Source organism: Lytechinus pictus, unplaced genomic scaffold (assembly GCF_037042905.1).
Source record: "Lytechinus pictus isolate F3 Inbred unplaced genomic scaffold, Lp3.0 scaffold_20, whole genome shotgun sequence".
Classification (NCBI taxonomy): Eukaryota; Metazoa; Echinodermata; class Echinoidea; order Temnopleuroida; family Toxopneustidae; genus Lytechinus; species Lytechinus pictus.
In genome coordinates, this window is record NW_026974141.1 from 4644636 (window position 1) to 4716724 (window position 72089).

A 72089-nucleotide genomic window follows, 5' to 3' on the forward strand; every position below is an offset into this window, starting at 1 on the left:
AAGAGTCTGACTTTGAATCCCCCGATTTTGATTTTAGGTTTGTTTTGTACCCAATTGTGAAATCAGCTTTATGTTTGAACGAATCTTTATTTATAACCCATTGAGTCTTATATTTACTCGTACTACTGAGTCTACACAGGTTTATAAAGGTCTATCAGAAATCATATCACATTCAAGGAGTTAAATGTATTTCCTAGTTATTTTATGTGCTAGACCTCCTGTTTTGATATATTTCATCATAGCATCATGTCGAAATATACCCATGCAATATACATCATGAACACATTGTAAACAACTCCATGTAAGGCATTCATTTTTCATTATCATTTATTAACATGAATTGTTGTTTATCTCGAGTTGTTTGTCTCACTTGTCCTTTTCCAGCTCCGTTGACATTCTCCAAAAATGGAAATTGTGCTTTGGTGTCTCCGGTTGAGGTGTACATGTATAAGTTGCTAGCTGTAGTTTACCACTTAAAAGTCATGATTACTGCAGGGAGTTGGGAAAAGATTTACTCTTACTATCTAGGCTTTTTCAAACCGCCTCGATTACAAGAATCCCCTATAAATTACAAGAACCTTTTCTGGCTAAAAAGTACCTGTTAATCTTTATTGCATTCACACCGCCCTGAAACATACTCTTCAGGATAAGTTCCTGAAGTTATGAGCTGTATGGTCTGAAAATTTAATCAAGGCGCTTGATTTAAGATCGCAAGCTCAGCAACCACCTACATATACGGCGCCCGCGCCCAACTACACCCTGGGCTTAAAGTTCCTGTAATTTGCTTTCACACTGTCATAATACCGGCGACCTTGGAAAAATTCCTGCGAAAGTTCCCGTAATTTTGACAAGTACCTGTAGTATTAGTGGGTAATTATATCCTTTGGGGGAGATTGCCTGGTATTTTTTTATCGTGGTCAATTTCCCGATCAGAAAATACTAGGAATTGACAATCTTTGAGGCCGTCTGAGACCACCTTATTTGAAAGTTTCGAGTAGTGTCAGTACATGTATTGACAAGTCCTCAGGGAATAGAAGTGGAGGTCTATTAAAATTTCATAAAAAGGGTAATTACCAGTAGGATATTTTGTAATATTATCTTAATGTTCATGTGGGTAAACATGGATAATTGCTAGGCTCAAGTACATGTAGGTTCTAAATCAACATGCTCATCATGCAGCCTGTATTGAATTAGTCACATCTTTCTTTTGTCGTATTATTTACCTTTGAAAACTACATGTTGTGCAAGCTGTCTGTGAATTGCTGCATAATATTATTCATTTCCTTTATGTACATTTTTTTTCTATTATATTTTGATGGAGGTACAGTGTAGGGGAATACCCTGATCCACATGTACATTTATGTACAGTGTACATGGACCTACATACATGTACATGTTCATTTATAAGTTTTTCATCTTTGTATTGAGTTTGATATTCACATCTTCCTTTTTTATGATGATTGTTTGTATGTTGTGCAAGTTGCCATTTGCCACATATTTTTTTGATGGTCATTTTATTGGATTCTATTCGAACTCATTTTGAGATTTAACACCACAACTGGTATATAGCTTTAAATTCATTCCACTTGAATATTTTTTTTTTCATTTGTGGGGATAAATGGGAATCACTGGATGTACATGTACCAAGTATCTACATGTACAGTGTAGGACCCCTGTTACATCTGAGAGATTCCCTACCTCGGGCCGGTCGGGGCCTACCTCGGGTCGGAAAGAAATCAGATGTAAACATCCCAAACCTACCTCGGGCCACCTTTTAGCGAACCTACCCGAGACCACATCCAGAGGTAGTCTCGGGTAGGTATCGGGCCAGCCCCGGTCCACCAATTCGTAGATGTAAACGCACACAAGCTTTCGAACGTATCTCGGTCCGTTCGCCAGCTGTCAAATTACGTCAAAGCGCGCGCTATCCCCTCCCAACCCTGTCGTTCTTTGAATGTTTTGCGGCATGTGAATTGTGATTGATAAACTCTTTGATTCTGATTTGTGATTGATAATGTCTTTGATTTGAGTGGAAAGAAGGAAGCATTTTAAACGTATCCTTTTCAAGTAGATCATATCTTCAACGACTGCTGGGATCATCAGCATTCTTCCAGAATCTCGGGTAAAGGTAAAAAGTGTAAAGAGTCGTTTCGACTCTCTCTGGAAATGATTGGCACATGTCCCACCCTGTCATTTCTGTGTAGCAGCCGACGAGTGTAACAAAATGTAAACAACTTCAATTAGCGCGCGCAAATTATTCAGAGCCTAGATCGAGAGCGCCCATTGGTGTCAGCAATCGGATACCGCTCGAAACCGTACCGATAGGGGAGGGAATGAACGTTGTGCTGTAACAGACCACATTTCGGACTCGGTCCGTTCACGAAGCTAATCCACCAATAATCCAGTCAAGGTTGCAAGTGGACTCGGTCGGGTCTCGGGTAGGAAACTTTCAGATGTAACAGGGGTCTAGATTTTCATCATTGTCTCTCTTACTATGAACTCAGAAGTGGCTACATGTACATGTAGAATATGTATACTATGGAGCAGTGCATGGTTTTATGGTTTGTTTCCAATTCTTCTATAAAATGCCTATTTGTCGAATTGCCAACTTGTCTTCTATCATTTGGTCTATCATCAGTTCGTCCAATATCCACATGGTGTAATTGCCATTTCGCCCACTCACCATTTCGTCTAATAACCAGTTGTTCCAATAGCCATTTAGTCCATATACCATTTGGTTTAAGCATGGACCAACAACTCTGTCAGAGTAGTAGGTTCATGGTTAAAGTTTTTGACTGTGCAAAATGAATGAAAATTAAATGGATATTAGACCAACTAGTTATTAGATGAAGCGATGATTGGACCAAATAGTTATTTGACCAAATGGTAGTTGGACCAAATGTTGATGGACGGAATGGCATTAGATTATTATGAAAGTAGACCATGTGGTGAGTGGACGATTTGGCAGTAGACGCATTGGCAATTTACCATTTTTTCAGGGATGAACAAATTCCTTTGGTATAGGCATTAAACCTCAGTACCAGGTCCTTCGGAGAGGACCTTAAGCCGTCGGTCCTCTGGTTGCTTGCTTACAAGCATTAATGCTTTCTTAGCAATCAGGTAAAAAAATCACCACCAATTTCACCAATTTCAATAAGAAATCTATTAATAACAATTATTACAACAGAATCTCTCATTTTCATGGGTTTTTACCTGTACAGACTGGATAAACACAGTGAATGCATAGAATGTATGTAATTGCATAATGTTATCCATATTTTCCCCAAAAATATCAGGTGATTATATTCTATAGGCCTATAAAAGCTTGTGCGATCAACCAGTCAATCTTCAGGTTAATAACAACCTGGGTCAATAATAAGCTAAAGCGTGATGATAATACAGCTACCAGGGATGACACATTCATGTGCGATGAAGTGTGTCCAAGCGGCCACGCACTCACGAAAATAGACTCGCCAGATAGTCTCTCATCTTCAGACCCATTTTCATGTTTGTGATAGCAAAATGGTATGTGCATACATGTTCATGGACACGGATTAGGCTTTTAATACCCAAAGTATTTTTAGTTTTTCTTTTTGCATATTGCATTTATATTATATTATTATCAAACAACATTCTGTAAATGTCTAATATATTTTTTAACATGGAAGGGTACATGTAAATATAAAAACATGTACTGTAGTCCCTATGACTTTAATGCTTTCATCCATTTATCACTGGAAATCTTCTTTTTTTTACCACGTTTTGTTGTGTTCTCATTTTATGGCTCCACACACCAAAACCAATGGATTAGTAAAGTCATTAAACATATGAAAATAAAAGCGTTCACTTTAAAAGTACCGGGACTGGGAATGTTGAAATAATGAAGAGACTTGTCTGACATTTTAGCTGACATACAGTACATGCAGTCTGTCCGACAATCCCATTGAAAGAATGCTTTATCAATAGCCAAGGTCCAAGGGTAATTGTTGGATCAGACATCTTGCTGACAAAAATATTGATGTAATGCTCCTTTGAACGTGGTTGAAGCCCTCATGAAAGGTCTGAAATTTGAGACTAGCTGTCACCCTATTGGGTTGATAAATAAACTCCAGTGACATGTCCCTCTTACTGTACACAGACACACACACAGATTGCTCCATTCATGGCTACTAATAACGCAATCGCCAAGTGGCCAATGCCATCAATACAGGGCGCACGCCGCGAGTCATTATTATTCCCCTGTTGGTTAATGGCAAGGGGTTTCCCAAACGTAAACTTGGAAGCAGATATAAGCAGGTGAAGACTTCGAGGGACGATCAGATACCACTGCGATACCACTACTTGCTAGTATACTGACTGCTGTGACTGTCGGTGAACTAGGATTTGTGTACCACATAATTGTATAACTGTATTTTTATTTAAAATCTTTTTACAAATTATCGAACAATTACCGCACTGGAATCTGGATGCCTTCTTTTTGTGAAAATTTGTGAGCAAGATAGCAAGACCTGGAGAGTTTACTGTGAATTTCTACTTTTAAAGTTAAACTGACTATTGTTTTGAACTGTATGCTAATATTGAGACTCTAATTTTCAGGATCCTATTATACTGGATTAATAGATTTTTTTTCTTCAGATTTTGAGGTTGAATTATGGTGAGTGGATTGTAAACTACATATACGGTATCCATACTTTTTCCAATCGAAGATTAAAACAGTAGGCTATGTATGATTTAGGAATGAAGAGTGTATGATTGTAATAGGTCTGCCTCTATTGATGTAGGCCTACCAGAACATAGCCTGCAATACATATATGCTTTGTCATGCTCATATACCTGTATATTACCTATGAAGGCCTATACTGTATGCCTCGGTATCTCTTCTCTGCCTTTGTTTCCATTTCTTCACAAGTTTTTACCCTTTTTTTGTTTGTTTAGTTTCTTTATTTTTATTTTTTCATTAAAAAAAAAAATTGTTGTTTATTTTTATTTATTTATTCATTTGTTTATTTATATATATATTTATTTCATTATTTGTTTATTTATTTATATATATATTTTTTTAGGGGGGAGGGTATTTCATTTGATTATGTATTGTACTTCTAGTTCAATCATGGTAAAGTGTTCACCATGCATGTACATGTAGGCAAACGATCGTTATCTCTCCTTTAAGCAATACTGTACATACATGTAGTTTATGACACTGACGGTTGGTTAAAAAAAAATTGGATGATATCTTCATCTAAGTTACTTTGTCTGGGATTTCTTGGTTATTTAATTCCAGAATATTGAATACCATATTCATGATTTACTTCTGCATAATGTATGTACTTGTACATGTACATAATATGTATAACTTGTGTTAATGTTATGTTAATGTTATATGTTATACCGAGGTTGTTTTACCTGACTGCTAAGAAAGCACGAATGCCTGTGAGCAAGCAACCAGGGGACCAACGGCTCAAGGTCCTCTCCGAGGGACCTGGTAATGAGGATAAATGCCTTACCAAAGGGCACTAGCGCACCACTTTGGAATCGAACCCGGGTCACCGGAATCCGAAACCCCCGCTCTACCGACTGAGCTATCGCGCCTCCAATATAATGCATTTTATATGTACATGTAACATGAAATGCTATTTTTAACTTCAATCAAATTTTGTATTTAGTATGATGTAATTGTATAAACCACTATACTCTGTATTTTTTTTCTTTGTTCCAATTTCAGAGTCAAGATGACTTTCCTATCAAAGTACCACTCGATGTGGATTGACCGTAAAGTTGAGGGCAAGAAAAGAGAAATATAAATGTAAGTACAATATTACAGAAATTATTCATTTCATTTCATAATGTGCAAGGACAGGTACTTTTGTTAATAGTCCATGCTTGCTTAATAGAACTTTAGAAGTACTTGCAGATATACAGTCTGATGCCTTAATCCTTGGTTTAAAAAGCTCTACTTGGATATAGAAAATCCCCCCAACACTCAAGAATATGTATGGGGTGCCAAAGAACTGGGGGGGGGGGGGGCTGCAGTTTCTTCCACTTGTATGTAGGCCTATGTTCATCATGTAGATCATATGAGTTTTAATGTTAATAAGAAAAAGTGTCTGTTTTTCCTCTATAAACCTGTTACTATAAAGTATAAACAAGCGTTGATTTTCATTTTTATTTGTATTTCTGACCGCGATGCAATGAATATATTTGTTCATTCGCTCCATTCAGACAATGTGGGTTTTTTTTACCTTGAACTTATGTACATGTACAATGTACATGTAGCTACATGTTTGTGTTTCATCTATTATTAGATTTTTTCCATCTGTATACATGTACATGTGTAAATTCCCTGTTTTGCATGGATTTTAAAGGTATTACAAGTTAATAATTGTAATGATCTACTTGTTCTTGTTCACGATACCATGACATTCTGAATAGATAAGGTGAAAATTTATTCCAAATTTGCTGATGTAAAAGTGTGAGGTTTTTTTTTAATTTGAATTTCCTCAATGCATGTAGGCCTACAATGTACATTGTATTTTTGTAGGCCCTACTCTACTACTGTACTTGATCTCAGCAAACCTTTGATAGCCAAGTTCTTTGTTTCCCTTTTTTCCAGAAGATACATTGTAGTGGAAAATGATTTTAATATGCATTGGATTGGCACCATGATGACACTCCTACAATTGTGGTTTATGGAGGAGGGGGGGGGGGAGGGGGGGGGGGGAGGGGGGCACTACATTCATGTATACATTGTAGGCCTAGACAATTATATAGATGGACATTTGAGGGGATAAGAATAGGTAAGAGTTGCGACTATGCAGGCCCAGCGGACAGGTGCAATTAACTCGGCCAATATGCCCGATTTGTTTTGAATTTTTTAACATTCGTCCACGCACATGGAGACTGCTAGAGTTCATTTTTTCATGAAAAATTCATTGGGTTATATGTTCGCCGTATGTGAACGAAATTTCCTCTGATTTTCAGGACAAAAATGATAATGTTCTATCCTGCAAAAATGGTATCAAACAATCATATAGTTTTAATTTCTCGCTTACTTTCATTTTCGTTGTCTCCAAAACTATAATACTTTCAAACTTTTTCCAGACATACAGTGTATCTTCTTCTTCTGGTAACAGTACAGGCCACCGTCTGGTGTATGGTTGTACTGACTAAACCCCGCATTGAATATTCATGAGATTTGCTGTGCATATTCATGAGATAATAAAAATCATGAAGAGATAGTGTGTGGGGTGGGTTGTCGGATGGGGTGATCATGAAGAGTGATACATAGAGCAAAGAACAGGGAGAGAGAGATAGACTGAGGCCATTCTCATTACGCTTTCTAAAACTAGTTTACTGGAAACCGATTCAGGAAACCACTTTGGAAGATCGCTTTGCTAGCATTCCCACTTGATCACACGAAAGTGGTTTTCAAAATCACTTCACGTAAAGCGCTCTTGTTGCTATGGAAACGCTCTCAGTGGGGTGACACGTTTCGCGCGAAATTCAAAACCGCAGCATAGGCATTCTACACCTGTCGTGTGGAGTAGCGCGCTCAAATGTGCGAAGATCGCTTCCCAAGTCACGCTTGTGTCCTCACTTACGCTAAAACCAGTTTAACGAGGCAAAGTGATCTTGAAAACTACATCGCGAGGTGTTTTTCCAAACTGGTTTGGAAGATCGCTTCCAAGACCGCTTCGACCGTTCTCACTACGCGTTAAACTAGTTTCCACTAAACTAGTTTTCAGTAAACTAGTTTTAGGAACGTAGTGAGAACAGCCTCCATGAGACAGAGAAAGAGGTAAAGAACAGAGAGTTCATCAGAGACAGTGAAATGGGAGACAGATGTAGAGGATTGAAAAAGAAAAGTTGAAATCACTGGGAATAAAAAGAGAACAATAACGACAGACAAACTACATGTAGTAAACCTGCAGCCGGACAGACACAGTCGGTGATCTAGAGACAGACATCTGAGGTACTTGACCCTGATAAGGAAACACCATCGCTAACAAACAATCCAAAAATAACAACAATGGAATGAAAAATAACTCTACCAAATCTCCCATCCACTAATCGACATTCCACCCCCCTGATATCACTCTTTGTTCTGGTGGTAGTAGTCATCCTATTAATTAGGGGATTGTTAATATCATTAATCGCCGATTGGTCGTTGTATCGAGATGATAGTCGACGGGACCGGTCAGATTTGACCGCGAGTTGCATTTGGCGGTATACGGGTGATTGATGACTCCTCCCGCAAATATTACACATTTGTTGACCATGTGTTTTGATGGGGCTCTAATTAATGTTGTCTGATTGTTGGTAGATTATAGTCTACTGCAACCAGACCAAGAGAAAGAGAGCCGTAGTTGGATGGTAGTCTGTGAGCACAGGCTCAAATTTGATGCATAAACAAATTCAACCTTGTCAGGAGTGAAGAGTAGCCTCTGAACTATCTGTACATACATGTCTGTAGGCCAACAGGTAAATTGACAATTCGTCCACTGCCAACTCGTCCAATACCATTCCGTCTATCAACATTTCGTCTAACAACCATTTGGTCCAATATCCATTTGGTCCAATCATCACTTCGTCTAATTATCATGTCGTCTATCACCAATGCGTCTCATAACCAGTTGGCCTAATATCCATTTCAATTTCATTCTTTTTGCACAATTACCACTTTAGTCCAATTCGACCGAATGGTATATGGAGTAATGCCCATTGGACAAACTGGTTATTAGACGAAATGGTGAGTGGACAAATTGGCAAAATTTTAGACCATGTGGATAGTGGATGAATTGAACTGATGGTAGACCAAAGGACAGTAGAGAAGTTGGCAATTGGACGAATTGGCAATAGACGAATTGGAAATAAACCGGCCTACATACTGTGGAAGCAGCAATAGCACTGAACCTACACAGTCTTAGCCTACTATTTCAGAATTTGCATTGTGCTCTTTTCATGAAAACCAAATGTCTGTGCCTGCAGGTGCAGACTAGTTGGATTGAGTATGTAGATGAAAGGAGGGGTTTTTAAAGAAATGACTTTGGAGAGAATAAAGGTAATGTAGAGGAGCTAGAAGAAGAAGAGAGGTTAGGATTGGAGAAAACAAGCGAGAGAGAGAGAGAGAGAGAATAGGGATGAGGATAATGTGCCCTACTTCGTAAACTGGTAATAAAAAGGAAACATAAGCTCAGTCACGGTATAGAATAATGATGATAACAGAACTGTTCTTACAAAGGTTCACATCAGAAAACCTGAAGGAGAAAAGATGAAGGAAAGTTGTTGGAAATGCTTTGATTTATTAAAGCATGCATCTTCATCCAGACTGAAATTGTACACAGGACATCATGCCCCTTTCATTCCAAACAAAAGGGCTTTCCCTCTTTCATTTTCCTTTTATACCAATTTCCACCTCGCCCAAGCGATAGTTTCTGGGAAAGCAGCCGCAAGATTCCTCGAAGGCGACCTTGACCAAAGTTTTCTCTCACGCAAATTCTTAGAAATGGGCAGATGTGCTATTGGGGGCAGAAAAGACAAGTGTTGAGAGAGAATGAGAAAGAAATGTGGACAGGGGAGTCGGGGGGGGGGGGGGGGGGAGGGGTATTCATTTTTTATTTTGCATTTTAAATACTATCTTTCATTTTGTGTCAAGCACACATTTAAGTGTACCTGTATTTTTGGTGATTGTTCCAGAAAGATTGTAGGCTTTGTTGATAACCAAAATTATTTATTTTTGAACAGGATTTTGTACACTCTAAATTCCAAGGATTTAAGATAAATGCAAATCGGCTGTGGATAGTGACCAGCCGAATGTTGGATTTGTTAGGATTAACTTTCAAATCTCAAAAAGATTTCAATTGAAATCTTTTAGATTTATACATGTATAAAACTAAATCTAATATTCAGCTGGTTACCATTCACAGCCGATCTGGATTTATTTTAGATCCTACAAATTTAGAGTGTAGGTGATCGAATAAAAAACATTTATTAATTTAAAAAAAGGGATGTTTATTGGTCATTGATGCTGAATTTAACCTGAGCTTCAAATTTAGGAAGGATACAAGGGACTTCATCACCTCACCCTTCTCACTTCCTGAAGTGGCAGAAAAAAAACCCAAAAGGGACTCATGATTGATACAATTACACCATGTAAATAGTACCTCTTCAATGGCACAACGCTGCCTTCCGGCTTTTAGCCTAATGGGTACCAAGAAAGCATGTGCGGCTGGACAAACAACAGGGGGCGTTAGAAAGGTCAAGTAAGGTCATTGAATGACTGGTCACTTGTTATTGGCAATGACGTAATTAACAAGCATGGCCATCAACCTGGCTTGACCATGGGATGATGTCATGGATGTGGAATGCCCATTGTCTAGGATGGGTTGTGTTTGTTTGTGGAAGAGGGATTTCCTTTTAATGAGGCATTACGGACTCTGGCAGCTTTGGCAGCATTAGGCAGCACGCTCTTTGCTGTACACTTTGCCTAGTCCCCGTGGTGATTTGGAAAGTATTTTTTTATTCTTATGAATAATTCTTTTCTGAATTCCCTTGTTCCCTGTTTGATCAGTGTTTATTGAAAATGAATCATTGTTTGTGCTTCATTTGATTAGTTTTATACCTTGGTCACATTTGTTCTACGGCGGCCGTACGGCGAGTCGAAAACAGCCGTTTTAACATTTTTTTGTACCAGCTACATATAGATGGTTTAAATAAAAATGAATAAAACAACTGTTTTCGACTCGCCGTACGGCCGCCGTAGAGCAAATGTGACCATTGGTATTAATGTCATATTTAATATTCTTTATTTCTGGCTTTCTATCAACTCTACAACTGAATACCTGACATGCATTTGTATATAAACTATTCTTTTTTTATTTTTTGTACCATACATTGAACCTCTTTCTTCTAGTTCTTGTCTCTGCCTGTTCTGTCTGTCTGACCCCCCACCCCATCACTTCCTCTCCGTCTTTCTTTCTCCCCCTCCCTCTTCATCTTTCTCCCTCTTCCATCTGTATCCAGGGCTCCACACTAACCCTTTTTTTCTACTGGTCCAACCTGTTCATGGCGGACCAGTAGAATCCAATTTTTTTCTCAAATTTTTACTGGTCCAAACCCAAATTTACTGGTCCCAAAATATAAATAAAACCATTAAAAAAGTTTATTTTGCTGTCATTTATTGTTTTTATTGCCCCCCCCCCCAAAAAAAAACAACATACAACTAGTACACACACACAACATAATTCGTGAGAGTCATTTTTATAATTTACAAAAGACAAGAAAATATCATTTGTATCAGCTTGATATATTTTTTTACTGGTCATGTCGGACCAGTAAATCTGGCTACTTCTGAAAGGTTACTGGCCCGACAGCAATTTTTACTGGTCTGGGACCGTCGGACCAGTGCCAGTGTCGTGTGCTGCTGTATCTCTTCCTCTCCCTCCTCTTCTCTCCCTCTCCATCTTCTTTCTCCTCCCTCTTTCCTCTCTCCATCTTACTTTGTGCTTTTTCGCTACCACTCTCTCTCTCTCTCTCTCTCTCCCTGTCATTTTTCTCAGATGTCTGATTTTCGCCTTGATTTTCAGACCTCACTTGGTGCCACAAATCATCTAACATTAATGAGCTTGTTGATGTCATTTTTTTTTGGCTAATTACTAATGAGTCATAATAATGCCTTGGTGATATGTATGGGGAAGCACTCAAGTGGTTTTTAGCCATTTTCAGCCATCTGCTCATATATTCTGTTCTTGGGGAGAATGATCAAATATTTAATTTAGTTATGTTGATATTGGGGGAAAATACAGTATTACCAATTTCCAGTGCCATTTCTCTAGATTAATTGTGTTTCACAAACTAAATACCGTAAGGCCTTCATGTATGTAAGCTACGTACATGTTGGCGGTATTGGTGGTGGTGGTGGCGAATTTTTATATGAGAACTATTTAAAAAAGCTTGAATGCATGCATGTATTTAAAGGACAAGTCCACCCCAACAAAAGTTGATTTGAATAAACAGAGAAAAATCCAACAAGCATAACACTGAAAATTTCATCAAAATCGGATGTAAAATCAGAAAGTTATGACATTTTAAAGTTTCGCTTAATTTCACAAAACAGATATGCACATCCTGGCTGGCATGCAAATGAGGAGACTATGAGGCTGTTCTCACTCAGTTCCTTAAACTAGTTTAGTGGAAACTAGTTTAGTGGAAACTAGTTTAACGCTAAGTGAGAACGGTCGAAGCGCTCTTGGAAGCGCTCTTCCAAACCAGTTTGGAAGACCACCTCGCGATGTAGTTTTCAAGATCGCTTCGCATCGGAAAAGTGGTTTTAGCGTAAGTGAGGACACAACCGTTCTTCGGGAAGCGATCTTCGCACATTTTGAGCGCGCTACTCCACACGACAGGTGTAGAATGCCTATGCTGCGGTTTCGAATTTCGCGCGAAACGTGTCTCCCCACTGAGAGCGTTTCCATAGCAACAAGAGCGCTATACGTGAAGTGATTTTGAAAACCACTTTCGTGTGATCAAGTGAGAACGCTAGCAAAGCGATCTTCCAAACTGGCTTTCTGAACCGGTTCCCAGTAAACTAGTTTTAGGAACGTAGTGAGAACAGCCTCTATGACGTCATCCACTCACTATTTCTTTTGTATTTTACTGTATTACATGAAATATGAAATAATCTAATTTTCTCCTCATTGTCAAGTGAGACAATGATTAATTCCTCCCTGAACATGTGGAATTAGCATCGTTCAATACTATATGGTTCAGTCAAGTTGGTCCTTATTGTCAAATCTATAAAAAACGAAATATTGTATAATTCAAACACTAAAAAACAAAAGAAATAGTGAGTGATGGACAACATCGACTGAGTCACCTCGTTGTGCATATCACTGTTTTGTGAAAAATAAGCGAAACTTTAAAATGTCATAACTTTCTTATTTTACATCCGATTTTGATGAAATTTTCAGCACTATGCTAGTTTGATTTTTCTCTATTTATTCAAGTCAGCATTTTCCTGGGGTGGACTTGACCTTTAAAGGAGAATGAAACTCTTGGAGCAAGTTAGCTTTTGTGAAAGCAGAAAAATCAAAGAATAAGATCAACAAAAGTTTGAGTAAAATAGGACTAGCAATAGAAGAGTTATGAGCATTTGAATGTCGAGATCACTAATGCTATGGAGATCCTCCCATTGGCAATGCGACCAAGATCTATGATGTAACAGATGAACAACTCTCCCCTTTTGGACACTGAAAATATACCCCAAAACATCTCTTTTTGCTCATTCTAATCATATGACAAACGATTCATCAATGATATAATGTTGTGAAACCTCTGTACTTGTCCTCTCATAAAGAGAACACCTCACCTTTTGATAGACTCTATAAAAGTGAGAATATAAGTGAAATAAGTACTAAAGTAATGAGGGAGTTGTACGTGTGTGACATCACAGATCTTGGTCGCATTGCCAATGGGAGGATCTACATGGCATTAGTGATCTCGACATTCAAATGCTCATAACTTTCTTATTATTCATTCAATCTTCCTCAAACTTTCAACAATATGTTTCTTTGATTTTTATCTTTGATATGGATTCAGCTGGTTTCAAGGGTTTCATTCTCCTTTAAAAAGCAAGCAACAAGAGGATGTATCATGGGGTTAATTAACAAAATTGTGTATTAAGTGTTGGAAAAAAATAATGATTTCAGAGTGATCATTATTTTCTTCATAACTACGATGTACTCCTTTAATAATAATTGTTGCAATTAATTCATTCTATCTAAAACATGACATAGTGAGAATTAAATTCTAGTGTATGAGTGACCTGGTATGATGTCCATATTAAGCTTCTCACATTTTTCTCCACTGAAAGAGGCATGAAGTTATTTACATGTAGGCCCTACTATATTTATCGCAATATCAACAATAAGTCAATAAGATACTAACATTCCATTAATCAAGTATTTAGCAAGAGGGATAGAGCATGAGAAAAATCAGACTGAACCGATTGCTGATACACTTCCGAAAATGTCGATCACATTAACCCCTTCAATCCTAATTAGCTCTTTGTGACAGTCTGTAACACGCACAAAACATCATCCAGTGTTGAAAGGGCTTGTGCAGATGCATTCAAGATAATAAACCTCTCTTCCTCGTAAACAATGGGGGCGTATGTCCCCAAGACAAGTGTCATGTGATCTTCCATTGTCACGTACGACCTTGAGTCATGCTCTCTGACTGCTGTAGCTATTGTCCTCCTCCACTCTCCTTAGACCAGTTGATGGGGATTGTTATGGGTGTCTGGCCGGGCTTATGCAATAACTCCCCTTTCTTCATCTTGAGTTAGTCTTCCGCCCCAGACATTTTCTGATGAATGCTTCAAGGAGGCGGTGGAGTGGTGGAGCTGATTTTATTAGATTGATCACATACAATAATCTGTACAATCCATTGTAGAATATCAGCCTAGCGATCAATCACTGCGCTTTATGTTGCAGGCCTAATATACATGTACATCATAATACTCTACATGTATTGTATGCATTGCTTGGTAAAAAAATTCTTTTTACTGCACTTTTTCCATAGCAACCCAAATTGATTATGACCCGAAAAAAAAGAAAGAAACAGCAAAATAATGAATACATATACAGTCACAATGAACATCCTCAGTGGCTGTCTACAGGCAAAACAAAACAAATATTTAATAGTCCTGGGGCCCGTCTTACAAATAGTTGTGATTGATCTGATCAATCGCAACTATGGAAAGCCAGCAAAGTCAACATATACAATGCATGTTTGCTCGAATTTTTTTTCTAGATATGAATGTACATCCATAAATTCATTGATTTCTTGACAGTTCGGTGTGTTCTCCTTTGTTTACAAAGGACATTTTGCACATTTCCTGAAGAAAAAATTATGACACTGATGGATTTTCATAGAGTTACGATTGATTGGATCAATCGTAACTCTTTGTAAGACGACGCCCAGAAGTGTCTGTCTTGTTCTTGGTGTCATTGCATAGTCGTTACTTCAACCGCGGGATTGACCTCAGTAGCTGTAATCGAAGATGCGATCAGTTGGGGGGCTCACGGGTGTTGAACCTTGTTCATCCATTTCTTCTTTTGATTATAGACTCTCGTTTAAAACGGGGGTCAAGTGGTTAATTCACTTTAAGGTTTACTGTCTTTAAGGTAGTCTGTACATCATGAACATGAAATGAGAAAGTGGATCTGCTTTAAAGATCTATGCATTTTTCTCCAAGAGGTGACAGAGGGGGGGGGGGCACTTGCACTGTTTCTTTTCCCCCAAATGTGAAATTTTCAGTAGGCCCACCCATTTTTTTTGTAAGGCTGGTGAAACAGTGCAATGTGATTGGGTCGTCATAAGAATCTGACTCATCTCTTTCTTTTTTTTCCTGAAATGTTTTTTCTGAATCCATTTTTTCACCAAACTCTGATCCTTTACTGTCTATTGCTAAATGGACTGACCAATCAAAATCAATGTTACACATGCATTCAATGAAAAATACTGGCCAGGAATCAATCAGTTATGTTCTTTGATATTTGCTATTCATAACTAAGCTTTGTCTTACGGAGCCCATTTATGTAGGGCCTATGTTGTTTCATACGGCAGTTGTCTGTGAATGAGACTATTCAATTTTAATTTGTCTGTTATGTAATCACCCAAGGTTTCCATCATCATCATTACACTTTTGAAGATGAAGTTAGCTCTCTCTCTTCCCACCGGTATTGATCTGTTGCCACGAGCGGAGACAAGAGAGACATTAATGTTCGCAAGTAACGCCCTTGAATCGCCAACGTGCTACATAATCTCAACACCGTGTACGTGATACAGTTTCCCCTTGGTCTATTAATATATAGGGCATCTGCTGGTTATGGTCATTTGACTTCTAGCAAGTTGTTCCAACTGTTATACATCCATGTGCAGTGGCCATTATGCGCAGACGTGACTGACGAACCTGGAGCCGTGGAATTAAAGCTTTCAAGTTGACCGATGTTATTCTTTTGGTTTTGGTTACAAGATCAAGTTCACACCAGTGGATTATGGTAAAGAAGATACATGTAAAACAGGAAGAGTTCTTCAGAGAGCTATTTGCCTCGGAAACCACTGGTTCTGCACAAAATTCTTGTTGTTAGATCTCCTCCTTCGAACTGCAGGTTTGATAACAGTTTCCTGTAAACGTGAGCATGGTTTAGTGTATACCATAACATCCGACCAATACCATCAGAGTTGGAGTATTCATCACCTCAAAATCTTCACATCTGATACATGTAGGGAACTTCTGCAGTGTAATTTCAACAGAGCTTGATGAGGCAACTGGTCTACAGCAAGGGTGTCTTTCGAGAGTTTGGAGTATTTCTGACAGTTTCATTCCGAAAGTAGAACTTGGACTTTTTTTAAATATTATTTTTTAATACAAGGAAGTTTCCTCCCATGGTTTGGTGATACAGATCTTGTTTATGCTTACGTCACTAGATACAGTTCCCACAAATTCTAGATGTGAACTATGTAAATGCCTTCGCCGTTGCATCATTGTTCTTTGAAGGATGAAATGGTTATCATGAATTCCTCAAAAAAGCAGTTAAACAGAAAGGAAAGGAAAAGGGAACGTCTTTAGGTTGTATATCACCCACGGTCAGTCTCACATTAGACATACTTCTTTTTTGTTATTGTCTACATGGCTTCATTGTTCAATGTCCTTTAAACAGCTTATTGATCAATACCGCAATGCCAAATCGTCTTTGTGGCCATACTGAATTGGATTTTCTGCAGAGACATGAAGCATACTCTTGCATTCTTACGTTGGAAGGACTAGTGAGTGGACGTCTCACCCATTTGGACCATTGTGAAATACGAGGAAATTATATCTTGTGATTTGTACTATGTGGAATAAAGAAGTAATGTGAACAGATGTGTTTGACCTGCTAATGGGAATTTATGATAAATATGCTTTAGGATTATGGTCCAATGGATATCTGCAGCTTCTTCCATTTTATATGCAGTGGTGACCCGACTGAAAAATGATGTAATCTGGAAATAATCATACTTTTATAATAGTAAACATACTTAGAATCAAAAGGAGGATTGACTTTCAAAGTCAAGTATCTTTTTGTGTGTTTGGTCTAAATTCATGACCTACGAAGACAAGGACCTTGCCTGAGGGGATCCCATGTAGTATTCGTCAGGTGAGCTTGAAAATGTGGATCATCATACATGTATCCAACCTATCATACGTTTACAATACCACACTGCCTTCGTGGTTCTTGGTCTAAATTCATGACCTACCAAGACTAAGACTAGACTGAGGACTTGCCTAAGGGATACCCTATTCTTCAGTCAAGCTCGCCACTCTTGATCATCATGTTATCGAATAAGTCCTATGTTTACAACACCACGCTGCCCTCGTGGTGCGGGTCGTTGAGGCCGAAGGAGCTGTTGAAGGTGACCGAAACCCCGGGAACATTCATCGGTCTCAGTCTGACCGACAAACTCCATTTCCAGTACATTGTGTCGTCGGCTGAACCACTAGGTAGGAATACTAGGATATTTGTGTCTCTTTTTAACTTGTTTTTTTTATTTGTCATACATGCACATGAAGTATCAACAGAATCAAATGTTGGGTCAGGGATTCAATGACCATTGCTTATCAGGCAAAAAAGATATCATATATCTTTTTACACATACTCAATATCATACTTTTTTCCTGAAGGAAATTATTTTTTTTCTTTGTTTAGTTGAAAATCATGTAGTAACCTAATTTAATAATGAATATAATTCTCAGGTTAAAATGTCTCATAGAGGTGATTTCAAGCATCAGTAGTAACTGACTTAAATCATGCTAACAGAAACTAAAACAAAGTATAAACAATAAAGATAAGTACTGATTAATTCCTGAATAAATTCAAAAATTGCCTTCGACATGGTATGTACATGTATGAAGACTTCAATGTGCAATTTCTCCCTATATTTGTGGCTTTTTTTGTAGTAGTATTTGCATTGTCTACAAGGCTTATCTTCCACAATGTCTATTATTTGTGAATTATTACAAAGAAACAACAACAAACAGACACACCTTTGGAAAAAACAAATAAAAAAAAACAAATATAGAAAAACGAATCACAAACAATATTTAATTGTCTGAAGAATAATCCACCGTTTTTCCCCTTGTCAACAATAATTGTCAGTCCAATGGTCTCATTTTTCACAGCTTAATATAGCAAACTGTCAATCAATTAGGAAATCTTTAATAGATCCATTGTCTACTTGTTTATTGCAATGTAGTCACCTGAATGGAATTTACAAAACAGCAGGGGGTTATGAGTGTTAATTGCACTGTTTTCATCACATTACATCTAATGCCAAAAGGTAGTAAGTCATTATTGAACAAAAAACAAATATTGTTTGTATTTTCAAAGTAGGACTAATTAATAGATTTTTAGCGCAAGTCACTTAATAAAACATCCATACACTTCAAACGTTATTGCAACACACCAGCACTGTATACATTGTACATGTTGCTTATTTTACAGGAGTTTTAATATAAATTTATCAGTTGCTTCCTTCTGTGATTGTAGGGCACAATTTTTTTTCCTAAATTTGTAGTGTTTGTTGACAACTCTGGACAGCAATTGCAGCATCCATGTTTTTGAATTTCGACTGTTTGAAAAACAAGGGAATCATAATATTTTTCACTCACCTTGTTTTGAAAAACAACTGTATGAGTATTTGATTCTTATCAAGTTATAAGCAGGGACAGTGATTTTCCGTTTCAAAAAATGGCCTTTTCCGTTTCAGAAAATCTCAAATTCCGTTTCAGCATGTCAGAAAACGGAAATTCCGTTTCCCCGTAGACTTTGTACACACGGAAAAGTGACAATTCCGTTTACACATTGAATAGCAAAATCACACTAGTCAAAATTTGTATCTGCTACTGTACCAACAACACAATAGAATCCTTTCTAATCGGATCTATGCGGGTGCATAAAATATTTTTATGAACCCATTTAGCATGCATACATCCTCACCTTTCACATTATTAGCATTATTTCACGGTGAAATGATATTTCATCGATAATTTTGGGGGTTTTTGGACGTCGTTATCATCAGTCAACGGCTTTTGCCAATCCGCCATCTTGGATTTTAAGACCACGATATCGTGCTGTTACATCTTCAAACGTAGAGGGCAGCAACACACGACCGTGTAGTTGAACGATATGTGTGCATGTGAAGCCCAACCTGGCCGGCCGCGCCAGGTGCGGGTGCGGGGTAGATTCGAGTGTGCTGATGTCGAGTGCAGTCACGATGTGTGAATTGTCATGATAGTAGCGAAGTGAGATCGTGTTTTCTGGGGTTTTGTGGCCATTTAATATTCACATTTTGTTGTGATTTTGGAGTAATTTCTGTTGCTATTCTGTGTATTTTGAGGGAGAATACGTTTTCCGTGATTTTCCGTTTGAAATGCCACTTTCCGTTTCAAAAGGCAGTTTCCGTGAATTCCGTCCGTTTTCCGCGATCGCGGAAAATCACTGTCCCTATATAAGCGACAGGGAATGTTTTTGAATCAGCTTACAAATGGTTTGAGCATTACTTTACATTTTACACAGTGTCAAACTGTCAATACTGGTAGCCTATTTCTACATGTAGAGTGACTTATTATTTTCTATAAATGAAGTGGTAATGTGAGGGATTTGAAGCTCTGTCAGACAAGAGGTTTGCTGATATGGGCTTACAGTACATGTAACATGTATGTCAAATTTCTGCAAGTCATGAAGCAGGCCATATCAGACATCTTTATATCATGTTTTCTTTTTGGTAAAATGTGTTTGGTTTTGAAAAATTCCCATTTTGATTTTGCATAATCCCCATTCCTAGATAAACATGGAAATCCTACAGTTTGCATTGTACACTGTCTAGCTGGGACGTGGTGTTTGTCTGGTTTTGTTTGCTTAATATCAAGCTCAGTCAGTGTAAAGCCCAAAATCAATATACAGATCGGGAAATACATCTGATGATGCATATTAAATGCTACTACATACGCTAATATTTGGTGTCCGAGAAGGAGGCACAATGTATGTATGTAGATTGATGACTATTAAAGAAATAAAGGAGAAAAAAAAAAGAATATACATTCAGCTTTATGGTACACCCATACGTGTGTATCAGTCATGGTTCATCCATTGTGATCAGTTGTGTTTGGTCAGTTGTCTTTTGGTCAGTGGTCACTCATGTGAATGGAATTTTTACCAGTGGTCAATATTATTAACAGATTCTGTTGCTGAAAGATAATGCTATATCAATTAGTCTATGCTGATTTGTTTTTGTGACTTCGAGACATTCCATTTGTATTACATCACTAATTAAAAATGTCGGACTTAAAGGAGAATGAAACCCTTGAAACCAGCTGAATCCATATCAAAGAGAAAAATCAAAGAAACATATTTTTGAAAGTTTGAGGAAGATTGAATGAATAATAAGAAAATTATGAGCATTTTAATATTGAGATCACTAATGCCATGTAGTTCCTCCCATTGGCAATGCGACCAAGATCTGTTATGTCACACACGTACAACTCCCTCATTACTTTAGTACTTATTTCACTTATATTCTCACTTTTATAGAGTCTATCACAAGGTGAGGTGTTCTCTTTATGAGAGGACAAGTACAGAGGTTTCACAACATTATATCATTGATGAATCGATTGTCATATGATTAGAATGAGCAAAAAGAGATGTTTTGGGGTATATTTTCAGTGTCCAAAAGGGGAGAGTTGTTCATCTGTGACATCATAGATCTTGGTCGCATTGCCAATGGGAGGATCTCCATAGCATTAGTGATCTCGATATTCAAATGCTCATAACTCATTCTATTGCTAGGCCTATTTTACTCAAACTTTTGTTGATCTTATTCTTTGATTTTTCTGCTTTCACAAAAGCTAACTTGCTCCAAGAGTTTCATTCTCCTTTAATGTTTCTAGGTCTGTACATTTGGTGATTTCAAGTCCGGTTTTGGCGTTGGTGTTGGTGTTGGAAGCACGATTTGGATTGCTTCCCCTGGCTCCAAAACCTATTCAGAGTTTGTAAAACTGATCCAGATCACATTATTGACACCGTAACATTTTGTAGTGAGTGACTTTTCGGGACTATCTTCATTTTATGTTTGGTGTTATACTCGTGTAAGAAATGACATAACACCAACACCTAAAGGTCAACACTGAACTTGAAATAACCCATTATATTAAAAAAATATTAAGTATAGAGGGGGATGGGGCAGGTTCAAACTGCCATAATACTTCAAATTACTTGTGTATAGACGTGTTTAATATGTTTGCAAGTCTTAATGCAATTGCCTGAAGAAAAAAAAATCAGCTGTCATTATTTTTGGGTGAAACATCACATCACACTCTAAACTGGGTATGTGAGATATGGATGACATAATTTAATATTGGAAAAACAACAAATTCAAATATTGTGTGACATGCCCTTAAAATTCAGTTTCAAGAATTTCATACCAAAGTGCCCCCCTTTGCTTCGGAAGTTGGGATAACTTCATATGCATGAGTGCATGACTGTATTAATATGGGATTCCCCCTGTTTGTAGATGTTATCACATCCTTGTTTACATGTACTTCATGATTGAAGAGGGATTATGGACCTGCTCGCTGCTTTCAGAAGATAGTTTCATTTCCGATTTCAAACAATCATTTTGATTTGCCTTTATATTGATATTGTTGTTGCCGTGCATAACGTGGAACCAATCACTTCCGAACTTTGAATTGGATATTTACTGCCTTCAGGCGGGTTCAGAGAATGAATTCAAAGGAAGGACACCAATCTGCCCTCAATAAAAGCCACATTTTGCCTAATTATCTGTAAATTATTTGAAATTATACGAAATTTACATTGTCCATCTCTTCCACCCCCTGTAATCATGAATGAAACAGTCTTTGATGAACCGTTTAAAATGTGATTTTCTTTAATTTCAACTGTTTTTCTATTGCATCATCTTTCATCTCTATTAAAATCTCTACATTTCATGGAAAAGTTTTGACTTCATATTCTGTTCACTCTACGCTTTAACAAGTACATTTAATTTAACTGAAATTGATTTTCATAACACATGGATTACATATTGCCATGGTAACACTCATGACACGCAAGGTGCTACATAAGCACTTGCCTGATTGCCCGGGGCAAGTAGAAGTTAAAGTCGGGCAAGTGTTTTTGAGTAAAGACCAAAACTACTTGCCTGAATTGGGCAAGCAAAATTCTCACAGTAGAATTACCAAAATTAGGGTCGATATATAATATCGACCCTAATTTTGGTCGTGGCGGGCAAGATAAAATCACTTTGTAAAAAAAATGCAAGAACAAGATACATCAGTTCTGGTCAAAAGAGAGAAAAAAAGGTCAATGGTTTTATAAAACCGCAATATTTTCGTTTGAAGAGTTAAAACTTTTTATTCAAGGATTTTTTCGGGCAAGTGAAATAGATTTTTGGGCAAATATATTCCAACTATTTAAAAATTTACTTGCCCGACATTGCCTCTATAAAGTTATGTAGCACCCTTACACGTATCCCAGAATTTTCTGCTTGTGATTTTAGCACGTTATTTTTGTTTTGTTCTACTTTACATTTTGATTGAATCATAAAGTGTCAGTAACCTTGAAGCCAATTGAATGAAATTGTAATTGACAATTTCTTGCAAATGTACATATGTAACTTCTTCTTTAAAAATGTTTCCTTTGAAAAGTTCATCAAACCATATCAAACCATATTTTTCTTCAGAACAATTTTGAAAGCACCTTTTAATATAGCTCTGCTTCAGGTGTCTATAGAAATCAAAAGCCTGTCAATTTTCTACATGTACACCCACTGCAAAAAACAAGGAAAAAAAGAGGAATAATCTGTGTTGCCAATTTGCAATAGTTCAGTGGCCTTTGATAACGTCAGCATCCTCGTACACACATTATCTTTAGATTACATGCACCAGTAAACATTATATGATATCAAGGTTTCAAAGAAATTTAATTACCGTTCGCGAGATTGCAGTATTTAAAAGCAGAGGATATTGATAATGTCTCATTTTCAGAAATCATGCCTCTGACTATTGGAACATTTTTTAATTTTGGTGAAATTTTGGGATTCTGTTTGTCATTTTTGATGATGTTCGGTAAGCATAATAATTTGATTACATTTATATTCATATATGGAAAATGCCCTTTTTTTAAGAAATCTTTTTGGGAAGGAGAAAAATATTATTTACAAGTATATCTTCTGTTTTGGGGCTTTATTTGTTTGTTTGTACATACATGTAAACAATTTCAGATGTTGAAAATGTAAAGAAAAAAAAATTATGGTTTGTATAATTACACGTATGTACATGTATGGAAAATGATTATAGATGGATGAATATTTGCTACATGTAGTAAGCATGAAAGAAAATTCTGAATACTGTATAGCAGCCTATTTCCCAAGATTATTTTGTCCCCCAAATCCCACAAAATCGATGTGCAGGGGGGGGGGGTGAAATGACGATAATGATACTTGACTCTTGGATAGCACCTATACAGTGTAGATCTATACATAAAGTTTGTATGCTGATTCAACAGATATTATTGCATTGCTCTGCTATCATGCTACTCAATGACCTACTTAAAGTTTTAAATTTGATACAATCACATTGACTATAATCCTGCTGTCTTTTTATTAGCCATTTAGTGGCCTATAATTTGTCTCCCTTTTTGGAGCTGTTTTGTATAGCCTTTTTGAAAAACGGCTAGAAAATAGAAAACTGAATTTTATTCACTTTGCAGAGCATAATTTGCTCACTGTGACTGAGACTTAGGGTGTGATTTGTTTCATATCCCTGTCAGAATACACACCTCATCTTGTACACTAATGGGCGATTCTCCGAATGTCACATTATGTATTACATTACGTATTGACTTGATTAAAAGTTAATCTGACTTGTACAAGTATGTAGTTCATTTCGTTCCATGCAATTTGGCATATTCCTGGATTTCTATATGCATCGGTAACGCTTCGCTCAAAACACGGAAGCAGCAAGCACATACTGTGGCTTACCGCGAAACCAAGGAATATTTCATGCAGAAGTGGTCATTCTCAAGATCAGCTAGGCATGTCTTCCGATTAGTTGCTGGCAGATCCAGGATTTTATGGTAGAGGGGGGTCTAAATGTCTGTGAAATTTAGTTAGATTGTCCTTCTTTCAACCCCATATATTGTCAATCAAAATCTTTTTATTGTTGATTTCTTCAAAATTTGCAACAACAAAAAAAGGTGGATTCTGCTTCAAAATAGAACTGTTGAAATGTGGATTATTTCTGAATTCCTTATACGTGTACACCATTTTCCTTGCCGGGTCTGCAATATTCTGATCCGCGCTGAATCCGGACCTCTGTGGGTTAATCTCATGAATGGGTTATTTAGTGTGTAAGGGGTTTGGTGTGAAACTGTACATAAATGCCTCACGGCAAAGCAGAAATCACTCACACTTACCTGCGCTTAATAATTCCATTTGCGAAGGACCCCTGAGTAAGGTAGGGCCTTACGAAGGGTCGAGAATGGCTAGAAGCCCTCTCTCTGTGATATTACCTGTGAGGGGCCGGAGTTGAAATTCTAATTTTCTCTTGCCTCGTCCATGTTTAATCAAGCAGGGGGCAAGATTCGAGCCCGTGTGAAGTCATGAATGTACCCTAATACATCGTCACCAAGTGTCGACATTAAAGGGGCACATTACGGGGTGTGAGGATATTTTTTGGGGGGTCTTTAGTGCTACAATACGCTAGTCTGCTGGGCAAACCCTTCACTCGAGTTAAGGGTCTGAATGTGCAGCCTACTCATGCCTTGTGTACTGAAGGCTCTCTCGCTCTGTATTGGAACAGCAAGTTTTGTATGTGCTAGTCTTTGCGTGGAGGCACACTTATTGATCAAAGTTCCAATCAGGGTCTGTGCCTGCAGACTAACAATACGCTGCCATGAAATGTCTTTATGAATAGCACCTATTTTGTTTAGAGCTATACCTGTCTGTAAGACTGTTTTTTAGGTATGTTTAACTTGGTTGGTTTGATTTGTTTAGTATGTCCATTTGTATATCTGTGTTAATTTGTTCATTACTTGCGGGTATCCATTGTCCATTTATTGGAAAATGATATTTGTTTGCGATTTATTTCTAGCCCTTTTCATTTTTATTTCCCTCCTCTTCTTCAGTTTTTCCATTCTGTTCACTTTCCTATTTCATTTTTACATATCAAAATTTTATTGACCTAAAACAAAAAGATGATTTCAACAATCAGAGAGAAACTTTCAAAATTTCTACAAAAAAACAGAAATGATTGAAGAAAAATAAAATTACTGAAGTTTTACAAAGAGTGGTGTGTTGCTAATGATCTTATAATCTCAAATCTTATTCTATTCTGCATTCTGTGATTAATTGCAGACATTGGGCTACGACTCAAAGCATTGAATATGAAAATTAAGGTGTCCGAAGGCTTGCCCTTTCTGTTAGTAGTAAAACAAGCTTGTTTTCATTGGGGCTGAATATGATAAACTATTGTGTAGTTCAATCACGTTCATGGTTACACAAATCACAAAACTGCACATAGAGCATTTGTTGATGAGCACCGCAGATATGGCTCTAAAGTGTCTTGATTAGGTTAAACACTTAACCCTACTTAAATCATAAATCAATAAAAATCTTCAGAAGGTAGAAGTGCATACAAAAGATCCTCAATGCTAAATTGGGTTGGGGATCACCTTAATTAATCCGGAGCGGGGATTCATCTCCTTCTGCGGGCGTCCGAAGAAACGAGAGAGGCTGTTACCGGGAAAAAATGAACTTTGCCGCATTCGTCAGTCACCGTCGCACGTCGGCGATGACTCACCGCTTAGTCATTCCTAAGACAACCTGCTCTTGAAATTGCTCTTTGCGTGAGGATGGAATTACCATAGCAACTGCCGGTTGAAGATGTTTGTTTCAGAGTGCAATGAATTTATTCCAAAGTTTAGCTCATACCGCGGTGTAAACCTAAACCTGTCGGTCCTGATTGTAAAAGGGTATAGAATGGCAAGACTAATTCTGCTGTATGTATGTACTTTGATGGGAAGGGCAAAACTTGGCAAAGTTGTATGCATTAGTTGCCCCAAAGTTATATAATTAAAAAATGAACAATTAAAATATGAACAAAAAATGTACCTACATATTTCCTTGAAGATTTTGACTTTCAGGGCAGTGCAGCCAATGCTACAGATGTTACTTTAAAGTTTTTGTTTAAATGCTAATTGTTTTATCCAGGATTGCTTAATATAAAGACCATTTTATCAAACTTAGCCCCAACAAATTGAATGAAAAAGAAAAATTAACAAGCATTTAACTGAAATTTCATTAAAATCAATACAACAAAAATCACTTTGCAGACCTGATAGGCAATATACACTGTACATGTGTATAACCAATCGCTCTATCTTTCATCAAGAACATCACTTTCAAATTGCACCTAATGGTATTTCCATTCACATTCATTTTTCAAACCCTTTCTCCTTCCAAAATCTCTCATTAATTTTTCATCACCTTATCATCGCTACACAGCAAATGGGAGTGATTTGAAAACAAAGAGAGCGGCTGATTATGGTCCGGTGACACTCTCGAGTCTTGTTGGAGTTGACAATATTTTCACCTCCGTGGGTGCGTTTCTACTTAATTTTTAAGACGGAAATATCATTTTAAAATGCTGATCCTTGAAATTTTGATTGAGAATGCAGTGTTCAAAGAAGCACATTCAATGAATTAGGCATTAAGAATACTAGTTGATTTGCTCACCAAATTCAGAAATGGAATATAATTTTTATCAACTTTTCGAATAGTGACTTTGATATTGGAAAATACTTCCAATAGTTTACTAATTATATTCCTCCAAGCTTTATAAGGAAGGGTGCCTTTAAATCCCAGGGCATGTTGGGACTTGCTCATCATATTAAAGCTTGTCCTAATAAATGATCAATTATATATCAAGCATAACTGTCATGAAGGCGATGACAGAAATAGGCCTACAGTATATGACACTGTGCCAACAGTATGTTGCATATTCACATCTGTAAATTAACTCAAGCTATGAAATGGGATGCTGATAATGCATTGATATTACAATAATAATATTTTGTAATGCACAATATACATGTACACTGTAAAATTACTCAAGGTGCTGCAATAGTGTGCTGGATCCGCCCCAGTTGACTTTATGGAAGTCAAATTTGTTGTCCATTATATATTTAGATTAAAATCAACTTGATTTATATTTTCTAATATTCATATCAGATATCATTTGTCTATAGCTTCATCTTACAAGGGAAAAGGGATAAATAGAACATTCATGTACAATTTATGTTGTTTCTGAGAGCTGAGAAGGAATTTAATTGCCATCACATGAGTAGGTAGTATGGATGAACATGAACTTGCAAACATCTAAATTTATTGATTATATTACATTACTGCACTCAGTAAGAGCATGATGAGTGATAATGAATTCTCACTCTTGTGTTTTGAGCCTGAAAATATGCTGAGTGCATTTTGGCATTTTGAAAATTGAATTTGGAGATTTGGAGTAGTTGCCTGATTGACTTCATCCTAGCTGCAATATTGTGCTCTTTGCGAAACACATTTCCAGCTCTGTATTATTCCTTTTTTCATATTTGTTTGTACATACATGTATCTCCGACAGTACTATTGTCTGATTCTTTTCTGAATTTCTGGCAACAATTAAATATATATGAATTGAATCTTTGATAATTTGTTTTGAAATGCATCCTGTTGCCCTCCATTCTACCACCCTGCCCTCCTCCCTTTAATACCCCCTGCCCTCCTCCCTTTAATACCCCCTGCCCACCTCCCTTACCTCTTGCCGTCCCCCATAACCTCCTGCCCTCCTCTACTTGCTTCCCCTCATCCCCTCATATTTTCCCCAATAACTTGTCCTCCCTTCCTCCACACCTCCCCTTCTATCCCCCTCCCCTCCGTTCCTCCTCTCCTTTCTCCTCCCCTCCATCCTCTTCCCCCTCTTCTTCTCCTCCTCTTCCCCTCCTCTTCCCCTCCCCTTGTCCTCTCGTCCCCCTCCTCCCCTCCTCTTCCACTCCCCACTCCTCCTCCCCTCCTACTCCCCCTCCTCTTCCCCTCTCCTCTTCCCCTCCCCTCCTCTTCCCCTCCCCTCCCCTCCTTTTCCCCTCCTCTTCCCCTCCCCTCCCCCTCTTCCCCTCCCCCTCTTCCCCTCCCCTCCTCTTCCGCTCCTCCCCTCCTCTTCCCCTCCCCTCCCCCTCTTCCCCTCCCCTCCTCTTCCGCTCCTCCCCTCCTCTTCCCCTCCACCTCCTCTTCCACTCCCATCCTCTTCCCCTCCCCTCCTCTTCCCCTCCTCTTCCCCTCTTCCCCTCCTCTTCCCCTCCTCTTCCCCTCCTCTTCCCCTCCTCTTCCCCTCCTCTTCCCCTCCTCCCCTCCTCTTCCCCTCCTCTTCCCCTCCCCTCTTCCCCTCCTCTTCCCCTCCTCTTCCCCTCCCCTCTTCCCCTCACCTCCTCTTCCCCTCCTCTTCCCCTCCTCTTCCCCTCTTCCCCTCCTCTTCCCCTCCCCTCTTCCCCTCCTCTTCCCCTCCTCTTCCCCTCCCCTCTTCCCCTCACCTCCTCTTCCCCTCCTCTTCCCCTCCTCTTCCCCTCTTCCCCTCCTCTTCCCCTCCCCTCTTCCCCTCCTCTTCCCCTCCTCTTCCCCTCCCCTCTTCCCCTCACCTCCTCTTCCCCTCCTCTTCCCCTCCTCTTCCCCTCTTCCCCTCCTCTTCACCTCCTCTGTCCCTCTTCCCCTCCTCTTTCCCTCTTCCCCTCCTCTTCCCCTCCTCTTCCCCTCCCCTCTTCCCCTTCCCTCCTCTTCCCCTCCCCTCCTCTTCCCCTCCCCTCCTCTTCCCCTCCTCTTCCCCTCCTCTTCCCCTCCCCTCCTTTTCCCCTCCTCTTCCCCTCCCCTCCTCTTCCCCTCCCCTCCTCTTCCCCTCCCCTCCTCTTCCCCTCCCCTCCTCTTCCCCTCACCTCCTCTTCCCCTCCCCTCCTCTCCTTTCCCCCTCTCCTCCTCCCCTCCTCTTCCCTTATTCCACTCCTCCTCCCACCCCTACTTCCCCCCCTCCTCCCCTCCCCTTTCTCCCCTCCTCCCCACCACTTTCCTCCTCTACCATCCCCTACCCTCTTCTCTCTTTCTCTTCCCCACTTTACCTACATGTACGCACATGTGTAAGACCCATCGCTTTACAAACATAGATGACTCATACCTGTATATGTCACACACATAGATGCACTACATGCATGTAAATCAGCAGCATTTTATTTGCTAATATTCTTTTCAATCTATTGCTCCATCTTCCAATCAGTAAGCAATTCTGGATGTAATGAATCAGACTGAGATCTGATATTACCTCTTCATCAATTTGATTTGCTCCATATACATGTAAATTTAGATTCAAAACCACAAGTTAATATCTGCAAAGACTACAGAGAGTTTACTCATTTGATGAGATTCATTTTCAATTTTTCTGCATCTGAGTGATGTGAGTGCACCGCATTAATCCATGGGAAAACTAATTTAGTATATTCTCAGAGAGGATATTTATTCAATTATTCTTCAAATGTTTGTTGGAGTGTTAATATATTGAAATTGATCATTCAATTCAATTCATTTTTATATAAGATTTGTGTAATGTTTGGCTAACATAATACTAAAATTAAAAACTTTTTGTGAATATAGCCTGCAAGTTTTATGGAAGATAGCTTTGAACATGCTTTGGCAAGGGGCAAGGCATCCTATTTTATCTCTCATACACAGGAATAAGATGATGTGATCATGTATTCTGTGTGTCCGTAAAATTGTTTTATTTAAAAATAACAAATATATATCTTTTTCTCCTATTTCCCGTTCCAGCGATCGCAAAGATCCAGAAGGTTCGTCGAAGTCTGAAGCGGTCATCTCGTAGGGTCAAGAGCAACCTGATGATGCGAGAGGACTCGATGGAGACAGAGCCAGCCATGGACACCCAAGACATGAACCACACTGCGCCTCTGGCCACCCTAGCAACCACTTCCATCGATGAGGACATCATTTTTGAGAGCAAGGGGCAGAAGAAACGAGGGGGTACGTTCCCCAGAATGGCGCACTTTGATGTCCCGGAGGAAACGCCTCCGGGGTCGCAGAACGGCACCTTGAAAGCAAACGGGACGCATCGGCCTCAGCGTCAGAATGGAAGCCTAAAAGGACCATGGAATCGGAAGACCAGGGGTCGAGGGATTCCGGTTAAGAAAGAAGACACTGCTAAAGTTTTGGAAATGTACCTAAAAAGGAGAAGCAAGAGTCTTAACGATGCTGTTCTTACTAGGGAATATTTTGCTCAGGAAAAGAAGAAGCGGGTAAGGTCGGCAAGGAACAATACCGTGTCTATATGTTCTACGCTCAGTACTGACTCCACCACGAGCGAGGTTCATGTTCAAGCAACAATGGTTGCAGAAACAACTTCAGATGTGCCAGCGGATAAGACTGTGTTTTCAAGAGCTAGTGTGACACAGCAGAGTTTCCATGAAGCGATGAAGTGCTCAATTATGGAGGAGAGTTCCGCAATGGAACAAAGTGCCGATGACGAACTGTCATCGTCAGATGAACAGTCTCCAAGATCTCGCTCGGCGCCATCTACCTTACGAATGCAAGTGCATAGGGACCCTAAGGAAGGAATGGACACACTGAAGCTGAAAGACAAGGAAAATGGATCTGCCACTCTTACAAGAGATGGCTACAAGCGTGATAGTAAGAAGGAACCAAGACGGAAGCGTAGTTTTTTAGATAAAGCAAAAAACATTATGAGATCCCCGAGTACTTCTCGGAAAATCATTAGGACACCAAGTGCTGTGCAAAGACAAGAGGACAAAGAGAAAGAAAGACTCAAGGAAGAAAAAGAGAAGGAGAAGGAAAGACAAAGGGAAGAAAAAGAAAAGGAAAAGGAAAGACTGAGGAAGGAGAAAGAAGAAAAAGAACTACTGGATAAGAAATTAAAGGAGTATAAAGAAAGGGAAAAGGAAAAATTGAAAGAAATGGAACGGAGAAGGAAGGAAGAAAAAGAAAGGGAAAAGGAATGGGAGAAGGAAAGAGAAAGGTTACGGAAAGAGCGGGAGAAGAAGGAAAAGGAAGAACTGGAGAAGTCACACACTAGGCATCATGCCAGAACTGAAGTTCATAGAGAAATGAAAAAGACCGGCTTCACTGCCAGACTCAAGCAATCATTTCGACGGTCATCACGTGACCGCCATCATCACCATCACCACCGCACCAAAGACCACATACCCTCCAAACCCCCAGAACTCCCTCCAAGGCCTCCAGAACTCCAACAGCCAAAGGATGTTAAACCCAGGCGGTGGCCCAGCTTTCAATTCAAACGGAAGTCGCGGAAAAGCGCATCCACACCTACCGACGAAAGTGGAGCCGGTGCAACGACTCCTTCCGATACTGCCTCAATGGACTTTGAGTATTTCGCGTCACGCGCAGACCACACCCGCTCGCTCAACGACGCTGAGCGAAGAAGACTGATAATTGAAATGCGTCAGGCGAGACGAGAAAACTCAGGTAACGCTAGTGATTCTCAGGTATTGGATCGCGTCCAGGGAGCGCATCCGCCGCTCTCCCAAGCCACATCCCATGATTCTTTTGGTTCCTTTGCGTCATCGGAAGGGTCGGAGAGACCCGAGAGGCCACGAACTTTGGCGTTCAGAAGAACTAGAGCAGAAAGAGCACAGAGAGGATTGAATAGTAAGTAAAGACAAGTTAACCACTTCTTAAGGGAGAGTGCCAGATTGAGGTCCACTCAAATCAATAGGGACTTTCTGATTTGTATTTTCACTAGTGCATCATAATAGTCCGCATTATTTTCATGGCATAGAAAGTGGGTGGGGTGAAGCAACACTGAGACACTGAGCATGCCAAATATCACAATGTTGCCTGACATATCACCTGTCCGTGTCGATGTGAATTTCCCCCAAATAACATTCTTCACCAGGATAGTTGACAGACAGAGTGTGCTTTATGTATTATGAGGTGCTTCAATCCAACAACTTTGTATGCCTATTATTGTGATATCCCTATTAAAGATGCAGTACGCTATTGAAGATGCAAATTGAAAAGTTCCTAGTGATTTTATATCCTGAGACAAAAGGATGTATACATATTTGTTCAGTTTGTCCTGAAAGAATATCTTGGCCATTCGTAGTTGACTGACTATGATAATTCCTGAAATTTCATCGTTGTAATTCATATGTACATGTACATTGGGGCAATACTAATTAGCAGGAAACTGGATATTGATTCGGCACCCAGGAAATTGGTGCCATCATTTTTAAAGTCATTTGTTCATACAAACATAAAACAGATTTCATCGATGACATTTTTTTTTTCTTTTCGTAATACCATTTTGGAATATCACCATCAATTCTTCTTCCAGTGTGAATGCTGCTCTGAGGTGCTGAAGATAAATGCACTGATTGTGTGGTATTATTCTCATTATTATTATTATTTAACACTAAGATGATTTTTATTTGCCATGTGTATTTATATATGTACAGTGAAACCTGTCTATAGTGGCCACCCAGGGGAAATTAAAAATGTGGTCTTTAGGCAGGTGGCTATGCACATAATATGCCTCCATGGAAATCAGTGTTATTGGTCAATATAGGCAGGTGGTTGCTATAGACAGGTGGCCACTAAAACACAGGTTTGACTGTATATGTTTTTATTGATTTTTTTTAGGACACTTGTGAAAATAGACATTGAATTGAAGGGAATATTGACATTGTTAAACCTTATTATTCCAAATCAAATTTTTGTTAAATAATAATGATGATTATTACAATAATCTCTATTCCGAGGTGCATTGTTATCATTATTATTGATATTGTTTCAGATGTGATCCGACTAGACAGCACAACACCGGGTCATGTGAGGAGAGACGTGGACACATCGTTTCCTGTCCTTCCAGCAGCATTGGTTGCCGATGACCTCGTACGAGACGGAGGCACTAGCTCGCACCCTGAGAGAGGGGCTAACGGGGGCGGAGAAGGACCAGACAGGAACGTGACAGACTCGTGGACTGAGAGCGGAGGTTTGTAGGCAAACAATGGGTGATTTCAAGTACGGTGTTGACATTTTGGTGTTGGTGTTAGGTCAATTTTCACACGATTATAACACCAAAAGTAAAATGAAGATGGTCCCGAAAAGTCACGCACAAGTTGTTGAGATGTCAATAATGTGATCTGGATCAGTTTTACAAACTCTGAATAAGTTTTGGAGCTAGGGGAATCAATCCAAATTTCAACACCAACACCAAGGCCAACACCGGACTTGAAATCACCCAATGAAACTATATTTTGTTTGGGTAATCTGACTTTACTTTGCAATACCATCACTGCAGATATATATACTCTGATGTTAGTGTTATAGTATGTGGTAAAAATACATGTGTTTTTAACATCTTTGCAAAATCTTGTTACAATCTCTTTTTTCATAGCTGAGATCTGGAGGGGGGGGGGGGGGTCAAATTGAATTCCCTGCCACAATCATTAACATCTTGGTTTGAGAAATACCAGTTTGAAAAGGATATAACAGTGTTGTTAAAGTAGCTGTCTTCGATGTCAAACTTAGTGTCACTGCTAGCAGGTGCAGCTTAACCAAGGTTCAGTAGCCATGTACAATAACGTGAAATTGCGATCAAACTGTGACTTTCAAAAATAGTTACGCATCACCTGACTAGCTACATGTAACAGATCCCAAAATGTTTTGTTGAACATGTTGTAGTTAAAGAACATATTTTTTTTTACTAACCGTAGATGGCAGTGACATTCCATTTGAGCAGCGCAACCAAGAGGAACGGGAGGAATACTTCAAGCGCATCGCCGACAGGTTGGCCATGATCGGGGATCAGGCACTGGCGGACTACGAGTTCAACGACAGCACCGGTGGGGCAGTAGGGGGACAGCAGAGACCGATCCAGAGCACCTGCACAACCGAAACGTATGCTTCCTGTTCAGCTTCTGTGAGTGGCGCAACAGCAGCACCAGGTGTAAGTCGGGGTAAGTACAGTTTCTTGCGGGACTAGTTATATTCAGCCATGTTCCTGGAACAAAATAACATATCATGTTATTATTAGAACATGATTTATGATATTGTATATTCGATCCAGTGTGTGTGTTTTTATGCGATTACCCTCACCGGCTACTGAGGACATGCACATGAATTTCTCATTGAAAACAGCACACCTTTTTTCAAGAACCATTTCAAACGGTGCCAAATCATATTCGTTAACCTATAATATGTCATTTTGCCTCCGACGAAGATTCTGCTAGGATCGAAAGCTTAGGCCCCTTTTTGACTTTCTAATTTACTCCATTGGCTCTCTTTTATTAGATAAGCAGTTTTCAGCAGCTTCTTTTTGCCATCAACCTATAATACAGTTAAAAAGTCCTTGATTCACAATGATATGATGTGCCCTTGGTTATAGGGAAGAATTTTATTTAAGTCTTTAGTTGATCAGAGTCCTACTGACAGAAAAGTCCTGGGTTATTTTCTGATTTAGGGAAATCAATCTTGCTGACATAGCTTTGCTTTGTTATAGACAGCAGATTCTGCATCATGGGCTAGCTTGTGAAATCTAAAGCTCGTTATTGATGATGAATGATGATGATGCACAGCATTTGTATAGCACCATATATCTGTCAAAGACATTCAAAGGCGCATTTTTGGAGGCGCCGGCCAATCTGGGTCGCCACGAAGGGCGCGCACACAGAACTGTGACCCGCTGGTCTCTCCTCCCGATATAACTGATTTGGGGAATGCAGGTGGACCACTACACCGGGGTTTCCCCCTACTCTTATTTGAATAGTGCAGTGGGTTCTTAACATGCAAAGGTGTTGACTCTGAATGAAAACCAGTGTGATTAGCTTCAAGAATATTAACCAAGATTCTTCTACTGACACTCGTGTTGTTCTCTTGTCATTTTATTGTAGACTACACAGCTGAATACGTTGAGATAGGCCAACGGATACAGACCGATGTGGATGGCTTCCAGCTGGTAAGTAAACAGTATCACTTGATAGTAAAGGAAGGTGAAAGCATTGGCAGATGTAGTCAGATAAGACAACAATTTTGAAAGGCCCACTATTGTGCACAGACATAATTTTCCCGTGAAATGGTATTGTATCTAACTCGCCAAACTAGCTACATGTAGATCTGCCACAGGATGTCAGAGTTATGTGGGAAATAGAAATCATGTGGCAATGTATAGATGAGGGTTGTGATATGAAAAGGTATGCTTCATGTTTACAATTGTCCTCCGGTTTTTGTATGTGGTTCGCCATAGACTTACATTTATGCTTAGTTCATACAATTCATGGTATATTTTATGATATATAGGGCACTGGAGTGACAAGACATGGTATCTCGATTCTGTGCAACTTGAGCCCCTTTTATTTCAATTTGGTTCCAATGATTAGATGATTGATAAAATATCAAACCCCAGCCAACTATCTCAAAACTGATGCCATCTCCCCATGTCAAACAGAGGACTATCCCATTGATTGCATCGAGTGAAATCACGGCAGCAGGGGTTTTTTAGCTCATCAGGGGGGTGTTTCACAAAGATTTAAGTATGACTTAGAGTCGCACTTAAATGCCTAGTTGTGCGCGGTATAAAAGCCATGACCGCATTGGTCAGATCATGCAAAGAGGACGCGCACTATTGCGTAATGATCAATTAGATTGCGCGTTGCATTTCAGATACGCGTCGGCATTTAAGTGCAATTTAAGTCATACTTAAATCTTTGTGAAACACCCCCCAGGCAGAATGGGCAGATGAGCATTTGCCATGGTCTGGCACCGGTCATTCATCATCTATGGTGCTACTCTTCTCCACTTGCTGCTTCCACGACTTCTTTGACCGTCCCCTCTTCCTTGAACCACCAACCTCGAAAGATTCCTCCAATTCACCCTCTCCACCGTCACCCCTTTCCTCTCTCTCCTCAGAGTCAGAGACGCAGGAGCCAGGCGTTCTTCCCGACCGGCATGTTGATGGGCGTCATCTTGAACGACACCTACCAGTCTTTCAGCAACACCATGCAGTCCATCGTCGGCCAGGAGGTCGGCATGGAGCAGCTTGCGATAGTCTTCAAGTTCACCAAGGTAGCCGTCAGGCTTGCCCACTCCATGGGGAAGCACGCCAGCAGCATCAAGGACAACAGTGTCCGCTTCATCAGCGATCGCTATGCCGTCTGGCTCGACAGCCAAGGAGGATGGGTAGGTCGTGTGTCATTACCTACTTGTAATCACCCCATTCATCACACATTTTAATATCGTTATGCCAAATGTAAATAGTAATAAAATAGAATTTCAATAGTGCACTTTCCATCTTTATTAGATGCTCAATTCGCTTCAAAGCAAATTAAAGAAAGAAAAAAGATGAAAAATACATTACAGGTTTCGAACTTTTCCAATGAATACCTAAATGGTTGTCGGCTGTTTGTCAAAGAGCACTGTAATGCAGGTATGTATGTCTTCATGTAAAAAAAAGATGATTCTATTGTGTGATAAATCAAACGTTCTCAATGACTGTGGTTTTTGCCTTGGAAGAAAGCCCATCGTCAGTGAATAAGTAGCTCACTATACCTCATCGTCAGTGAATAAACAGCTCAATATACCCAGAAATTATAACGAGAAATATGATTTTTTTTAAGATATGGCTATAGGACATAACCAGATTGGCATATTAAATCAAAGGTTTGTTCTGACAATTCTGCGCAATTTTATAATATGAGGTGTCAAAAAAATGTTGCATCTGGAAGCGATTTAATTTTGTCACATAAAAGAATTCTGCGGACCATTCTAATATAACAAAAAAAGTAAGTGCAAATGAGTTGCACTTACCAAATCATGGCATAAAAGTTACTGTCAACTTAACTTTGCCATCCAATGGTATACAAATAGCGAATAGGCATGAGTGCGATGGTGCGAGATTTCGCATGAGGTGAAAGAAAGATGCTCTATTCAACGAGGCGTTAGCCGAGTTGGATAGTGTTTCTTTCTTTCACCGAATGCGAAATCTTGCACCATTGCACGAATAAGAATATTCGCTATTTGTGTTGTACAACGCCTCGGAGTTTAGCGAACATATGAAAAAAAAGAAGAGTTTTTCCCTGCAGTAATCTATGAAAAGGGAGCAAAAATATTGAAAGCGAAAAGCAAAATCCCACAAGCGCACATGATCTTGGGCATCATTGCGCATTTAGCTAGCTAGCTAGCTAGCAGGCTATACGCATCTTGCACCTTCATTTTTACTGAGCGCAATGAATAAATTTGTATTGTGACGTCACCTCCTAAAGCCGTGCAACGGTACATTTTGGATGGTACGTCGTGTGTGCAACGGTACGAATGTTTGACATTCAGTCTCCCATCTGCTTGCGTACAACAAGCTAAGTAGGCGTTGTACAATAGTTACCATTGGATGGCAAAGTTTCCATAATAGTAACATTTTATGCATTAGGGCCAAGGATCCATACTACCCTCCATTAAATGTTGTGCTCTTTGTAATCTTGTGTTTTGTACAGCCAAAGGTTGAGGAAGATAGTGAGACCATATCAACAGATGTTTGAAAAGCATTTACGCGGTAAAAAAAAATGCTAATCATAATCTTTTTCTAGCTCTTATATTGATATCTTTCATCTGGCTTCTGGCTCTTCTTGGTGTTTTTGCATAATACTAATGTCTATGGGTAATATAATTGATGGTAACTTCTATGGAAACCTTGATCGTGATTGGCTACTGAGTATTGTTATTACTACATTAGTTGACATTGATAGCAGAAGTACAAGTAATAATAAATTTCTTATTAACGATGATTTCCATAGAAACTTCATGCCTTTGGTGCATAACTGATAAATAGAAAGTATATAGGAATCATTTATGATAACCATACTTGCTTTACATAGTGCTTTACACTCACCTAGTTAGAAGCCTCTATAAAGCTGTTAACAATAATGCAGCGTAGAGCTGTAATATTAATTTCCTGAATTCTATTATATGAATTCATATCATACCCAAGTATCATGTTTAACTAGTCATTTCATTGTAATACTTTATTAAAGACAGTGAAGGTCAAATGTATTCATCTCTTTGATTCCTTAACAAATTCAAATTTGTTTATCTGTCTAAATTCTTCTCTATAAGCATTTTGTACATGGCATATATTCGTCAGAATATTAGATAATGTAGGCTCCAGAACTCATATTATTAGTTGCGAGTTTACATTCATACTTTTCTTTAATAATACTTTCTCTTTTGATTCATACACTAATATATCATCCACATGTAGAGATATGTTAATCTAAAGAAATTAATTTCTAGTGTCCCTAGTATGTTAGTTGATCTTTCTATCTGTCTTTGATAATAATGATAATAATAATAATAATGATAATAATAACGATAATAATAATAATTAGACTTATATAGAGTGCTCAAGGCACTTTTTTAGGAAATTATAAAGGAAATTAAGAAGAATTGAAGAGAGCAGGTACATGTATTATCTGGGTTATTCTCACACTAAGCTTTTTATTAGCACTTTATCATTTAATCCATTAATCATTGTCTATCATTTGACTAAATGTTTTTGATCTACAGTGTATTTACAGTAACACATGAAAATGGTATAGGTTATTTGTAAAGCGTTTTACCTCCTTGTTAGGCGCTTCTATAACACCCCTGCTAAATACATGTAGGCTTTACCAATCCCGGTGCTCACAGCTCATTAAGGTACCCACTTACCTCACCTGGGTTGAGTGCAGCACATTGTGGATCATTTCTTGCTGAAGGATATTACACCATGGCTGGGAATTGAAACAATGACCCTCTGTTTGAGAGTTTGGTGACTAATTTTCTGGGCCACAACACTCCACATTATACATTATACATGGAAGGGGTTTATTAGAATCATATACATTATGATCTTTATAGGTTTGCATGGTGGAGTTTATAACATGGAGAAGGTTTACGGTTCACCATGTGTAATATGAAGAAGGGAAGGAAATACAGGCAGAAAGATTGAAATGGAAAGACAAGGAAGGATGAAAAGAGGAAATTAGAAGTATTCTTTTCTTGAAAGTGAGTGAAGTCTTGAAAAGGACTGTAAACCAGATGAGATGGGCTGAATATGGCTTGAGTAGCGATGGTTTGAGTAATAGCAGGATGAAGTGAAGAGAGGTTACTCGAAGTGAAGGTTACTCGAAGTGAAGTGAAGAGAGAATACTTCTAATTTCCTCTTTTCATCCTTTCTCGTCTTTCCGTTTCAATCTTTCTGCCTGTATTTCCTTCCCTTCTTCATCTTCCACATGGTAAACTGTAAACCTTCTCCACGTCATATACATTATGTTGGGCAGTTCATTGCAGTGTCTGTTATGAGAATCAACCACCACTACTCTTTTGATTCTTATGATTTGTAACACATTACTTGGGTTGAAGACAAAATTGGCGGATTTGCAAGAATCAGCCTTGCCATAGTAATTGCATTATCTGACAAATCAAGACATCAGGAGGTGTTATTTAGGTTTAACAACTGTCTATTTTTTCATGCAATGTTCAAGCAATTCTGGCACTCACTTTGACCTTGGGTTGTTGTGCATTTTTCCTCACAGTGCACCATTTGTATAAACATTTCTTTGTGTCACTGGCAGATCCAGGGGGGGGGGGGGGGCAAAGCCAGCCTGTGCCCCCCCCCCTTTTTGAGAGGCACAATTAATTTTTTTTTTTTTGCTTGTCAAATTTTCCTCGGGGAAAAAGTGCCCCCCTTTTGGAAAATCCTGGATCCGCCCCTGCTTTGTGTAGTAAATCAAGTAGTGCCCATGGCACAGAAAGCTACGCTCAAGCAGTGACATAGTTATGTGCCCTAAATGATATATCCCATTGTAATGGTATGGTATTTTCTTTTTAAGAAATGGAATTCATTTGCAGTCAAAGGCTGAATTGCACAATTTTGTCGAGAGAGTTAAAAAGTAGCTGACTTAGCACGAAAGATCATGTTCCACTCATGCAAGAAGTCATGTATTACTAATACCTCAGTCACATTTCCCCTATGGCAGCCGTAAGGCAAGTCGAAAACAGCCATTTTAATAATTTTTGTACCAGCTAGATATAGGTGGCTTGAATAAAAAATTAATGAAACGGCTGTTTTCAACTCGCAGTACTGCCACCGTAGATGAAATGTGACTGAGGTATTACAAAAGGCTTTATGAAATGCCATCCAGGGCCCTGTTGCATGAAATTACTCTTTAATGGTAACTTTGCCATCCAGTGGTTACTGCCATAGTAACACTGCTCTATAGCCAGTCAAAGTCAAATATTCTATGGAAGATACCATTAGATAGCAAGTTTTGTGTGACAGGGCTCCCATTCAAAAAAAAATATATATGAATAAGAATTTATGAGATTAAACCTCTTCTTGATAAGGTTATGTTGATGGAATAATCTTGAAGATTTTGTCATTCAATCTTCATATTTTTCTTTCTCCAGGGTTCCGTAGTGACGAGCGACGACTCAGACTCTCTGCACGAAGAATCAGAGATAGACTGAAGGTCTGACAGGGACAAGAAAGAAGGTAGAGAAGGAAAGAGGGAAGACAGTTTATGCTTACAGTGATAAATGCTGCACGAGCCTCTTCAGCAACATAGTGTACATTCCTAAGGAAGGATAAAGAAGAGATGGCGCACTTTCTGCCACACCATCATGGTATTATGCACGCTGGTCTCCTATTTCCAACTGTCAGGCAAAAGATATTCATTCGAGCCAACCCATTCTCCATTGTTTTTAATTTGATATAGGTGATTGACAAAAGTGAGACTCGCTATTCCCCGTCTTTGCTTTGATACCAAGTGAGGGCAGCAGACCTCGATTTAGACCTCATTCATTAATCGTAAGAGAGTTTTGCCCAACTATAGTTGGATATGACCCAATCAGGCAGATGCTGCTATGTTAGGCAAGTATAGGGGAAAAATAGAAAGCCTACAGCCTCACAACCTTCTGAGGGCAATAGTTTTTACTATTGCCGAAATAAAAAGCCAGCCAATATTTGTTTTGTACATCAGTTATTTCTGAGCCCAGCAATAGTAAGAATTATTGCCCTGATCAATCAATGCCAATCATTATATTTGTAATCGATAACAATTTTATTAATGTATTTTTACTTTCATATTTAAAACCTCCTGTAGTCCCATCCCTTCTTGTCATTGCTGGTCTTACATCTTCCGTTAAGTTTTTAGATGTAATTTACAGGTTGATATAATAGATTGACATTGTAACTGAAAACACCCCAAACCTCCGTGTACAGAACAATCGTTGTTACATTTTAAGAAGTGCTCTGCGCCATCTGGTGCCATTCTGTTTGTTTTTTAATTATTGGTATTCTGATTTTTTTATACTCGTTCATTTATACTCATCGTTTTATCTTTTAAGAAGGCCTTTTATTGCCTATAAGGCAAACAGCTATGCTGCATGTTATGGGTGAAAGGGTTCATCTTTTTCCTCTATGGCCTTGGTATATATCATTTGATTATAATTGATGAGAAAGCCTATGTAATATGCCAACAGTAGCAGTTGGGTTTTAGAAGCTCTTGTTCAAAATGTTCCCAGGGAGTGGAGACAGTGCATACATTGTGTGCTGGCAAGCGAGGATCAGAAAAATGTATCATTCAAACCTGTGAAGACAGTGAAAGGTATATGTTCATACTAATTAAATAATCAATGCATAGAAATTATATAACTGATTTCAATCAATTATTTTTAATTGAAATGGCAGAAATTTTGAAATCTTGCTATGAATTCCAAAATCTTGGATCGTGCCAGGCATGACTTGTTTGAATGGAAGCGAGTCATGCAAAGAAGTTTTAAGTATTATTGGTATTAATTTTGTGCAGATGATGATTGTTACTTTTGTCTTTCGTTCATGTTTTATACTTAAGACAAAGAATTTTCTCTCTTTTTTTTACAATGAAAGTGATATATGAATTTATTCTACTGTCTTACCAGCAAAACAAACTCCAAAGTGACAGAAGCTATTATGTTATTTCTCATGACATACCATTGATCATTTTGGAGTCAGTTTCATTGGTATGACTGTAGCGATACTGTTGTTTGAAAAGGTTTACAAAGTGGCCAATTCCTTAAAGTACGTACGTCCGACCCCTCTATGGGGGACCTTCATGAAATTTTCCATCTCAGGTTTCTTGTTCTTTTGACAGCCTGTATAATGTTCTCAAATGACCATGACTTGGTCAGTTTATGAAGTGAAGTAAAGACTTAAGGAAAAATGGGAGTCGGATGTACAAAAAGGTTGATCATTTTATGGAATTGCCCAAGTGTGTCTAAAGTACCTTATTGATTTACCTATGTCTTTTTAAGGTCATTCCATTTTCAACACTGTTGGAGCTACTGTTGAAAAATGTATCAAGTGTAATTTTGAATATAAGAGCCATTTTATTATTGTTACTCTCATATAAACATACAAACAAAAATAAAGTTTTTGATTATTTACAGTTATTCACAACATCAATAAACTACATAATTTGCAACCAATTGACAGCCCTTCCATATAATTTTCCAAGAATTTTTTTCACATAACAGATGGATATTTCTTAAAGCTGTTCGTAAGGTTTCGCACAACTTTACGCACGACTGATACATGATCTGAGGTCCGAACTCAATTACAAAGGGATATATCACTTGGTATGAGAAAGGGTTACCAGTCGTGTGTAAAGTCATTTGTATCTTACGAACACCTTTATCAGCAGGGATGCCACTTTTCCGTATTTATACGGAATTCCGGCTTTTTTCCTGCTATCTGTCTTATTTCCGTATTTCCGACTTTTCCTGTTTTCTGTGTATTAAAAAAAACGGAAAGTCCTCCTTTTTTCCCCCTATCTCTCCCGATTGCGATGCATGTCGATCGACCGAGTGAGAGACATTTCCCCGAGATATTTGCTTTTATACAGTACATAATTTATAAACGCGCGCACTGCCTACTACGTTCATTGAGTTATGCTTTTATCAAGGCTTTCTGATTAGAATTATCGATATCCTGGCCAATCAATGCGAGCGACAAGTTCCGAACGCACGCACATAGACAAGCGCAAAGCAGCGGCACGAATCGCGGTATAATAGCGACTGGTACGGTAAATACGTCTGTAAAGATGATGACGTCATCCAAGATGGCAACTTACGATGACCAACGAAGGAATCGAGGATGACTAAGTTTTGATCATCATTTGAAAGGAATTAGCGGTAAGTGCGGTCTAAGGTACGATGTTTCTGAATTTTATATATTTTCTCGTACGTTTGGATGTAATTATTTTTTTATAATGTGACATTTTATGTACCAAAAACGATCCGAAAATCGGGTTTCCGCCGAATGTTAGATCTAACGTTACTGCTGCATGCTGATACGGGACCCAGGGAGCTCCGGCCCGGAAAGCGGGCCGGAGCTCCCTGGGTTACGTATCAGCTAGCCCAGGGAGCTCGCGGGCCCTGGGTTAGCTGATACGTTGTCTTTATGTACGGGCCAACAACTCTTCAGTATTGGTGAGTGGAGCCAACGCGGTTCAGCTGAACAACCAAAATACAGAGACTGAAGCTTTTGGTCTAGCGTTCTATGACGAGAAACACACAACTAACAACCGTCAGTTTTTCAAACCTAATTGATTTCAAAGTCATCGATCACAACAAGGTAAGAAGCCACTTGGTCCTCCCCCCTCCCCTAAATTTGAGGTGGGGGCGGACCCCCCCCCCTCCGATTTTTTTTTTTTTTTTTTTTTTTTTTGGCTTTTTTGTTGGCTTGTCCAATTTTTTACCTGTGACATGTGTCCATTCCAAAATTTAAGGTGGACCCCCCTAAATTTTTTTTTTCTTGGACACTGTCCCGGCCCGCGATAAGTTTCAGTATTTTTGGAGGACACCTAGTGGCATCCCTGTTTATGAAACAACCAGTAGTCCAATCATGCTATTTATACAGAAGGTGCTGGTTTTAAATGGCCTGGTGGGTGTTGCATAAAGCTGCTCGTAAGTTAAGAGCGACTTTAAGAACGACTGGTGAACATTTCTTACGCGCTAAATAATCACCAATGAACAATGTAATTTACCACAAGAAAGGATCACCAGTCGTTCGTAAAGGTCACTCTTAACTTACAAACAGCTTTATGAAACGGCCCCCAGGCATTTAATGTTGGATTGAACACAATTGCTTGGAGAATGATGATTACATATTTACAGCCCGTCTTAAACTGATATAGGACAATGATATGATGCAATCATATTTGATACAATATTGGTCACTTGAATTCATTTTTCCAAAGTATGGTAGTCTTGAATGTGTAAGTCACAAGAAAAAGAAGTAATTCCAATAAAAAAGGTAGTTGGACAGACTGCAATCAGCGAACTATGATGTGTGTGAATATAGTGTAATATCAAAAGGATTTTTTTGGTATATTATATGCTCTGTATGATTCTTTGTTCATCATTGTTGTTTTTATTTCTTAAAATTTCTTAAAGGTTGCGTACAACTGTGCTTTGTCATTGATATGTTTAGCTGTCATTCTGTTGAGCATTGCATGCTGAAATCAATGCAATTGAATCTTGAATTCCAAAATTGCAGATAAAAATCTATATTTAATTAATTTAAACATTTTGAAAAGATCTTGAATTTAATAATTTAGATATTTTATACATTTTTATTCATTTTTATACCATGTATCATTCCTGTCATTTTTATAATGAGTTCAAATTATTTGAAAGATGATTTTTTTTTACAAGGAAATTGTTTCTTAAGAGGCATTAAAAATGGTTTCATTTCAAATAGTGATTTTCCATGTAAAGTTTTACTACATAAGCACTCAGTGAAAATGAAAATCTGAAAAAGTGACAATTCTCAAATTTAACATTATCATTCATACTACATTATTAACTGTCTTTAATATGTTTTACATACATTTATTTACATAATCATGTTTGCCAGTGTTGAAATTGATTTTTAATTTTGATTTGTTTGAAGACCATTGTAGCTGAAACCAAGTTAATATCAACACTTTTATGTTAAGAATTAATTTTCATGGCTCTCATTTGTTTTAGGGTATTATTTTTTTTTTATAGATGAATTTAATTATCAAAATTGACTTGTAAAATGGTATTAAAATTTAAGTATTCACTTTGATATGTTTGGTATTCATGAAAAAGGCCATCAGAGTATTAGTACTAGGTGTAATTAGGATTTACATATATATTGAAAAATAAGAATTCATGGTGAAAATTGGTTCTTTTTATAAAGGTAACCATTTGGGGGAAATTGCATACTGTATTCACGGAGGCATTTATCTTAACAAGGCTTTCCCATCTGCAATGCTGTTTATTTAATTCAAATGTGATGTGCATGATTATAAATGTAATATGGGCGAAATTACTCTTGCTTATATTTCAAAATGAAAGGTAAATTTCTGTGTTTCCTATGGATAATGAGGAAATTTATACATGAGATAATTTCTTAATGCATCAATTTACTGATGCTTTGCACTGAGCTATTTTATGGCAAAATTAACTTGTTGATGTAATAGAGTAGCAAATTGCAATAAAAACAAGAACTTGTTGATATCGTTAAGTAATTTCTTTGCTTCAACTACAAAACTTGGATTCACTGCACAAAATCCTGAATTTAGCTATCCTATTTTTACCTGAAATGCACTGCAAATTTATTTTTGTATTTTAAATGCTTGGTCCTCCTTATCTTCAGGATCCATTCACATTGGTAGCTTGCGCCATGTGTGAATAACCCCAGTATGTTTTACTTGTGCAATGCATCAACATTTTTCAATTTTTTTGTTTTATGTCCATTCGTTCCTTGAAAGAAAATCAATTTTGTTTTCCATTTCAATTTTATTTATGTTTTATATATAAATTAAGCAGTGCAACGTTGATGTCTGTAAATATTGTACAAGTGTAATAATTTATATCAGCAAGCGTTTTCTATGTAAGATTCGCCACATAAGTTTTTGTGTCGTCTCCAACTGCGTACTGATTGTTATAGAAATGAGACTTGTAAAAAAAAAATTATGATTGATGATGATCCAGTTTTTCTTGAAATAATGTTAGAGTACTTATGATAATAAAGTCACTAGTATTTATTCCTATACTTGAAAAAGAGAAAATAAAATAGGTAATTTTGTAGTAGATAATTATCAAAGTAAAGTTATTTGAAATTTGATATCGATGAGTTGCTTGTGTTTTTATTTTCCTGGAGTTGATGGAGTGAAGTTAATTGATGGTTCATTTCATGAAGTATGGAATGGTCATTTCTCACTGTTTTCAATATACACAATAGTGTATTAAAGGGGTACTCCAGGCTGAAGATGATTTGATTTGAACAGATTCAAGAAAAATCAGACAAACAAAACACAGAGAATTTGATCAAAGTTAGACAAGGAATAGTAAACTTATGGCATTTGAAAGATTTGCATTATTCCGGGGAAAGCGTTCTAGGCATGTCTTCATGAATATTCAATGAGCAAACTGATGATGTCATATCCCCACTTGTTCTTTTATTTTTATTGTATGAAATTAGGTTTATTCAAATTGTTTCCTTCAAGAACCCAAAATATTAAAACAACAACTGAAAAGTGCATTAGATATTCATTTCTGCAACTTATTTCATTACAATGGATACATATCATTCACACACACTAGCGTACCTACGGGGGGCAGATGGGGCAGACTGCCCCCCTGACGAGTCACAACCCATGCAAGGGACATATCCCTGCCCCCCCCCCCCCCCCTGACGAGTCTTGAGAAGACTTTTTTTTTTGCTTGTCAAATATTGTTCTGGTACGAGGTACGAAATCCTTTATTTGTGGTTGAAGACCTTTTATTTATTTATTTTTTTTGGTTGTCAAATTTTTTCTGGTACGAAATCCTTTATTTGTGGTTGAAAAACTTTTTTTTTTTTTTTTTTGCTTGTCAAATTTTTTTGGCGGACGAATTTGCCCCCCCCCCCCTGTGGAAAATCCTAGGTACGCCACTGTTCACACATGTATGAAAAAAATGAAACAATTATGATTTCATGTAATAACATAAAAAGGAAGCAGTGGATGTGACATCATCAGTCCATCTAATGAATATTCATGTCATGGCGACGTGCTTATAACTGTTTTCGTAATATATTGCTAAACTTTAAAATTCAATAACTTCTCTATTTGTTATCAGATTTTGATGAAATGTTCAGCATTTTGCTCTTATTTAGATATAAATAATTTCAGCCTGTAGCGCCCCTTTAAATGATAGTCAAACCGATTTTTAAGACCCCCAATGGACATGGGCGGAAATCTCTAAGGTAGGGGGGGACAAGGGGCTAGAAAATTTGACAAGCAAAAAAAAATAGGTTTATCACCCAAAATTTAAGGTCATTTCGACGAAAATAAATTTGACAAGCAAAAAAAAAAGGGAAAAAAAAGGTTTTCTCACCCTAAAATTAAGGTCATCTTGTCCCAAAATACATGTTTTATTTCAATTTTTGAATTGTGTATTTCTTACCATCATAAAATACCAAAAATAATAGGGGGACATTTGATATTGTGTCCCCCCTACTATTTTGAGTAGGGGGGACACATCCCCCCTGTCATTTCCGCCCATGCCAATGGAAACAGTGTGGCCACTGTAGACAGGTTGCCTTTATAGGCAGGTTCTATAACACATATTCCTTGCAAATGGGAGACACTTTCGGTAGCCATTATAGTGGAGCGTTGTGGCCCAGTGGATTAGTCTCCGAACAGAATTAAGGTGGGGTTCAAATCCCAGCCATGGTGTAGTTTTCTTGAGCAAGAAATTTATCCACATTGTGCTGCACTCAACCCAGACCAGATATGATTTTTCAAGTAGTGAAAATGAAAGAAAAAAAGATGCAGAGGAAAATGGAAGAGAGAAGACGGGAAAGAATAACAAGAGAGGTATATGGTCGCAATTCAGAATTTATTGCTCCAATCAAAATGTATCCTCTTAATCGACTCCCCCCCCCCCCCTTAAAATACCCTCGCGGCACCTCCCCATGGGAGGGATGGTTACCTATAAATGCAACCGTTATCAGGGTCATTAAACCCTATTTGACTGGCTATCACTCGGTGATATCTTGTCTTTGACTAATAAAACTCAAGTCACAACAACCTGCAAAAAGTTTTAACTTCTCTGAGTCTTTTTCTTTAATCTAAATACCTCCCTCTCTTGGCCAATTCATGCAAATTTCACAATCATCAGTTTGGAACCAGGGTTCAGTTCCTCAACACCGTCATAACTCTAGATATGCCTGTGTAATATATATTATAATTTCTTTTGAGAACTTATTCTCACAAGGCCTCTGTGCTTTTTCTTCTCAAGTTCTATTTCATTCAATAATGGTATTTAATCAAGGCAATGTTTTGTTTATTCATGAAATGATTTACTCTTATTGTATGCATTTCTAATTTGTTTGCATTGTACATATGTTTTTTTTAACCTATTTGAATTTAAATGACTAAAGAAATAAATTGGGGAGCATTTCACAAAAGGACTTGTCGAACGTTTTATCAGACAACTCCCATTTTATCGGACGGTAACCATAGTAACAGTGCTTCTCAGCCAATCAAAATCAAGGAAACTTGTCGGACAAAGATGTTGATGAAAAGCTCCTCAGGGGATGAAAGCTTTCAGCACTGACAAGTTGTCATTATCCGACAGTTACCAAAGTAACAGTTGGACACATATGGTTCGAAGTCAATCAAAGCCATGGATAGTTTATGATCTATAAACCTGTCAGACAATTAACAAACGTTGATGAAACGGTGACACGACATGTGCTCCTGCTCTGTTAAAAAAACCGTAATTTTACAAAAGAAAAAAAAAGAAGATTTTGCAGAAAGCAATAACAGAATCATTCTGTAAATTCATAAAACAGGAATTGTTCTGCAATTTAACAGAACATGTCTGTTTAAAAGGGGGAAAAAGGTGTTTTATTTAAGGAAATTTGTAAGATTCCTTACACCAAATACCAATTTCCTGTAAGATTACGCAATCCGGTAAGATTACAGGTGTTCTCGAGACTCTGCTGCAGGAACTTCTTTTATTTTAAGGATAAATTTTCAAACAGTGTGAGACATTATGCTCCGGGCTTTATTTTCTCTAAGATATAGGATTCGGGTTGCAATAGGAGTTTCTGAGAGGTTTAGGATTGGGTTTAGGACAGGGAAGAGCGTTAAATTTAGGGCTGATGTTCATTCTTTGTATATATTTATGTATTTATTAAGATAAATCATCAATAATCACAATATTTTACAAAAGATTTGCAAGATTAAAACAAAATCATAAAACATACAGAAATAAAAAGGCAGGTTAATAATAATATTATTAAAAAGAACAAGTTAAATTTTCAGTGAAGAGACTCCGAGACGAAACGGGAAAGAGACCACTTTTGAGCAGAGGAGATTTTATTTTTAAATATGCACAACCAGACCATAATAATGGCATAGAAAAGGAGTAGGAGAGTTAAAGTTGGGCATTCCATTAGTGTATGGAATTTATAGCGGAGCAATTGTCGCCAGAGAAAATGTCATAGAACCGATGAAACGAACCTCGGGGTCCCGTCTCACAAAGAATTGTGATTGAAATATTTGATGCTGATTAGCTGACTAACATTGATCCGATCAACCCCAACTTTATGGAAATACATCAATGTCATAATTTTCCTATCGGCATGATCAGGAAATTTACAAAAATGTCCTTTGATAAACAAAGAGGAGCATACTGTATTGTCAAGAAAAGGATCTATAGAAATTTTTTAATCCAAATATTACAAACATGCATTTATTTGTTAACGTTGCTGGCTTTCCGTTGTGGTTGATCGTATCAATGGCAACAATAATTTGTAAGACGGGGCCCAGTTGTACAAGTATAATATAGTAATAAAAAACACTGCATTGTCTTCCTGTAATAAAGATATTTCAATTTATTTTTCTGAAACAGTCATTTTGACAACATAATCATGATTATATCATAAATACATTTGTGCATCATATTGATTGTCGTTGGTTACTGCAAATAAATAAGTTGAAAGTGATTGTCTCTTTAATAAAATACAGTACGGCCGATGCCGATGACGATTTACATAATGTTTTTTTAAACATAATTATCTATTGAATAACATATCAACCGATTGTACGCGCTCTATTAACTGTAACATATAAACATAATTCTGATTACAGTATTTCATAAGGATTACTATGCTAATAATAATAAAATATTACATATTGCAAGGTTGTTCAACGAAGTCATTCGTTTAGTGTTAGGCCAGTGATGCTAGGTCCGAGCTAAAGAAAATCCCCCAAAGGCACTCGAAAAATCCCCCCCAATTTAAAAAAACACAATAATTTCTGAAAAAGCGAGGACATTTATCATGCCAGGTTATTGCCCAAAACTAGTAATGTGTGTTTGTTTGTTCACACCATACTACAAAGCAGATTTTTTTCTTTTTTTTGGTTTCGATGCAAAGTTGGCAACACTACCATTGTTTCGTACAACCATAGAGATATATACGGTACTAATAACAACTAAGTTCAATGTAATGAATACTTCGGTTAAATTGCGTAGGAAATGTACTGATGTACAATATATGATCTACAGTAGCTCGTATACTATTATTAGCATCATATTACTGAAAAATAACGAATCTTAGTGCTTTTCATCAAAACCTTCAAAAAGCCCCAAATTTATTTTAATTCCCAAATAATTTTTTCTCCATCCCTAAAGGCTTCTTAAAATCCCAAAATTTTGGGATGGAAATCCCCAAATAGCAACAAGGTGTTACGCACAAATTTACCAATGACTGCGATATATCGCAAGCCAAGTATGTGTCCCTATATAACCATGATCAGCCATAGTTGAAGTATACTGATGTTGATCACAATCTTGTATCTAAAACACAATTTAATTTGTTCCGACGTTCAATCATACCTGTTTGATATCAGCAAAAAATTGACTAAATTTTGGGTTCCATACTACAATCGATCGTAAAGTTGTGCGTAACTTCGCGAACAGATTTTTGACACACCATTTAACAGGTTAACCATATACGTACTGCTTGCGTATAACACATGCGTAGAATTGATTTGATTGTCATTCTTTAGCATTTTAATATAAACTGGGCCATCAAATAACGAGTTGTGATTGGTTAAAACCAATCTCAACTCTACAGCAGACGAGATTAATCACAAGTTGAGATTTTTTCAATCAATCACTTCCAATTGAGACCCATATTGCACAATAATTATGAACTGTCTGCAGGCTGAATTAAAAGCCAGAAAGAACATCAAAATGGATGAAAACAAAAACATAAAACGACTGCTTCATAATCATGCACAGTAGCCTATATATTCAGGTGAAGTCAGTCTACGTCCGTATGCTCAGTGCTTATACCTTGGTCACATTTGTTCTACGGCGGCCGTACGGCCAGTTGAAAACAGCCGTTTTAACATTTGTTTGTACCAGCTACATATCGGTAGTTTGAATAAAAATGAATAAAACGACTGTTTTCGACTCGCCGTACGGCCGCCGTAGAGCAAATGTGACCAAGGTATTACTTTCCCTAGGTCTGAGCATATCCGCAGAAACATATAATCTTCCCTCCTCTTTTCCTCCCGTTATTCTTCAAAGCACCCTAATGATGTATGGCGAATAATATGAGCAATACTTATGCAATAGAATATCAACAACCATCAAACAAGTAATTCTTACTTTAATATCATAGTTTATAAAATACCATGGATCCTCCAGGCAAATACTGCTATAAAATCGTCACAATAGTACTGTTTGAATTTTACTCTTTAAAAAGTTCTGTCTAAAATAACCAATATGTTGGTGAAAAGGCCAATGTGTCTGAAAATAAAAAAAATACAAGTAACAGAGATAAAATCAAGTTAATCAACCAAACTCTTGCTACGGTTTTAAACAACGGTTTTGAAGAACGCGGTTAAACGATGGCTCATTATCGCGTTGGTAATTGCCAATATTTTTGGTTGGATGCATTGACCAACACATTGGCTATTTTATCGAATTCTTCTTATTTTTAAAGAATAACAATATCAAGAAGTAGGCCTACAATTATTGAGTACCCTTCAACACGACAGGTTAGAATGGTTTAGTAGTCACAGTAGTACACCATTATCAATTTCATATCTTATTTGGTACTGCCCCTATTTATTTTGGTAAAATCCATACAATTTTCAAGGATTACACAAATTGATAAATCATCTGTCAAAACGTCATATAAATATTACTTTAGAAGTTACAGTAGAGGATTAACTTTCAATTTCAGTATTCTTATTTGGAACTGCCTCGCATCATTAAACATTAAATCACTATGGCCCGTATTCTGAAGTCGGGTTTAATTTAAACTCTGGTTTTAACTTGTGGCTTAACTATGGAAAGCCAGTTGTTACATAAATCTCTAACAGTAGAGGTTCAATGTATCAGCTCATTTGACTCCCAAAACATTATTAACTGCCTGGGAAGGATAAGTATGACAATTGTCTTCACCATTAATAATTAGTGAAGAGCACAGTTAACGTGAGAAGCATTCACTGCAAACAAAATTTTGAAACGTTTGGCTTCCCATAATTTTAGCACAGAGTTATACCATGGTCTAAGTTAAACCCGACTTCAAAATACGGGCCTATTAATTTAGACCAAACTCACTTTCTCGGTATGTTAGGCCTAATGCTATAGCTTTGAATAGTGAGGGAACGGGGAGGGGAATCCTGCATTACTTTAGTGCACTTCGTTTACAATTTTCTGTGTGATGGACTATATTTTTCATTCGGTTTTTCAAAACATCTCGGAACTTAGGCGGATAGGACGGCAAGTTTTGTAATAACGGTTCTTCCGATTCAACTTCATTCATAAATAACTCCCAAAAATTTACCTGTTCACTGATAATTTTTAATCTGTGGACTGTTTGCTCCCTAAACACACAAAACAACTTAAGAATCTGGTCGTGGTAATGCCCAAATTGATCCAACATCCTATAACCGTGTCGTAGGCCGGATTCGTTGTCAAGAAACAATAACCGTCTATCCGTCCTCGAAATTTCTAGGTTGTGAACCGGTTGCATGAGCATGTGTCGGTTCCACTGAAGGTTAACCAAAGTGTTGACTACCCGATCCAAATTCGCGGTTACATAATCAAATATGGCAAGATCGGACCACTGCACAAGTTCTACCAAATGATCCGGGCTTCTACTTATCCGGGAAACTATGTCAACAGGTGTTCTGCGTATTGTTCCGTTCAAACTCTTTAATTCAAGAGGTACGAATGCGGGTTCTAAATCGGGTATCCATTTTGTCGCCACGATTATTCGATTTTTTTTCCAACCAGCCGCTGTGATATTTTTCTTAACCGCTTTCCACTGATCGCTGTCCGGTTCGATTTTCATCAAAACACCTAGCGGTAGATTCCCGATACCAATTAACCGCGACAGGTGGAATGACAAGATATCTCCCTGGATTTGATCAACGTTCTGTCTGTAACGACAGCATACCATCACGCCATTTTCGAGGACCGCGAGCCGGTTGCTCTCCCGACCGCACCCCGGTAACAACCGCACAATACGCTGCGACCGAACATCGTTAAGCCACGCGGTTACATCCGCTTCCGACGTCCAGTTAGGAAGCAATGTCTCGACGTCCCTACTCCAGAATATGCCATCTTTAAAAAGTTCTAACTCGCTAACCTTCGGCTCACTCTCGTGAGAACCATCCCTCATCTCTTTGGAAAATGGGTTTCCATGGTTACGAATTATTTCCTTTGAATCATTTCTAGCTTGTACTATGCGTGATAAAGTATCACTACGTCTCGCCAGCATGCCCGATTTCAACGCATTCATCTTTCTTCTTAATCCATTTGACGCTAGACGAGCTTTCTCGTCGACCAATTCCCTTCTCACGTTACCGTCTCCAATCCGCTGTTCGTGTTTACTTCGTGTTTTATTTACTTGTGATCGAGTGCGCTGACAATTATTCTTGAAACCCGAGGCACAAGAAATCGAAGTTGAAGAATCTCCTGCGTACTTCGTTTGGTTTCCGGTGACCGTTTTGCCCCGATTTGATCGAGCATCACCGCTCGATTGAATGCCTGTTGTGGAATCGCGTTGCGTCCTTGTTTTAGAGTACTCCCCTTCCGCGCTGTGGTCGGTGCGTAATTTTCTTCCCACCTTTGCATCAAGTGCGCTGTCGTCTGCATCAAGAGTAATCCGTAATGCTATGTCGGGAGGCGACCTCTGCGTCTTATCTCCAGTTCTCATCCCCATCGCGTCTCTTCCCGTTGCTCTTAATCGCCTTAGATTCGATTTCTGGATCAATTCACCCACTTCCATTTGAGTGTCTTCCATTTGCAGATCTCCAGATTGAGGCAAGATGTGGTTTCCCCCATCTGGGGCGACGCTGAATTGTAGAAGGCTATAGAAAGTAATGGCATACATTGCCATTACTGCATATCTGATCTCCGCCATTTTGAATGATGTTCATTCTTACAAGAAAAACCACAATTTCTTTAAAATTGGGGTTTTAATAAATCCGTCCCTTGTAAATGTTTATAGAGGTACTCAACAGACGGCCTGGTTTCAATATAGCTAGCTGAGAGTGTTGACGATCTGAGCTCACATAAATGACACGAGAAATATAGTGAGGTTTCTTCAGCCTTGAGAAAAAGCAGATCTTAAACTTTCATAAAACCAATTCCAAAGGATATCCTATTTTATATTTCCATGTAATCCTCGCGGATTTGGAGTGAATTAATCTCAAAATCCATCGTAGACCTCCAGCTTGTTCAAGCCGCAACTCCCGGGGTGCACCTTGATGAATAGACCGCCGGAAGACCCCAGGCTCCGGTGCGGTCGAGTCGAAAGAAACTTGAGCCGAAATGCCGCGAAATTTCGCACCTCATTTTCTTGATTGACACCGCGAATGCTCCCGTGGGACACCCATTCGTGATTCGGCCTGTTGGATAACAAAAATACATATGAAAATGTAAAAAAAAATGCGAGGACAAGTGCAATATTGTTGCATTTTTAGAGCACAACAAATATTAGCCTTTTGGCTCCGTGAAGAGCATGCATAACAAACACTGTATTATAGGGCAGTAAACTTCTGTACCCATTTAAATTCCCATGCTTGGGATACGTTAAAAGCGTTCGTCCTTGCTTGCATAAAAGACTGAAGATTTGTCACAATAGTGGTGTTCAAGAGAATAAATATCTAAACGGCTTATAACACGATGAATAAGCTTTATTTTAACCATAATGGGGGAAATAGTGACATTTTTCTGAATTAAATGAATTTTATTGAGGTCGATCCGACTATACTGCCTTTATCATAAGGATCATAATTAAATTTCAGTAAAAGGTAAAAAGTATTCAAGAAATGTAGCTCGCCAAATCCATGGTTAGTTCCATGATAGTAAATACATCGAAATTATGTTGATATAAATTGTGATTATTTACTAAAGCTAGCATAATCATTATTTTGACCTTATTACATCTCAATTTTTGTTTTGTCTTTGTTTTTGTTTTGCTTTCATAACATATACCATGTATACAGTAGCCTAATAATACATGATATCGTTGGTTTAGATAAGCCTACATATTTTGAAGAGTGCGCGCAGATGATTTTAGTGACGCGACAACATGTTTGTAATTTGAATATTTTCATAATTTTCTTATTATTTCTTATTTTTATTTTGCCTGGGGTGGGGCAGGACTATTTTAAACTACAACAAGTGCTTTTTCATAGTTCATTTATAGTAGTTTGCTGATTTGGTTGGTTTTGAAATCTGTTTTCATGTTTCTTGCAATCTAAATAGTTGATTGTAAGATGTTAAGTAATGAATGTAAACCAGGGAGAAGCCTAAACATGCCTATTGGCTTTTTGCTATTCACACACATCCAGTTCATTACTTTTGTTATTTGTCAATATATAATTTAATCCATTATTTTGATTGATTTGATGTGATCTCGATGTACTGTATCTTGTTTGTTTCTAGAGATGTGAAATAAATGAATTTGAAATAGCATAAAGATAAATAAATGAGAATGATTCGGCGGCAACAACCCAAAGTGGAAAGTAAAGGGCAATTTCATTGCTATGTTTCAAATGCAAAGTGACTTTATGCAAATGAAGTAACTTCGATTATGATTGGATATACAGATGATGATGGCGCCGTCATTGACGCGTGTTCTAAAACATGTTTTATTCCTCACCATGTCAAAATATCATTTTCAATGAACACACACTTTTGACATCAGTAAATATTTGATATCTGATGTGTTTATGAACACACGTATTCCCATATTGACCTATGTTGGGTCTCCTCTTTTAATCCTAACAATGTAACAAATTTGTGGACAGGGTTATCACGAGATAGTTCTGTCATCATGTCACATTGTATATGATCACGATTTGTGATGAAACGAACTAAAATGATACTCATGTCATCGACTGATCATGCACAATGACTGAGCAGAAAACTTGGGTCAAAATATACTAAAATCAACACTTCCCCCATTTACTCCTACAAAATATTCAGTACACAAATTACTATTACACGATAGAGGGAAATTGAAAAAAAATATTGTTAAATGAATTAAAGAATAAAGAAAAAAAAATTAGTAAATAAAATCTAGAAATCATTCCGATTCTTTTTCACACCCTGTAAAAAAAAAAAAAATTTAAACTTAATAACTTAGGCCTAGCACCTTAGCCATGTTAGCGACGATACGCTAATAACGGGCTAGAATATAGGGCTAGACAACCTTGTACCTCGTTTTCCTGTCGTGCGATCCGTTACAAAACCCAATATTTATCTTCCGTAACTTAAAGGACAAGTCCACCCCGACAAAAAATGATTTGAATAAAAAGAGAAAAATACAACAAGCATAACACTGAAAATTTCATCAAAATCGGATATAAAACAAGAAAGTTATGATATTTTAAAGTTCCCCTTAATTTCACGAAACAGTTATGCACATCCTGGTCGGTATGCAAATGAGGAGACTGATGACGTCATCCACTCACTATTTCTTTTGTATTTTATTATATGAGATATGACATATTCTAATTTTCTCCCCATTGTCAAGTGAAACAGTGATTAATTCCTCCATGAACATGTGGAATTAGCATTGTTTAATAATATGGTTCAGTCAAGTCGGTCCCTATGGTCAAATCTGTAAAAAATGAAATATTGTATATTTCAAACAATAAAAAACAAAATAAATAGTGAGTGATGGACATCATCGACTGACTCATTCACTGAGTTGTGCATATCTCTGTTTTGTGAAAAATAAGCGAAAATTTAAAATTCCATAACTTTCTTGTTTTACATCCGATTTTGATGAAACTTTCAGTGTTATGCTAGTTTGATTTTTCTCTACTTATTCAAATCAATATTTTGCTGGGGTGGACTTGACCTTTAATCGCAAGAATCTTTGAACCATTCATATTTTTTATTCGATCAGTACGATTACCCCGACTGATCTGTAACGCTCTGATACGATCTGACATGATACGATATTACTCCACGATTAAGATCATTCACATCGTATAGCGCGAATCGTGCACATGGTGCAGGTGGGTACTAGGTATTACAGAAGAAGGCCTAAACAGTAAACACAATGGGTGATTTCAAGTTCAGTGTTGACCTTTTGTTGTTGGTGTTAGCCTTAGGTCAATTTTTGCACGATTATAACACCAAACATAAAATGAAGATGGTCCTGAAAAGTCACTCACTATAGTTGTTGAGATGTCAATAATGTGATCTGGATCAATTTTGCAAACTCTGAATAAGTTTTGGAGCTAGGGGAAGCAATCCAAATTTCAACACCAACACCAAGGCCAACACCGGACTTGAAACCACCCATTCAAGGGCGGAAATCTCTCCCCAAAGGTAGGGGGACCAGGGGCTGGAAAATTTGAGAAGTCCTCCCCCCCCCCAAAAAAAAAAAGGGTTATCACCCCAAATGTCAGGTCATTTCGAGCTAAATAAATTTGACAAGCAAAAAAAAAAGTAAAAAAAGTAAAAAAGGTTATCACGTTATCACCCATAAGGGAATGTCATCTCTTCAAATATACATGTTTTATTTCGATTTTGAATGATGTTTTTCTTTCCATCATAAGAGACCCTGAATAGTATGGGGGACATTTGATATTGTGTCCCCTTCTACTCTGTTGGTTAGGAGGGACGCGTCCCCCTGCCCCCCCCCCCCTGGGATTTCAGCCCATGAACACAATTCAGGTTTAGAAGATATTGCGCTAAAATATAACCTATTCGGTGCTCGAGTGGTGTCAGATGGCCCCCTCCCTCTTTCGACAAGGGCTGCTCAACTCGAATAATTCAAATTAATTCAGGTTTTTATGTAAACCGAGTTTGCGTGATACCGCAGCGTGCACTCATTTCTGCCGAACTTCTCGTCGGCATGGTCGGGGAGTGTTCGCTGTCCGCGCCTGACTTCGAACTCTATTCCCGGTCGATTTGTATGCAAATGAGCAGTGTTACTACAAACCGTGGTGTTTCCATATCATTCTCACTCTCGTGTTACACATTCTGAGACTTAATCATGACAAATTCTACCTCTCTATCACTTGCAGATTACTTACCGTTTTTTTCATCCTATCCCCATTTTTTCATTCCAGTGCTAGAGGACGGCCTGACTTTCTATGCACTTATATGACATAACCGATAACTATATCAGTTTAAATAGTAAATAATTTTGATAATAGTGATATTTTACATGTGCATGAATTATTATTCAAAGGCAATTTTGGGTATTAAAAAGAAGAAAAAAAAACCTTTAAGAATGGGGGGGGGGGGGAGGGGGGCTGGTGCGTGCAACTGTGTGCATTGGTGGTGGAAAAGACGATATTTCTTCCTTGTTAATCCTAATTTTACGGGTAATTAAAAGAAATTATCAAAACATGTTAAATCTTCAAAAGAAAGAATGGATGCAGATTGTTTCAAATCCCAAATGTTCGGACCGCGCTGGATGTATAACGATTAATGATGTAACGTTTTACTTCCTTCAATAGCAAGCAATGATTCCCCAACATATCAAAATAATGGAAACTACAGTTTATTAATTTTACTTATTTTCTAGTCGACCTGACAAAAATTATTTCCATTCTCCTTTGAAGCTTGTCATCCTTTTAATTACTGTGCCCAGGGGCGGAAATCTCTCCCAAAGGGTAGGGGGGGACATGGGGCTGGAAAATTTGACAAGCAAAAAAAAAAAAACGGTTATCATCCCAAAAGTAAGGTTATCTCGTCCTAAAATACATGTTTTATTTCGATTTTGAATTATGTATTTCTTACCATCATAAAAAACCACAAATAGTAGGGCTGACATTTGATATTGTGTCCCCCCTACTATTTTGAGTAGGGGGGACACGTCCCCCTGGGATTTCCGCCCATGACTGTGCCCTTTAGATTTGTCAGGAGTATTCTTAAATTTTTACACTGCTAAAAATAATTTGAACAACGCTGTTTACTTTGTGAATCGCACAGTAGTTTAAACAATTCAAACAATTGTTTAAAATCTAAACAACCATGTTTAGATTATTGATAATAAAATATTTGAATTCAAACTTTGTTGTTTAAGATTTTAAACACTTGTTTATAATGTTTAAACAACTACTGTGCGATTCACATCGTAAACAGTGTATAATTCACATGCCGTGCGTCGTCGACACAGAATGACTCATTAATGCAAATAGAATAGAACATTTTTAAAATAGGCGTTTATGAGGAAATACAATAAGAATGGCTGACAACAAAACTGATGTAACTTAGGGGTGGTCTCACGAGGAAGATAACATACATTGAACGAATATAGTGTACCAGGAAATATTATTAACATAAAAGGAAAGTAATTCGAATATAGTTACATAGGACTATATAAACGTTACTTAACTTTAGTCTTTGATCGATGAACTAAGAACATTTACATAATTTGATCCAAGATGAATATGTATAGGGTTTATTCCCATGAATAATAAATAATCACATGCATATTTTCTTTTTCAAGCTGATTCAAAGCTTTCTGTTAGATGCATGATTTTTCTTATAATTTCAAATTTCACTTGCATAATCAAATGAGACTGCAGTGTAGTTATTTCAGTATTCTTGTGTTATATAGGAAAGTGGTGTTATCAGATACGTGAGTATGATTGTGCGTGCGTGTGGGTGTGTGAAGTGAAGGCGGGGGTGGACATTTCATTTAGAAACCAAGCTAACACTGAAGAAATCTAAAATAAATTAGATCATAAAGGTTTAAGCATTCTTCTTAGTAGGGTCCATGGTGTAAGCAAATTTCTAAAATCGATCCAAAAAAAGTAAAATGAAGAAAAATTATCCGATTTTAAAAAGAGGAAGAAAGGGTAAACGTAATAAGTGAAAATTCAGTAGGCGTGCATTCCTTCATTTTTCTCTACAGTCTCAGTTTTCGAATTCTAATTGCGACCAAATGTGTATTTTCATTTCGTCTAAAATCCTATAATCTTGCTCCCCAAGGTAATAAAAGTAATTTGACGATTTAAAGCAATGGCTTAAGCCACCCTTATAGCCCAATGATACATTCACACCAACGAAACCGACTCCAAACCGACCGATGATATGCCATTGAATATAATGCGGCTTTGATTGGTCTTGAATCGGTTTCGTTGGTGTGACTGCAACCGAAACCGACTCCAAACAGATGAATGATATGCCACTGAAAATAATGCGGCTTTGCTCGGTCTTGAGTCGGTTTCGTTGGTGTGACTGTAACCGAAACCGACTACAAACCGACCGATGATCATGTGCTATTCGAAATAATGTATTAGTTTTTTATCGGTCTGGAGTCGGTTTATGTGAGGTGACTGTAACCGAATCCGACTCCAAACCGACCGATTGAATGTCACTGAAAATAGGTGACACGATATTACTCCGGTCAGACGGCATGGGGTTAGAGTCAGGATTGTAATCGATATTTTTTTTTGGTTTATAGAATAATGTAAAGATTAGGATTAGGGTTGATCAATTTAGCTTTTGGCCTTTAGATTTTTGTGTTGGCTTAACGTACAGACTTTCCATCGGGGCAATTTTCGAGGAGCAAATGTCATGGAACCATTAGAAATAATGTAATAGATTTGATGGGTCTGGGGCCTGTTGCAGAAAGAATTTTAATCAAACGCAACTCTAAAAACCCTACGCAACTTGGTTTTCAACCAATCAAAATGGTGCATTACGCAAGTCTTTCTGCAACGGGCCCCTGGGTCATGCCCTCAATCACTTTCATCATTATCCTTGATCATGTTTTATTCTGGAAGGAAAGAATAGGATGAAATAGCAAAGAAATAATCTCGCATAGCCCTGTGATTATCCTTGGAAATTAGCCATTATGAGATTTTGGAATATTCAGTGGGGTATTTAAAAGTAAAGTATGTCTGTGACGCCCCGGCAACAAGCGCTGAACGTCGGGTTGGATCGAACTTCCAAGGTAGTTTTCTTTTTCTTTCTTTCTTTCTTTCTTTCTTTCTTTCTTTCTTTCTTTCTTTCTTTCTTTCTTTCTTTCTTTCTTTCTTTCTTTCTTTCTTTCTTTCTTTCTTTCTTTCTTTCTTTCTTTCTTTCTTTCTTTCTTTCTTTCTTTCTTTCTTTCTTTCTTTCTTTCTTTCTTTCCTTCCTTCAATCCATCCTTCTTTCTTTCTTTCTTTCTTTCTTCCTTCCTTCCTTCCTTCCTTCCTTTCTTTCTTTCTTTCTTTCTTTCTTTCTTTCTTTCTTTCTTTCTTTCTTTCTTTCTTTCTTTCTTTCTTTCTTTCTTTCTTTCTTTCTTTCTTTCTTTCTTTCTTTCTTTCTTTCTTTCTTTCTTTCTTTCTTTCTTTCTTTCTTCCTTCCTTCCATCCTTCTTTCTTTTTTTGTTTCTTTCTTTCCTGTTTCCTTTCTTTGTTTGTTTTTCTTCCAATCTCCTCTTGTTCTCTGTCTCTACCGCTCTCTCTTTTGACAAGCTGCAGCTGCTAGGCACTACTCCATATTTACCTTTATTAGCACATTCGGTCCAGGGTATCAATAAAAATGCAACCAATTATACAATTAAGTGTCTAGTGGCAAACCAAAGTGTTACAATAACACAATACATTGTGAATATCAATTGTATCTTGTTATGTTACACCCTAGCGAGGTATTGGTTATATTAAATAAGATAGGAACGTGCCTTTAAATGCATACAGTACAGTAAAACGTCCAATATTTCATTATGCTGGAATTATAATTTTCAAGATTTTTGGCGCTATTTAGTCGTGTCAATTTCGCACACGTGACATGTGGTGAGCGTCATTCTAAAGCGCCGTACGCAGACCTAAAGTTTTGTGAAATTAATGGAAATATCACGATTTTATTTTACATCCAATTAAGATGCAATTTTAATTTTTTCTCCCTCTTATTCAGATTTTTTATTCGCAATTGTCCTCCAAAAAGTACATTTTAGCGGCGAAGAATTTCCTCTCCTTTTTACCTACCCTTGTTTTGATATTTCTCGTTCTGTTTTGTTGTTCGTTGTCAGTATTTTACAGGTGCTTCCATTTTTAACTTCCTTTGTTTATTCTTGTTTGTTTATTGGTTCATGTATCACAGTTCAGCTGTTGTTATTTGCTTGGGTCTTAACTTGTTATTCTTGTTGATATTCTTTATCAATCTTCCATTTATTTTTCTTCTCGTTGTTGTAATTGTCACAATGTTCTAGTTCCTCTTCGGTTTGTTCTTGCTCTTGTTATTCCTTATATACGTGTTGCTCTTCTTGATTTCTTTTTGAATTATAGTTCTTTTCTTATCTCTTGGTGTTGTTATTAGTTCCCAATTGTTGTTTCTTGTCGTCCTCGTTCCTAGCTCCTACCTCATAATCTCAGATCATTTTCGACCTCCTTATTCCAAGGACCTCTCCACGGAAGATTGTGTATTTTAGATATTTAATGTTATAATCGTTATATTACTGTATCAAACAGTAATATAATAATGTATTATGATCGTAATGTATAATGTACTCTGATTTATGTATCATGTAATAATGTAAATTTAACCTGCCGGCCAACCTGATAGGTTGCCGGGCCTGGTTTTTGTTATGCTTGATCTTTAATAAAGACATGATGTACTACTTGTTACTGGGGGTGCTGAGCATTGTCACAGCACCCCCAGTAACGATAGATAATCCTCCGTGGCCAGGTCCATGCCTAATTCTAATTTCAAATCTTGCCCCATTTGACCAGCAGTCCACTGAGAACATTACACATAATAAAATAAACAAACCCCACGTGAACAAAGGAATAAACAAAATGTAAACATAGCAACAAAAAGCATCGCCGAATAAGAAACACCTTTGCGAGTACAATACACCATAATGGACATATGCTTTGGGGGATTTATCCGTGAATTTTCTCTTTTCTTCTCACCAACCCAAGGTTAGTGTACTCGATAATTATTGTGTTCGATTCCAACCCATCTACAACCCCGATTTTAAATACTCTTTAATAGTTTCATGATCCTGCTTAGAAAAAAAATATTTTTTTGAGTATATAGTAACACTATTTCACCTTCTGAAATAACCTTTCTACAGTTCGTTCCCCTTCATAATTATCCTATCATTACGATTGTAATTATCAGGATTATTATCTATCATTATCATCATTATCATTGGTAATATTGTTTTTCATTATGACTATTTTAATCACTATTGCAATTACTAATACTGCTACTATGTTTTTGTTGTTTTGTTGCTAAAAAAAGATGTCGTTGCATTGTTCAATGGGAGTTTTTTTCTCATTTAATATGCTTCTCAATGTATTTCTCCCTTCTCTTTCATATCCTGTTTCTTCTTCTATCCTTCTTCTTCTTCTTCGTCACCATCATATTTCCATCTTCTCCTCCTCTTTTTCTCTTCCTTCTTCTTCTTCTCCCCTTTTCCTTCTCCTCCCCCTCATTGGTCCCATTCTCTTTCTCTTCATTTTTCTTTTCTTCCTTCTTCTTTTCCTCATTCTTCCTCTCTCTTATAAAGTCTTTACACACTGCCATTGTTGTCTTTCCTAAACAGAAGTTTGAGGGCATATTCTACATTTTATCCTTCTTTTATTTTCTCTTCTCCTCATTGTCATCTCTTTCTTCAGTTCCCTTAAGTCATTTCATAGAACTGGCCAATTCAGCATTAAACAAAACAAAACACAATAAACCTAACGTACCAACGTACAAAAAGGAGAATTATATAGTATCAGTAAAATGAAATCAATAAAAATTGAAATTAGTACAGTCTGCAACACCATACTACAACATATTTGGGAGAACTATAGGTGTAAATGTATTCTATTGTTCAAATGTGCTAAACAAAAATGTAACACTCATTCACTATAATAGTCTTTATGCTATTCGTTCATGGCACCAGGCGGTCAACGCCCTCTCTTAGAGCAACATGAGAAAATTTCTCGTCTTTTTTTCGCGCCTTTTGAGCACTAAATCCACCCCGAGGATAAGGGGAGCCAATTTGTAGCAATTTGACATACCTACAAATGACTTATGAAAAAAAACCCCGTCTTTTCTAAGCTGTAATCCCTTCTATTCATACTTCTTTTCATCGCAAAGTCTTGATATCGTTTTATGCTCTGGGAAATATTCAGGGAACTGCAACTACATTGCAGAGTAGACGTTCACTCTAATATTCTTCACGCTCTTGCTCTCTTTACCCCTCCCCCGTTTTGTATTCTTTCCTTATACGTATATCATGGAGCTCCATGCGTGTATATAGCCTATATACCAAGGGGCATCAGAATGTATATCACAGTACGCTGCAAAAAGGCCAGTGTTAAAGGGAAAGTTCACCCTGACAAAAAGGTTTATTGTAAAAATAGCAGAAAAAATAATAAAAAATATTGCCGAAGGTTTGAGAAAAATTCATCAAATAATTAAAAAGTTATTAGAATTTCAATTATTTGATTTGTGACGTCATATGCGAGCAGCATTCCTACATAGCGAATGGTAAAAAATCAATGTAATGTCATTTTCTCAGAAAATTGAAAATGGTTTTCACTGTACCTTTTGTATATCAATAGACACATCATTTCACATCCGATCATGGATAGAATACAAAATTAAGTCATCAGGAACCATACAAAATTTGAAATTCATGCATTTTATATTACATAACACATGGGGCAGCTGCTCGTTTATGACGTCACAAATCCAAAACTTTGAACTCTAATAACTTTCTTACTCTTTAACCGATTTCCCTCAAACCTTCACCAATATTTTTTACTATTTTTTCTGCTATTTTTACAACAAAGTTTTCTTCAGGGTGAACTTCCCCTTTAATTTAGCACCAGCCTGGTATCTATAATCGGAAAACACAAGAGAGGTGTTGAAACAACACTGGTTTTGGCGTTAGGCTAACACCATATATTAAAGCAACACCAATTAGTGTTAAAACAATATCGGTTAGATTCGAACCTGGAGTTGTTTCAACACTGTCTTCTTTGGTGTTTTCCGATAAAGATACCGGGCAGGTGTTAAATGAAAAACGGTGTTTTTTGCAGTGCACTTTCTCTTTGGTCGCATCTCATTAATTTTTTTGTCGCACTTGTGCTCCACAACTTGCGGGACACTTTGTTAAAGGTCAAGTCCACCCCAGAAAAATGTTGATTTGAATAAATGGAGAAGATCAAACTAGCATAACGCTGAAAATTTCATCAAAACGGATGTAAAGTAAGACAGCTATGACATTAAAGTTTCGCCTAATTTTCACAAAACAGTGAGATACACAAATCAGTGACATGCAAATGAGACGCTCGATGATGTCCCTCAATCACTATTTCTTTTGTTTTTTATTGTTTGAATTATACAATATTTCATTTTTTTTACAGATTTGACAATAAGGACCAACTTGACTGAACCATATACTATCAAACAATGCTAATGCCACATGTTCAGGAGAATTAGAATATTTCATATTATATCCCTTACTTTAGATTGTTGTATTGAGAGTGTACACAAGGAGAAAAAGTATAGTTTTACTACGAAAAACGTTTGCCATGAAATAGTTCATTTTCCTTGCTGACGTCACGCATAGTCCATTTTTTCCCTAGGGAAAAAGTGAACTATACGTTTTTTGACCCCGCCCCCTACTCGATTCGCGAGCTGTGCGGCGCGATGCGAGCAGAGCGCTGCTCAGCCCAACGGTACTCTCTACTGCATGCCACGGGAAACTTTCGGCGAGCTGCACTAACCAGGTGTGCTCGCTGAACAGACGATCAATACGGCAAGGCTTATTGTTTTCTCAACTTCTCAACGATTGTTCCATCATCGACTTATTAAAAATCGTTTTGCTGTAAAAGTCGGATATCAACGAAGAATATCGTATGAAGAATATATATGAGTGGAAGGAATATAAAACAAATATACAATGACCCATTATCGGAACTGGCTAAAACTATTTGCACTCAGGAACATCACATAGTACTATTCTCCCTCGGGCCGATGGCCCTCGGGAGAAAAGTACTATATGATGTTCCTTCGATGCGAATAGTTTTAGCCAGATCCTCGAGTGTCATTGTATATTTGTATATAATAAAATACAAAAGAAATAGTGAGTGGATGATGTCACCAGTCTCCTCATTTGCATACTGACAAGGATGTGCATATAACTGTTTTGTGAAATTAAGCGAAACTTCAATATGTCATTTCTTTCTTATTTTACATCCGAATTTGATGAAATTTTCAGTGCTATGCTTGTTGGATTGCTCTCTTTTTATTCAAATCAACTTTTTGTTGGGGTGAACTTGTCCTTTAAGGAGGTAAAGAGAATGAGAGAGAGAGAGAGAGAGAGAGAGAGAGAGAGAGAGAGGGGGAGAGAGGGGGGGGGGTTGTGAGATAGTAGAGGGGAGGCTGTGATGAACGGGGGAGGGGTTGCTATTCATTGAAACGAGAAAGACAAGTTCGAGTGCATGAAATCTTAATGACAACAGAGTGGGCAGCTGTGAAATGTGACATATTCACTCGTCGCGATGGGATACAATTTCAGCTGGAACATTAAACTGTTTAATTTTTAAAGCGATTTCGTTGGCTCCTCTATGTCCATACGATGCAACCAAATGCGCCGAACAACATCGAAATTGAGAAAAAGATCCCGTCTTGCTCAACATCGGATACTGCGTTGCCATGGAAACGGGATAGAAAATCCAAACGCTACTTGTAACAGTGTACGGTTGACATTGAACATAGATTGAAGTCACTTGTCCCGCGGAAACTGTTTGGAAAATAATAATATTGAAAGTGAGTTGGGGATTGCGTTGTCCGCCAACACATGCACGGAAGGATTTGCGTGAGAGGATATAGGCGAGGAGAATCAGGTGTCACGCGCGTAAAACATTCCCCATAGACTTGTGTGTTAAAATGGCAATTAAGAAAAATTCATAAAAAATAAATGTGAAATTAGAGGGTCGAATGTTTACTACCTTTGGATAGGATATATATCTGACATTCCATATCTGACCAGAGAAGGGTATCGTAGCCAGCTCATTTTAAAAATAAATCGCCATCTATGAAGAAAACTATGAAGGGATCAAATTCATCAACTGAAACAGTAAAATAGCCACAATTCTTCCGCCAGTCAAAAAATAGTTCCAAATCATTGATATATCTTCCCAATTTGGGCAAAGGAAGTTCAGTAGTTACCATCTCTAGAATCAGTGTTAGATTTTGAATCATATTCATACACTTTTGTCAATCAGCAATATCAAATTGACAAAATTCGAATGGGTTGGGTCGAACGAATATCTTTAGCCCTCCTGATGTAATTAGGCTCATGGCACCATCATGTCTTAGTCTGGAAGGTAAGGTAGGTCCCATGACATTTGATCCGGCGACAATTGGTAATATGAAAATCGAAATTGAATTCAGAAGTGAATTTTCGGGATGGAGAATATAAGCAAGCTATGCATGGGATAACAAGTCCCCTTTCGTACGCCAATGAATAGGAAACACGAACTGCAACAAAACAGAACACGGTACCATAACCAAATTATAAATAACTTCCTGAATATAGAAAGTAACTCAACCGAAGAATTTAAACGGCGATAATAAATCATTCAAGAAGAAAACAAAAACAACAACAAAACAGGATACCCCTACACCAGAACATGGACCTACTAGTAGGTCCATGGTCAGAACCCCTGTTTGCATAGTAATAATAATTGGCATTTATATAGCACTTCATCTTTCTACGACTGCTCAAAGCGCTTCACAGATATACCCGGCCACTGCATTTCAAGCAACCGGTTAGGCGCACACTGCATGGCTAAACCATCCACAATGACGGTTGTTTCCTACCGGTACCCAATTTGCACCTGGGTGAGAGTGGCAAAGTGTGGATTGACGCCTTGTCAAAGGACGCTAGACCAAGGAGATAGGTGATATCTCTTTGGCTAGACCATGGTGGGATTCGAACACACAACCCTCTGATTACAAGGCGAGAGTCATAAACGCTACACCACGGCGCTTCCACAAATGCGAATGCGAATGGACTTTACAGCTCAAACTCAATTCCTCAGCTACTCGTATCAGACCAGTTACCCATGATGCAACATTATCAGCACCTGAATTGTAACCCATTGATTTCACTACTCATTAGTTACGTTCATATTACAATAATTATGATTGTGTTACCTAATAGCATAAGCACGATAAAGGGTAGCTTTCCTCTGAAAACGCTTTTGTTTCTCTACACAAATAGAATTTTAGGCTAATAATCATTTATATTACTAGTAAATTTAGTTATCTCAAAATTGTTTTTTTCAGACTAGCCATGTACTATAACACACAGTCAATAATAGACAACACACACTGTTAGTCAGGTCGCTCTGCCTTAAAGAAAGACCATACCGTTTAAGTGTATGTCCCACGAATATACATAATTGACACAATTGTACAACAAAGGTATGAAATAACTGCTTCCTTATGTTTTCATTTTCTTTTCTTTCTAATAAAGGGATACCATAGGTGGCGTCTATCTAACTCCTCGATTTTCTATCATCCATATTGACAAAAATAAGGATGTAATTTCGGGTGCTTCATCATTTTATTCAGAGCAGATGCAAAGACTCGCCGCCTCCAACATGCCTGGAAGCTTTTGAATTGCGATACAGTTATGATTTTAATAAAAGGCCCCTGATGGGGGAAACATGTCGTAAAATAAATGGCCCGGATCGCTGAGTTCTTTTCAAATTGGGGGTGTTATCAAGATACTAGACGCTTTGCTTGGGACGCCTATTGAATGTGCAAATCGCGGAGCGAAAGACCATCATTGTCATTGGAAATGATGGAATAACATCGCTTAATTCTCATAATGTGCGGAAAGCATGTGGTATTATTCTTCTTTAAACTTTATGGTGTTTATGCATAAATTGTAATTATAATGCTTTGGCAACAGTTTATGTAGTTCTACAACCTTTGATGCTACATAATGTACTTACATGTACACAGGGTTGCCTATAATGTCGCGCAGTTTTCTGTTCTTTCATGAAATATTATAGAAAATAAATAAATAGATAAATAAATAGATACATAAATAAATAAATAATCGCAACAGAATAGTCTAAAATACTATTACAAATATTACATTGTATGTCTTTACTTCGATTCCAACAGAATTATGACTACTGATCTGCATACAAATAAATGATTATGACCTATACGAGCTGGATCATGGGAAATAGTTCAGACATGAATCATAAAGCAAGCGCCATTCGTAGTTTTGGGGGGAAATGGAAGAGTTACGTATTGGTGACTGTTTGGCGAAAAAAAATCATCGACCCCTCCTCCAAAATAAAGAATAAAATTGGTTAAGTCTCATACTTTGAGTAACAGAGGATGATGGGTACTTTCTCCTATCGATCCGTTTACATTTTTTTTATTTCAAGTGATGGACTCATACACGGACAGGGAAGCAGATGTCGAAAAGAGAGGAAGAAGAAATAAAGATCTTAAACCAATAACTGGTAAACTCTTATCCCCCAACCAATATTCCGGCGTCGCCTCTTTTATAACATGGATAACAGATGTGCAGTGTAACCATTGTGATGCGTGGTTGTAAAAACGAGAAATTTGCTATTGTTTAACTTGTCAAAATCAATGCAGTCTACACGAATAGCCTTGATGTGCGTTGAAAGTGTCAGTCTAGATTTCTGTTAGTGTGAAAGAACAACCTCACATAGCTGTAGCCATTTGAGTCAGATGACAACATGAAAAGGTTTCTGTTGATTTTATCGATGAAGAAATATTCATGTAGGAGACCAGTCATGCCAGTAGAAGATACATAACCCGGACACACTCTTAAAACAATATTGGGTAAAAGTGCTCCATGAGGGTAATTATGTGTCCAACCAACATTGGGCATTTCTTTTGGGCATTTTTATTTATCCAGTGTGATGAAAATGTTGCCTATTCTAAAGTAAAATTTCTGCTTACTCTTTCACCTTATTATTTGACATGTTGGACAATATGCTTCCCGCATTGGGTAAAATACTGCCCAAAATTGGTTGGACACATAATTAAAGGCCCCATGGTGGAAAACTTTATCCAATATTTTTTTTACAGTGTACTTCTCTATATGACAATCATGATTTTTTTCAACAACATCAACATCAACAGAACAATAAAAACACAGGTCAGATACACTGTCGGGGCGATTAGAACATTCTCTCGACATGAACATTGTTTCATCATTGCACTAAATATGTTTTCATACAGATTACTATCACGAATGTGTTCGGTTGTCATTGCCGTACTGCTGCAGGGGCAATTTGAAATTGTGTTCGTTAATAAAAGAAAAAACAAACAAAAAAATCAAACAAACAAACACCGAATGTTGTTTGTGGTAACATTACTGTGTAAATATCTACCCATGCTTTTGATAGGTAAAATTTGATCATATACCAAGAATAGTTCCCCATTTTCAAATCTAAATATTGGCTGAACGTATATATACTTTTTACTATAGACGGCATTGAACCCTAAATTTCCTCTTTTCATTTCTAGTATTTTTATATTATTATTATTATCATTATTGTTGCTGTTGTTTTTTATTCATTATTGATTATTATTATTATCATCATCGTCATCGTTATTATTACCGTTATCATTACTACCATTATCATCATCATTATACCATTACTACTATAGTTACTATCTTTAACAGCAGCAGTAGAACATGTAGTTGTAATTGCATAGATCCCAATATCAGTAGAAAGAATACAAGTGCTATAACATAATACTATACAACAGCAGTATTTTCTGTGCGGCCTCATTAAACATAACAATGCTTTCGTTCTCGTATTGTATCGGTAGAATATTCTGTCTTTATTATGAACCATAAAGATATCATAGTTGCAGTGTGCACCCATAAACGATCCTATCATTTTTTTCATCCTACAGTTCGTACCTTACCTTACACATGTTACACTTGAAAACAAATTTGTTCGATTGTGATAGCTCATAAGAGCATCGTTTATGTCATTGATTTGTAATGAGGACAATTGCGGTTGTGGTTCAGACTCGCGTGCAACTATTACAACCCCAGTTTATTCTTCTCTTCACGTTGTGTCCTTTCTGCGCTTTACCTCTTAAAAAGACACAATTTTATGGATTTTATTGAGCATATCCAGTAATAGTTTTTAATTCCTGGTGGAGCCATATAGACTCTGCAGTCTGCTGCACACGCCATCGTGAGAAGGGGTATAGCGCAGTGAAAAAAATAATAGATTTCGATTCCCACTTGACTTGAAATATCAACATTGATATGTTTTCTTGGTTTATAATACTAATAATCCGCTTTATATAGCGCTTAATACATCGGAACGACGTTTCTAAACGGT

General features: G+C 37.7%; 2 protein-coding genes across 2 annotated transcripts; one reads left to right on the forward strand and one right to left on the reverse strand.

Moving 5' to 3' along the window:
• Positions 1-4107: 4107 nt before the first annotated feature.
• On the forward strand, positions 4108-42617 carry LOC129283106 (zinc finger CCCH domain-containing protein 13-like). The gene is made up of 9 exons (XM_064114706.1): positions 4108-4654; positions 5723-5803; positions 29971-31839; positions 32987-33184; positions 33909-34151; positions 35085-35149; positions 36100-36369; positions 37677-37735; positions 40630-42617. The coding sequence occupies exons 3-8, from the start codon at positions 30039-30041 to the stop codon at positions 37719-37721; spliced, it is 2622 nt and encodes an 873-aa protein (XP_063970776.1). The 5' UTR covers positions 4108-4654; positions 5723-5803; positions 29971-30038; the 3' UTR covers positions 37722-37735; positions 40630-42617.
• A 7484-nt stretch (positions 42618-50101) lies between these two features.
• LOC135157877 (four-jointed box protein 1-like) lies at positions 50102-56392 on the reverse strand. Its single transcript, XM_064114984.1, has one exon. The coding sequence runs from the start codon at positions 54671-54673 to the stop codon at positions 52931-52933; it is 1743 nt and encodes a 580-aa protein (XP_063971054.1). The 5' UTR covers positions 54674-56392; the 3' UTR covers positions 50102-52930.
• Between the last annotated feature and the right edge of the window lie 15697 nt (positions 56393-72089).

Bases quoted from the DNA above. Each gene is read 5' to 3' on its own strand.
- LOC129283106 (XM_064114706.1), top strand. From the start codon at position 30,039: ATGATGCGAGAGGACTCGATGGAGACAGAGCCAGCCATGGACACCCAA. The intron at 33,185-33,908 runs GTTTGTAGGCAA...TACTAACCGTAG, and splicing joins CTCGTGGACTGAGAGCGGAG to ATGGCAGTGACATTCCATTT. The intron at 34,152-35,084 runs GTAAGTACAGTT...ATTTTATTGTAG, and splicing joins AGCACCAGGTGTAAGTCGGG to ACTACACAGCTGAATACGTT.
- LOC135157877 (XM_064114984.1), bottom strand. From the start codon at position 54,673: ATGGCGGAGATCAGATATGCAGTAATGGCAATGTATGCCATTACTTTC.